This window comes from Henckelia pumila, chromosome 1 (genome assembly GCF_033568475.1).
Source record: "Henckelia pumila isolate YLH828 chromosome 1, ASM3356847v2, whole genome shotgun sequence".
NCBI lineage: Eukaryota > Viridiplantae > Streptophyta > Magnoliopsida > Lamiales > Gesneriaceae > Henckelia > Henckelia pumila.
This window is the reverse complement of record NC_133120.1, coordinates 112,707,556-112,771,860: the sequence shown is the minus strand read 5'-3', so window position 1 is coordinate 112,771,860 and position 64,305 is coordinate 112,707,556. Positions and strand designations below refer to the sequence as shown.

The following is a 64,305-nucleotide window of genomic DNA, read 5'->3' as shown; positions in this document are numbered from 1 at the left end:
AATCAGTATCACTTCTGAAAACTAAGATTCAAAAGTTTAGACTAGAATCCATTAATATTTTAAATGGAGGTTAGGAAACTAGGCTGCATATTAAAATTATCGTAAACATTTTGAGAATGTTTACTCAGACTTAAGTTGGACTCATTTTGGAAATATTATTTAAATACATGTTCGATATAAATATTTAAGTTATAATTTCAGATTTATAAAGAATTATTTTGGAGCTAGTATTCATTACATTATAGATAAAAATTTTAAGTCATGATTGTCGAAGTTTAAGTTAGTTTTATAATATTGGATTATAGATCGAAAAAAAAGTTGGCATCTACACCTGTATTGACACTACCGACTGAAGGCAATGATTTTACCATCTATAGCGATGCGTCAAAGGAAGGATTGGGATGCGTACTCATGCAATATGGAAGGGTAATTGCTTATGCTTCAAGACAACTAAAGACGTATGAGCAAAACTATCCCACGCATGATCTCGAACTAGCCGCAGTGGTCTTTTCACTAAAGATTTGGAGACATTATCTTTACGGTGCAAAGTGTGAAATATTTACTGATCACCAAAGTCTCAAGAACTTGTTTACTCAAAAAGAGTTGCATATGAGACAAAGAAGGTGAATTGAATTATTGAAAGATTATGACTTGACAATAAGCTACCACCCTGAAAAAGTAAACAAGGTAGTTGGTGCTCTAAGTTGGAAGAACATGGTTAAGGTGATCTTAGCCTCACTCTCAGCACAACCATGTCTTCGAGAAACAGTCAAGTTGAACCAAGATCCTTCTTTAGCAAAACTCAGGGAGCAAGCAGGAGAAGGAAAGACACTAAAGCTTGAAATAGATCAAAATGGAGTTATGTGGATGAAAGGACGATTGTGTGTACCTGATATTGACAATCTTCGTCAGGAGGCAATGTCTGAAGCACACAAATCAAAATTTTCAGTTCATCCCGGCAGTACCAAAATGTATAGGGATTTGAAAGGAAATTTTTGGTGGAATGGAATGAAAAAAATATGTTGCAGAGTTTGTTTCAAGATTCCAGGTATGTCAGCAAGTCAAAGTCAAACATCAACGACCTGGAGGATTACTGCAGCCCCTGGAGATTCCGGAATGGAAATGGGAGCACATTCTATGGATTTTGTTGTCGGTTTACCCAAGTCAAGACAGAGTCATGACGGGATATGGGTAATTGTGGATAGACTAACAAAGACAGCGCACTTCCTACCGGTTCGCATGAATTATAACCTGGATAAGCTAGCTACCCTATATATGGACAATATCGTGAGATTACATGGGGTACCTACTAGTATTTTGTCGGATAGGGATCCGAGATTTGTGTCCCGATTCTGGAAAAGTTTTCAAGAAGTAACGGGAACCAAGGTTACTCTCAGTACAGCCTACCATCCGCAGACTGATGGCCAAACAGAGAGAACAATTAAAACCTTGGAAGATATGCTGAGGGCTTATGCCCTAGACTTTAGTGGTAACTGGAGTGAACACTTGCCTTTAATCAAGTTCGCTTACAATAATAGTTACCACAGCAGTATTGGAATGGCACCATACGAAGCCTTGTATGGGATAAAGTGTCGTTCACCTTTGTATTGGGATGAAGTGGGAGAGAAAGCTATCACTGGACCTGAACTCGTCCAAACAACAGTAGAAAAAGTGTCTATCATCAAGGAAAGACTCAAAGCTGCTCAAGATCGACAAAAAGCTGGGCTGATATGAAGAGACGACGGTTGGAATTTGAAATAGGTGAAAAAGCTTATGTTAAAGTCTCACCTATGAAAGGGGTGATACGGTTCGGGAAAAATGGGAAGTTAAACCCGAGATATGTCGGACCATTTGAGATTTTGGACAAGGTGGGAACATTGGCATATAGACTGGCATTACCACCAGATATGTCAAGGAGTCACAATGTTTTCCATGTGTCTCAGCTCAGAAAGTATATTTCAGACCCAAGTCATGTCCTTGAAAGTGCACCCCTTATAATCGAAGGGAATCTAAATGAGGAACTTAAGTATGAAGAGGTTCCTATTCGCATTCTGGACCAAGTGCTAAGGAGACGAACCATACCATACGTTAAAGTACAGTGGTCTAATCATTTTGAAAGGGAAGCCACATGGGAACTCGAAGAAAAAATGCAGAAACAATATCCTTATCTTTTTGAAAATCAACTCGACTCAAGTTTCGAGGACGAAACTCTCAATAAGGAGGGTGGGATGTGAGAAATCAAATTTTCATCAGAAACAAATAGTCATAACCAATGGAATTAAGAGTAGATTTTTCAAATTCAAAGATGAAAGCCAAGAGTTGTAACCACCAAGAATTTGTAACAGCCAAAATGAAGAGGAGTGATGACTGATAATGGGAATTATTGCCATTGAATGGAGAGTCTTTCAGATGTTATTTTGCAGCTATAAGTAGTGGCTAAAGCTGAAGGGAAACCACACAATTCTGAGCACCAAAAAAATCGAGTGAAGCTACTGTGTTCAAAATTTTTGCTCCAGTTCGTTACCATATTTGGGCTGAGTATGAGCTGCTGAAAGTGAAAGAGTTCAGCATCATCTTGAGCATATCTCTTGTCCAAATATCAAAGAGCTTAACCAGCTTTGTTCCTGCCTAAATTCGAAGCACACAGCAACCATTCAAAGCTCAAAAATTCTGCTCGGTGTCGATCTTCAAAGCTGCCCAGAAAACTCGGGAAAAAGTCGGCATCGATTCGAAGGAACTTTCATTCCAAGATTTGGGCAGAATTGCTATGCATTTTGGAGACATTTGAACGGTATTTTGAGAAGCAAATTCTGTCCATTATTTAAGCCTTTGAATCTGTACAAGTTTGAGCAATCATCTACAACAAACAAAGCTATAAATTCTGAAATCGGTCAAGAAGCTTTGATATTTTCTGCCCAAAATTGGAACAAAGACGTTCGGACCTTCACTTGGGTTTTACATTTGCTCGAGTACGATGCCTTCCAACAATACCTATCCTACACGATTTTTTTGGAAAAATCGAATACTGTAAGTGGGCTTCTATCTTTCTTTTGTGTAATATAAGTTTCTACACTTATATTTATTTTTGTGTGTGAGTTCAGTTTTATAAAATAAATAATTATGCTTTTGAAAATTCGATCGGCATGATTCGTATATTCGTTCCACTTTGATAAATACTATTTGTTGGATATTCGTGATATTATTTGAAGTATGTTAGAATTAATTGGAAATATTTGAGATGCACTGTTAAGAGTCGATTTAGAAATGGTTAAGGAATTTCCGATGATTTGATTTGATTTGATATGGTCCTGATGCGGTGGGTTATAATAACCGTTCTTTTGGCCTCGCCCCTTAGAGGAGTAACATATAGGGGACTGATCAGTAGAATAACGGAAAATGAGATAATCAACTAGGCCCGGTTTCGGGGCGTGACAGTTTCCTACAGAAGGCGCCAAGCTGATGTAGCCAAAATTACTTGTATTTGAAGTATCAACAATTCCTTATATGTTCTCTGTCTAGATATTCAATGGGTTGTTTCTACGTCACAAAACAAAGTCAGACGAGCTGGGAGGATTCCTGGCAAAGGCACTCCGACGCTCAAGTCAGTGATTATTCAAGGAATAATAATCGAGAGTAGAGCGTTATAGTGCTAAAGAAAGTGTGTACATCAATAATGAGGTAGCTTGAGCTATTTATAGATATTCGGAGAGTTTCACGGACTTTAGTCTCTTATGAAATTTTGTAGAATTCCTGCTTAAATTAAATACATATACTACTTAAATAAGCTTGAGACTCAAAAATATTTGAAATGTACCTCTACGATTGGATTCTGACCTAGTGGAATTTTTAAAGTTAAACCATCAATAATATATATCATCGTGTGCTAAATTTACTCAGCTGAATAGACAGAATAATTAATTAACTTTAAATTTTATATTATTTTTTTAAAAAAAAAAGAAATTTTATATTGTTGAAATCAATATTAAAATTCAATTGAACTAAATGCCAAAACTACAGTCTACACGGATGGGGTCATATATGTATAAATGAAGTTATACAAATGTCTAGTTTCGTCTCGTGTATTTTTGGGCTTTCGTGGAAAAATAAAATAAATTTTTGAAAAGTAAATATTAAATCATATCATAAACAATGTGATGATATTTAATTTGAAAGAATAAAATAGTAAATAATGTATTTATTCGATCAGCCTCCTGATTAAATAAGGGATTATAAGCCTTGAAGAACGAAGCTTCATTTTATTTTCTTATTTGCTTTTGATTCTTTTACAACAAGAAGAAAGGACAGTTCAGGATCTTTCCTTATTCTCCCGATATTTTTGGAAAAATTCATCTTAATATCAAAAGAAAATTTGTCAGCGGCATTTGATGAGTGGAAATGTGGTGAATTCGTTACCATCAGATGATGTTTGAGTTTACCTCTGGAAATGTTGCCGTGATTTTGTGTTCATGTTTCAAGCCGATTCTCGAATGGCAGTTACGCTTTCAAGTTGGTTTTGAGAAGATACTGACAGTGTGTTTTGGACGTCAAAAATGGAATTTGGAATTGAATTTAGATTTGAAATCTGATATAGATTTGGAAATCCATGGAATTAAAATTCCATTTTGTGCTTGGCAAAAAGTTAAAATATATTTTGGAATTTGATAGTATAAATTTTGGATAAATGATATTTTATAAAAAATTATAAAAAAAAACTTAAAACTTATAAGTAAAGTATATGAATTTATTATTAAAAATAATTTTATTGCTTTATAAACTCAGATCCCGTGAAATCCGACAAATTTTGTCAAGATTTCACTTAACTAATTGAAATCCTATGAAATCCCACCAAATACCAATCCCGTTTTGAAATATCAAGTTGTCAAACGCTAAAATGGTATTTCCAAATCTAAATCCCACCAAATCCCATTTAATTCCCATGATTCAAACACAGTGTCTAAGCTTTTTTGACAGAATTGTGAGGAAGGAAATTTAAGCAAGAGGTGTGTCACTGTATTTAGGGGAAATTGCATATATCACCCTTGTGAAATTTCGGGTTTGCTGATAACCCCCTATGAAAATTTTTTAAGCTAATAACCCCTGTGATTCTAGATTTGTAGCATACACATCTTTTTCAGCTAAAAAATGACGAAAATACCCCTACATAAAATAAATGATAAATTAAAGAGTACATAAAAGTCAAGGGTATTTTCGTCTTTTTTTAATCAAAAGGGGTGTTCATGCTATAAATCTAGAATCATAGAAGGTTATTAGCTTAAAAATATTTCATAAGAGGTTATCAGCAAACCCGACATTTCACAATGGTGATATATGCAATTTCCACTTGTATTTATACTTTCATTTTGTTCCCTTCCATTCGTTTACTTTTAATTTCATCGATATGTAATTATTGTTTGGAAGGTGTATTCTGGGAGATTTTAGATCAGTTTCCAAGTTTAAAAAGATTGGATTGAAGCTTTAATTCCACGTTAGTTTCACTGTGAAAATTGTGGAATTATTGTGAGTTCTATCATTTTTCTTAGTAGTCGATTCACCACTCTTGATGTTCATAGAAAATTAAGATGATTTATTAATCTGAGATTGTGGATTATTGGTGCTCTGTTCTCGGGTCATTGACAAATTCGGAAAAGAGGATATATATATTCCAACTTATTTCAATTTCATATTTCCCCAACTCACCAGATCCTTTTCATACGTTTTTTATCTGAATCTTTTTATCAGCTTTTGTAAAACATTTGTGCAGATCCTACTGGGTTTCCTCTCTCCTCTCTGCTCAATAGGTTCCTTTTTTCCCCAAATTTTTTGGTGGGTGTTTTAATTTTTATCATTAATTTGCCTTAAAACCAGTTTGTCTATCATATTTAAACTTGCCCAGAGAACCAGAAAGCCGCATAATATAGAAAGTAAACCATTTTTGCTTTCAGACATCAAAATCTAATCACAAGATAGTGATCAAGATATGCATACATACAAGGCAAATATATCGACTGCCCTTTCTTTCATGGATTTCCCCATTTTTCTCCTATTCTTTGTTTCTTTTGCACTGTAATTTAACCCAACTTTAGATAACAGAGCATCATCACTCACAGGAGATGAAGAACCATGTAGATAGCACCGACAGAGACGGGTTCTTACTCGGACCTGAGTCCCGGTCGGCGGCGTCCACGTCGACGGACTTCGTGTTGCAGTGGGGGAACCGGAAAAGGCAACGGTGCATGAAGGCCCAGGTGAAGGAGCATGGAATTGATGATGGACCGTCCGGTTCGGGACCGGTTCATTGCGCAACGACCCGGTTCAACGGAAGGGTAGTTAGATCGGATCCGAATAATAGTGAAAGGTCTCCGATTTCTCAGGTGAAAAACAGTGGTGCTGGAAAGAGTGACGGCGGTGGAAATGGACATCAAAATTTCCGCCAGCGGCCGGCTTCTCCATCTCTTCGAACACTCAGGTAACTTTTTTCATTCCGCTGTTAATGTTAATGTTTGCAATCTTTAAAAATAAATGATTATAAATTTTTTTTTCATATTTTTTAAAGTTGTAAATACTATGTTATTCGTTATATTGATTATTTTATATTATATTAGTTATTGAAACACACGGAATGCATATGTACATAATTCCGAAACAACCACAAATGTATGTATAGATTGAGGGGAATATTCACAAACTTGTTCTGTATCTAGCATTGCTGGGATTTTGGGAAGAAAGAGAGTGAACATGGACTTGAGACGCTGACTAGAAAAGTAGATAAAATATTAAAAAAATAAAAAATTAATTGTGAAGAAAAAGAGTAAACTCCGTTTTTATAAGTATTTCAACTCTTATAAAATAAATAGTAAAAATAATAAATATATATATATATTTATTTATATTATAATGTAATATATATAATATAATATATATATATATAGTATATATATTCTGAAATATAAAAGTATTTTTTTTCCTCAGCAATTTTATATTTTTAGTTTGCCCGAACCATTCTTTTTCCCCGATTAAAACTTTCTTTGTTAATAGATTTGTTTCTATTTAATTTAAATTGAAACTATTGCAGACATTTTTTTTTCCTCTGATTTTCTCATGTGAGAAAAAATTCTTGAAATTTGAAATTGAATTCGCAGTAAATAGAACAACATTGGATTATGGATTTTTTATTAACAAACTTTTTTTTGAAAAAATTCACAATAACTATTGCAATAGAATATTAGTAGGCTTGGAAGAGTCCAAACTCATTAGGACTTTCAACTAGTTCTAAATAAGATAGGAAACCATTCAAACTACTAGTCTACTATTACTAGGCTAGTACCCCAAAACAAACCAAGAGTCCTATATAGGATGTGAATTTCGACGTACTCCAATGAACAATCATACATATATGCATAAAATCCGAAATAGTTGGAGCTAAGAGTTTATCACCAAAGTAAATAAGCTCACAAACATACATCCTTTACATAACTCATAACTTTAAATTTCATTCGCCAAAACAATGAGTCTTAACATTTGGCCTAGCGTCAATACGTCGTCGGATTTGATAACCTCAAGGTAAACCAACTGCTGGGTGAGGCGTGGGTTTTGAAGGAGTGGTAAAATTGTCGATAAGGTGTTCGAGCGTGGGCTGGGTCCTCGTTTTGTCCCACTGTTATTGTTCGGTATTTATTTTGGGGAAATTAGGACACGTTAACTATATTACAAAATACGTGAATGAAATGTAATTCAATGGCTCGAATCATGTCAGAACCCACCGTTTGTCTTGCCCTTTTTTCCCCACATTATTTTTTCTTATAATAGTATAATAATTATCGAAAGCCTTGATTTGCTTGATTTTAGGTTCTCTTTTCTTATACTTTGGAATAAATATATCCCAAATCAGAACCACATCTCCCCCTCTTAGCGATTCTCAGTTTTTCTTTTTTCAATCCTAGATAGTATGTAGATACGTATCCGCCTCCCGATTGTCTAATCCGATTCCGACCACATAAGGCTATTCTTGTAATTTCTTATTCTACAAAGTTACATCTTTTACTTTTTACCACCTCCTTTTTTGTGTCATCGATAAAAAATAATTGTTGTTTGTTGCCACTTTGTATGGTAACGTTAGTGGGTTGTCAATTTTCTTGATAGATTATGATTTATGACTCATGGTATTTGCCTGTTTTGCTTACTCTGTACATGTGATGTGTTGTGGATATCGTTCTCTGCTTACACTCTTGTTATTTATAGAATTTTTCGTTGTTTTAATTAGGAATTGCTCGAGTTCAACTGGTATGAGGGGACAAAGCAATGGAGTGAGGGGTTTGATCTCCCCAGATAGAGGTGACAAAAAAGGAGGAATTGGTGGCAATATTCACAGAAACAAGAATAACGACTGTACTGATAACAATGACAATCACCACCAGCAAGGCGGCGGTGGCGGTGGTTCTGGGTCACCGGAGACTTCCTGTGTGGCAGGGATCACTGCCTCGTGGCTGCCTAAGTTTGTGATACCCTTGACAAATAAGGAGAAAGAAGAGGATTTTATGGCAATCAAAGGGTCCAAGCTCCCTCAAAGACCCAAGAAGCGAGCAAAGTATATTCAACGCTCTCTCAATGTAAGTTCTTTAGTTATACTTGAATTCTTTTGATAATCTCTTTTTGAGAGTATTCTTTATGCCTACATTTGGTTCTACGTATATTTTTAATCATATTGACTAAATTCTAACATTTACAATTTAAGAAGCTGCTAATTTATTATGGAACAGAGCTCTGGGGCTGGCACCTAGTTTCTTAGATAAAAGATTGAGCCTGAATATTTTGTAATAAAGGGCTTAAAGGGACAACTTCAACTTAATGAGCTCCATTAAACATATCAACCAGCTACCTGTGGAAAATAAGAAGAGAGTACTTTTATGTATAATGTTTGGCAAGAAATGGAATGACGTTTGAGTTGTGATCGAGTTTACTACCCAAAACCATTAGATTATAATAATGTACCGCTTTGATTTAAGATTAATATCTTGATAGGCTGTGACTGCAATGTGGGGGTCGTGGCATTGATAGACGTGACAAAAGGGACCGCTAGAAAAAAACATGTAAGACGTACATAGCATAGGGGGATTTATGCCTTCACGTGTCCATTTTCCCATCCATTAGTTCATTCATTTATTTATTATTACTTTAACTGTTGAGAGAGATCATGCATTTAATATTGGTATGTTTTTGTTTTTACGAGTGTGCCGTCTCTTTTCAAATGGGCCGGTCCATAAATTGGTGCTGGTGGGGTCCGAACTACCATTTCTTTCATATTCTATATTGTTCAGTGGGAGGAACCCATCCTGTATGACCCCACATTGGCAACTAACAAAGCGAAACAAGACAGAGGGATAGCCCGTTAATTTGGGTTGTCTTCGCGTCAAACATAGGGTTCTTAAGCTTAAAGCTATCACATATAATTATTATCTTTTTCCACGAAACTTAATGATTCAATATGATATCAGTGCTAAGCTGGAAAACTCTTATTAATGTTTTGCAATATCATTAAATGAATAATTAAAATTATTTGCAGCTTGTAAGTCCAGGTGCATGGTTATGCGATTTAACGCTAGAAAGATATGAAGTCCGAGAGAACAAAGTTTCCAAGAAGGTACTCCATTCTTGGGTACCCGGCCCGTTGCTTTCTTCCCTTTGATCATTTCTCTTCACGCGTTACTTTTGTGTAAATCATTGAATACTATGTTCTTATATCAGAGGCCGAGGGGATTGAAGGCTATGTGCAACATGGAGCCGGAGCCGGAGCCGGAGTCGGATTAGAACAATTCGGGTTAGGATATTGCAAATGGTTGTAGCTGACGGAGATGGGCATACCACAGACAGTTTCCAAGTCTGTGCCATAAGACTCTTGCCATCTCCTCGGAAGAAAGTCGTGTAAACTATACACATCATAAGTTTCCTGATGTTTGTACCCATTTTTTTCTAAATGGGTTCCATTCCTTTTTAAAATTATATAGTTAAAAACATGTTTATTTTGAGCAAGTATCTTTTTATCCAAAGAAGAATTATCTCTTTATACAAGTTAAAAGGAATTATTATCACAAAAAGTCTTGTGAGTTGATTTCACATAACAATTTTATGAATCGTATCTTTTATTTGAATCATCTATGAAAAAATATTATTTTTTATGTCAAAAAATATATTATTTTTTATTATAAATATGGAACAAGTTAACTCATTGGATGAAATCCACTAGTCTCACGAGATACGAATTCAAGTATCATTCAATCACCATCTCGATATACTACTTCCCCGACTGATACAAATTGAAATGGTAGCTAGGAGGTTGACAAATAAATTAAAAATATGAAATAAGAAGGTACGCCTGGAATTCCAATGTTTTAATAATATTATATGGGAAGTGTAATTTATTTATACTTCAAAAAGTGTTGATCACATCACACTCTACCTTTTATATGTAATTTATAATTAGACAAATTTGCCTTTAAACTAACTTTCCTTATATTTTAAATTTTTGATTTACTTTCAAACACACTCAAATATTTTTGTATATCAACAACTAAAATAAAATATTTTAAAAAACTATCAAAATTTTTTTATCATACCTAAATAGAATATAGATTATAAAAAAATATTTTAATCTAAAAATGTGATATTATACATAATTTATATCAAATTTTAATATGGCATAAAATATTGTTAAACCATAAAATCATAAAAAAATATAAAATATGAGATATGAAACATTTTAATTTACCAAAATCTTATCAAAATTTAAAACTTAGAAAAATACAAATTATGTTACAATTTGTGATTAAAAATAATAATGTATGTATATTATTTTTTATAATATTTAATAAATCTGTCAAATGATTATCAACGTTATATTTATAACATAATTTATTATTTTAACTCTATCAATTTTATGTAAATAAATAATAAATATTAAATTATATATATCTATTTTTTTTTAATGAAGATTGTTTTTTGAAAATATTTCAACTATAAATTATATCAATGATATATTATTTTAAATTTTTATTAGCAATATATCATTTATAAGATATTAAGATTGCTTAACATATTAAAACATTGGAATCTAAGCAACATTACTTTTTTTTTTTAGAATAACATTACTTGTTTTAAATAATCATAAATAAAAAAAATAATACGTTAATTAAAATTTAAAAAAAAACAGTAATTAGTCAAGTAAATAATAGTTTAATTTTTGTCTTGAGTTTTTATTTATTAAAGGATATATACAAATTACACGAATATTTTGAATGGTTAATATTTTATGTAACAGTTTAAGAATTAAAACTATTGATTAATTTACTAAAAATAAGAGCAATTAAATAAAGGGTACAATTGTCAACTAATAATATACCAAAACAAAAAATGAAGTCTATTTAACAAAAAATAGAGTGTGAAATGTGAATAACACTCCCCTAATTATATTGTTATACTTGCATCACTTTTATAAGGGACTGCCGTAATAACTCTCACTGGCCTTCTTCATTGTACTTTACGCATCCTTCTATTAATTTTCAAATCTGCACGCTATTATTTATGGTGCTCGTAATTTACCGTTGGCCCCTTTTTCCTCTCCATAAAATGAACCCTACAAAATCCAGAAGGCACACTACTGTGATTGGCGTAAAATTGATTCAATCTGTCAAGGTTCCCATCGTTATATTCACACAAATTATGTAATTTTACAACAATTGGACTAATTTAGATATTTTGATGTGAATGGAATTATTTGACTTTGTTCTCCATGTGCTCGGCTTTCATTCATTATGGCAGGCTTGGCCCTCCACAATTATTCTTCAAGCTACCCAGCTGCTTGATGGGCCTTTTTTTGTCCGGCTGCTAGTGCTCTGATTGGCCATAATTGATGTAAATTTTATTTGCCAGCAACTTTCGATAGCAGCTGAAATAAACGGTGTACGTGGTTGTTATGTAAAATAGGGCAGTGTTGTACTTCGTGTCGTAATACCAAAGACAACACAGTGCAGCGGAAATTTAAAGCGTAAATAAAACTCAAGTAATAACTTTTGCACGAGTATAAAAACTCGTGCGGGTGCCTTAGGGTTAAATATCACTAGTAAACGTAAGAACAGTCTTACAAAATAATCCTAGTGATTTTACGAAAAGTCATTAAATTCTAAATTCCTCAACACGTTTAGAAATCAAACTTGCATCCTAAAATACGACAAGATATAAAAGAAACTGGATGCAACTCCCGTAGCCTAAATAGAAGAGACAGTAAAGATCTTCGAACAACACTATTCCCACAGTGTTGTCTATGATATCTTCAACACGAACGGCAACACGGGGACAAGCAACAACAATGGTTGCAAACCTTGCTTCAGAATTCTTCAGATTCTTCAATGGAATTCTTCAGTCTTTGCGCAGAGAATTATCGTCTGAAGCGTCACTTTTCTTGTGCGTGGAAATCTTCTTTTATAGATAATCATCCAAGCTTTGAATATTTCCTTAGATAGAGTCCTACTAGAATAGGTAACAAAGTTTTAGTAGGAAATAAACTCTATCAAATATTTTAAATCATATCTTGATAATATCGAATTATATTATGTCAAATAATCACCTTATCAAGATCTAATTTAAATTTTGGCAAATATATCATTAACATATTCGAAAATATACACACAATATTTACCAAATATCCTAACTTGTCTAGAAAGCAAAATCTTATAATTTCCAATTAATTAGGGCCGAAATATTCAAGGAATAAAATTCCTTTCAATCTCCCCCTTTTTGCTTTCTGGACAACACATTGCACAAGTGTGAGATAATCATAAACTCCCCCGGAGTTCAAAAATTCTTCTCCCCCTGAATTTTAAGTCTCCCCCTGAAGTGTTGTCCCTCGTGTCGTAACACGGTGGATAACATAGACAATAACACATGGGATTCTATAATTCATATATCAGAGCACAAGTGGGGTAAAAGATGTTAGTCTAGTTTAAGCATGTGAGAACAATTGAGGCACATAACTAGAACAACCAAAAACACTTATATTAAAATCAAAATTAACAACTAAGTAAAGATGATAGAGGAAGCAAATTCTAATTTTGATCACTATCGGATCCCTCTGGATCAGTAGCTTCCTCCTCATCATCTTTAGTCCCAGATGGACCAGCTTCGGCTTGTGCACTATCTCCCCCTGTTTGGCCAGAAATGTCAAGATGTCTCCGACAATCAGCCAAGACTGTACTATAGAAGGCAATATCTGCCTGAGCTTGAGCAATCTTTTCCTCAGCACGAGTCAACAGCAGCTGAATAGTGGCAGTGGTGAATTCCAGGGAGGTAGGAGTAGACACTGTTTCTTCAGTGTTGTCTCCCGTGTTGGTAACATCAGGGGCAACACCAGCAATGTCAGCAGCAGGAGTAGGAGTGGCAGTCCAGGGTAAATCCAGAACACGATTTCCCTTTAGAAGACCAGCTGCTAACTTTAAAACCTCAGGTTGATCAGTGAGATCTTCTGTAATATTGCGGATGAAAGCCTGAGATTCCAATATGCCATAGATCAAAGAGGGAAAAGGGAGCTTTGTAGATTTGAGTCCTCCATCAGCAAATTGGAGCACAGTCTTGAATACCATCTTCCCAAAATTAAAAGGACTCCCGGTCCCAATGGCATATAAAATGACCGCCTGCGGTCTGGTGATAACTGTTGAATTGGAAGAAGGAGTCCAATTCCTGACAACTATCTTATGCAGCACAGAATAAAAGGAGGTGAGCTTAGCTGCAGAAAAATGGTCAGAGAATTTTTTGACCATACCACCAGTGAGAACATAAATCACTTCGTTGATTTCTGGAGGATTGCCTTCATCAACGTCTGGGGTGGAATAAAAAAAGTTGATAACAGCTGGAGTGAACTCGAACAGCCTACCCCTAAGGTACACCAATCCATACTTTGCAGATTTTAGATCTTCAATGCTTGCACTCAAGTTGGCGTAGAATTCCAGGATCACCCTCTTACAGTAGGGTATTACAGCAACAACAGTAGAATATAGCTGTCGAAGCTTCAAAAAGTCAATGAGATTGTACCTATCGTAGGAGCGAACATCAATGTTCCTCTCATCCAGTAAACCTCTGTGAGCAAGGAGAGGCCAAGTTGCAGCAGCATCACCAGAGTAAAACATGAGGGAATGAGCAGCATCCATGTCATAGTCCTCATCAACAGTGTTGTTTGTGGTGTTGATGACACCAACAGCAACACTGACATCAGCAGCAGCAGAAACATCCTCTTGGTCTAGAGGGTCTTCATCAGCATCCATGCTGGAAACATCCTCAGAGTCTTCTTCTTCTTCTCCAATATCAGTACTCTTATCAGAAGAGTCAGCAACCGAATTGGCAGAGGAGGAAGAGGAGGAAGAGACAAAATCTTGTTGAGCTTTGCCTTGTGCAAACTCCTCCATCATCTCAGCATCAGGCTCATCATCGGAGAGATGAGCAGAGGGAGGAACAGAAGAGAACCCCTTTCCTTGCTTGAGGCTCTCCAGGATTTGAGCTAAGGTGGCATCTTCATCAGAATCAGCACTTTCTTGAGGAGCAGTAGCTGCTGGAATGTCCTTAGAAGGGACATGATCAAAAGAGTTTGAATCCTCGCTATCAGAAACGGATTCAACTATTGGAGCGGAGGCAGAGGCAGCAGCAGAACTAGAGAGTTTCTTCCTCGCCACAAATTCAAAATTGGCATCATCAGAATCGTCGCCCGAGCTGCGATCTTCTTCAGCCATGGATATGCGGGGACCCTTGTAAAAATGCTTGGACTGAGTAAAGTCAGGGTTGTAACCTGCCTGCCTTTTAGATCGGCGTGCCATCGGTGGAGGAGGATTAACCTTATTCAAAACAGAGAAATCAGGAAGATTCTCTACATCAATTGCGTTCTCTGGTTCTCCAGGCATGAGAACAGCGAGAGGGACAGGTTCCATGGGAACTGGAACGATCGGCAGAGAGGACACCGTGGATGGGATTTCCGGTGTTGTAACAACAGCAGCAACATCGGGTTCTTTATGACCCATCTCACTTCGGATGTCTTGTGGATCAAAGCCTGCCATTGAAAAGCAATTTGAGGGTGAGAGAAGGTTAGGGTTTGCAAAAAAAACTCAATCGGGAACAAAGGATTTCGAGAAGATGATAATGCCCGATTATTATTAAAAAAAACATATTTATAGAATCCTTATCTCAAACGGTAACAAAATCCTAACAAACCCATAATTACCCTGATCCCTGATCTCTCTCCAGTTACAACGGTAACTTTCCTAACGGACGAAAATTAAAAACCGAGATTAAAGAGATAAAATCCCATAATTAAGGCAATAATCTGAGATAAATATTTCAATCCAAATATTCCAGAATTACCTCCACATCAGCCTAACTCCACTGAACCAAAAATCAATCACGAAAATTCAATTTTTAGTAAATAGGGTAAATCATCAAAAATTCGTCTATGTAGAACCTTACCCAAAAACAGAACCTTATGAGAAAAAATGCATATGCATGACCTATTTTATGCCTAAACAGTGTGTAACATAAAATTAAAATTCAATCACAAGCAAAACAATATGTTGACGAGTGTAGTGTTGCCTCTCGTGTTGCCAACATCAACTCCAACACCATAGTTTTTCAAAAAATATTTGAGACATACACACTTGATTACCCTTGATAAAGAAAATTTCAGAAGTGGTAGCTTTCACACTAATCGAACAGTGTTCATTGGACTCAATTAGGTAGCTTTTTCCATTTTCTTCCAATTTTGATAAAGTTCGTATTTATGACATTGGTCAACAAACTTCATAAAAGATTATGACACTGAATATGCGAAACCACCTTTCACATGGAACAAGAACATGAAATACACGTACATCCATCAACTACTTAGTGGTTTAGTCAGAGTCTATTTTGCAAGGGCCAGTGTGTTTGAATAACAGTTTGCAGAAAAACTTGGCATCTATTGAATCAACGAAACAGAGATTTAAGCACCACACAAAACAGAATGAGTGCAGAATGTCTAAAAACCTTAAAAATGCATGACAAGAAAAACAACAGTGTTGTCGGTAGTGTTGTAATACCGAAGACAACACATGCAAGGGATTATAATGCACATATGCTGAGAGACCTTCGAAGAGTTGAAAATCTCTCATGATCTAATGCTTTAGTAAAGATGTCTGTCAATTGGTTATTGGTTCCAACAAACTCCATTTGAATCATATCTTTTTCTACCAAATCTCGAATAAAGTGATGACGAATGTCAATGTGTTTTGTGCGTGAGTGTTGAACTGGATTTTTTGATATATCAATAGCACTCGAATTATCACAATAAACAATGGGGGGTTCACTCTTAAAACCATAGTATTCAATCATTTGGTTCATCCAAAGAAGTTGTGAACAACAACTTTCGGCTGTCACATATTCAGATTCAGCAGTCGAAAGTGACACACAATTTTGCTTACGACTATACCATGAGACCAAATTATTGCCAAGGTAAAAACACCCACCCGTAGTGCTCTTTCTATCATTCATATCACCAGCCCAATCGGCATCACTAAAACCTACAAGGTTAGTGTTGGTTTTCCTTGTATACCACAATCCCAAGTCCAATGTACCCGAAACATATTTCAAAATTCTCATGAAATCTTTTAAATGGGTTACCTTTGGATCAGATTGGTATCTAGCACATAAACACACACTGAACATGATATCAGGATGACTAGCAGTCAAATACAAAAGACTCCCTATCATGCTGCGATACATGATGTTGTCAGCACCAGCCGCAATACTGTCTTTTCCTAATTTTTCACTCGAGCCCATAGGAGTTTTCATGTTCTTAACATTCTCTTTGCAAAACTTTTTCACCAAGTTCTTTGCATACTTACTTTGACAAAGAAAAATTCTTTCATTTGTTTGCTTAACTTGCAATCCAAGGAAAAAAGTTAACTCTCCTACCATGCTCATTTCGAAAGTAGAAGACATGCATTCAACAAAATTATCAACATGCTTTTGAGAAGACGCACCAAAGATAATATCATCCACATATACTTGACAAATAAAAATTTCACCTTTGGCCTTTTGAATAAAAAGGGTTTTGTCAACTTCACCTCGTTTGAAGCCAATTTCGAGTAAATACTCGGTTAACCTACCATACCATGCTCGTGGAGCTTGCTTCAAATCATAGAGTGCTTTCTTCAACTTGTAAACATGATCCAAGTGATGTGGATCCTCAAAGTCTTTGGGTTGCTTCACATACACTTCCTCATTCAAAATACCATTCAAAAATGCACTCTTCACATCCATTTGATAAAGTTTTATACCCATATGACATGAAATAGCTAGCAATAGTCGGACTGACTCAATGCGGGCAACAGGAGCGAAGGTCTCATAAAAATCAACCCCCTCAACCTGCGTATACTCTTGAGCAACCAACCTTGTGAAAGAGTGGGTGCCCGGTGAGCCAACTTGTGGCTAAGGGCTTTTATGACTCTATGTATAAACAATCTTTTGTTTAATATAATTTACACTTTTATAATGGCGTTTACTTTATCTTTTATCATATTATTATGTTGTGACATACTATAAGATGTTTAGATGAAGACCTTGAATATACTATAGTGTATGTAAGATGTGGTGGCACATGGGGATGGCTATCATGAAACACATCTTATAGTCACTGTATATTCTAAACAGTTCCTAGTCGATTGAGCCGTCCGTTAATAAGGATAAGGATCGCTCGAGATTGAGACTAGTATTTGCGATGCTGAGTACCACGTTTCATTGGTATGGAACATAGAGATGTTCAAAGCATACAAATGAATATTCATACGATGAATGATCGAACTACCCTATCCGGACTTTCCAAGTGGTTATCATTTATCGAGTGGATAAAGTCCGCGGTTTTGGTTGTACACCATTAGTCCTTACTACTTGAAACATCATTGAGACTCTATATGCTAGTACTGTACTTTGACTCGTTTACCGACTCTATTGGGGTCATCAGGTGTCGGGATTGGGTACAGTTACGACACATATAGGAGTCGATGCTTTGTTGTCAAGGATTCACCACATACTTGCTAGTGTGGATATCCTATGCAATCTGAGGAGATATTAGTGTGACGAATCTCTGGCCAGAGTACATGATGTGTTTTAAGAAATGGTTTCTTAGTAGCACATGCGATGTCACTATTTGATCTTCAAGATGCATTGCATAGTTATCGAATCTCGAACGACTCTCGATTTACCAATAGTTGTTGATTCGATCGGGATATATGGATGAAGGGACCGTACTGTACGCTAATCAAAATCTATTGGTTCTTGCAGGCACTATCAGTGATACCTAGGGAATCAAGGGGCGATGTTGCTAGGCGCTCTTACCATGATTCGATGGGCAAGTCGGAAATTATTGTTCCGAGTCACAAGGAGTAGTGAGCCCACGGCTAGCTGTATCCCTGAACCATTGAGGGTCACACAAGTAATGGATTTTTAATCCCCGTTGAGATAATTAAATTTAAAGAGTTAAATTTAATGAATAAAGAAGTGGGACTTCTTATATCAGAGTAGAAGAGTAAGATTTCCTAAAATGACATAGGGATGGACATTTTTGGAAATCACTGAATTCGGATTCAGAAAATTTATCTTGACTTTAAAAGATGCAGAAATGGTTTCTGTGCACATTGGTGAAATTGGTTTATCAATCTGAGTCACGATGAATTTTATATTAATTTCTGAACATGCGGGCTTTGCTTGTCAGGCTTGAACTTATGACTAATGGGCCCTAAGCTGTTAGCAGCCCACATTATAAATAAGTTATTGCAGTACAGAAATTAGACAACAGAGGTCACAAAATTTTCGAAAACCCTAGCTGTTCTCTCTAGGTGTGGCCGCCCCCTCTCCTCTCTCTGTTCGAAAATTCCAGCCTGTGAATTTTGAATTTGCAGTCTGGTTTAACGGATCAAATGCGTTAATTCTCTTCGTAGAAACTTCTGATAGATTTTCTAGTGCAATCTATCAGAGGGATTAAACTTCTGTTCGTGGACCTGATTGAAGAATTGTTCGTCCATCAGTTCCTGGGATATACAACAAGAGCAGAGTTATCTGTTGGTGTCCATAATCTCGTTTCGAGATTCAAGGTAAAAATTTAATTGTTATTTAATTTTTACACGCACAATTTAATCGTAAAGTTTTGATACCCATGATATGGAATCGTTTCATATAAAATTTTAAAACTTCCGCTGCACCGGGTATCAATTCTGATTGATCTGAACACCGTTTTCCAACACCTTGCTTTGTTCCTAATGATGTTTTCTGATTCATCGGTTTTATTTTTGAAAATCCATTTTGTACCAATAACATTACCATGATCAGGTGGTGGAACCAAAAACCAAACATCATTTCGAACAAATTGCTCAAGTTCTTCATGCATGGAATTTACTCAAAATTCATCATTCAAAGCATCATTGACATTCTTGGGTTCAATATTGGAGACAAAACAGGAATGCATTACCTGAGAGTACACGGAACTCATGTATAATAAACCAACCATCTTGCGGTAGTCAACTTTGTCCTTACCTCGAGTTTGACTTGTTCCATGCACATCTCCAATAATCTGTGATGAAGGATGATTCTTCTGTATCTTGCTTGTAAGATTTTTTTCAGTAATCATTTCAGCTTCCTCATTATTTTGGGAATTTTCCTCATGAATTTCTGAAGGAACCAGTGTTGTGTTTGGTGTTGTAACATCTGGGACAACACTGTGTTCTTCGGGATGAATTTCCAGCAATCCTTCAACATCATCTTCAGCAGTTTTTCCTTTGAGATCTGCACCATCATCAAAAACAACATTAATGGATTCCATCATTGTTCTGGTCCTAAGGTTATACATCCTATATGCACGACTATTAGTAGAATAACCAAGGAACAAACACTTATCACTCTTGAAATCAAATTTTGCTAGGTGATTTCTATCATTCAAAACATAACACACACAGCCAAATATATGAAAATAGTTAAGATTTGGTCTCTTTCCATGAGAATCTCATAGGAAGTCATTGAAGAACCACTTCTCAAATAAACCCGATTGGAAATATGGCACGCTGTGTTCAATGCTTCTGCCCAAAATCCTTTGGAGATATTTTTTGAGCTCATCATCACTCTAGCCATTTCCTGCAACGTCCTATTCTTTTTTTCAGCAATTCCATTCTGTTGAGGAGTTTTTGGGGCTGAGAACTCCTGTGAGATGCCCTTCTTATCACACAAAGAAGAAAAAGATGAGTTCTCAAATTCCTTTCCATGATCAGTTCTGATTCTTGCTACAGTCAAAGTAAGTAGGTTAGTAATCTTGGTAAACAACTTCTTAAACACATCAAAAGTATCTGATTTTTCTCTAAGAAACCTTACCCATGTAAAACGTGAAAAATTATCAACACATACCAAAGAATACTTTTTACCTCCATAACTTTCGACTTTCATAGGACCCATCAAATCCATGTGCAAAAGTTCAAGACACCGTGTTGTCCCACAGTGTTGTAACACGGGATGCGCAACACGGGTTTGCTTACCTTTTTGGCATGCACCACAAACATATGAAACACCAGTCTTTAGATTTGGAAGACCTTTAACAGCTTCAAACTTACTCAGATTCTTTAGGGTCTTGAAATTCACATGTCCAAGTTTTTGGTGCCATAGACTAAACTCATCAATCTTTGAGTGTATACATGCCAATTCTTCACCTAGTTGGTAGCAGTTATCCACTGATCGTGTACCTGTGATAACACAATGATTAGCATTATCAAAAACTTCACAAGTATTTTTATCAAACTTCACATGCAAATCATCATCACACAGTTGACTAATTGAAATTAAATTTGCATTAAGTCCTTCAACATGTAAGACGTTGTGAAGCTTTGGAAACCCTTCCACATTGAGTGTTCCTTTGCCAACAATCCTTCCTTTTGCACCTCCTCCATAGGTCACTCTACCACCATTCTGTTCAATGTAGTCAGTGAGGTGATCTTTCAAACCTGTCATGTGTCGTGAACTTCCACTATCAAAATACCAATTACCTGCAGTATTATCTTTCAAAGAAGTATAAATAACAAAATATCTGACATCAGGCTTTTGAACCCAAACTTTCTTCACAGTGGGCCTCTTTTTGCCAGTGTTGCTCTTAGTGTTATGCAACACGGGGGACAACACTTGCTTAGATTCCCACAAAACATAGTCATTCTTCAACTTTCGACAAAAAGGCCTGATATGGCCAGGTTTGAGACAATAATGACACACAAAAGGACGTTTCCATTGTTTCGGCTTTGGGGCAGAAATATTTTTCTCAACAATGGGTTTCTTACCTTTCAAGGCAGTTAAAGGATGGTTCAAGAAATCATTACCTTCCTTCACAAACACTGGTATTTTGGAAGATTCACCAGTTTCAAAAACACTTTCTTTAAAACCAAGTCCAAACTTATCATTCTTACACATAGTCAAAATGGAATCAAGTTTGCTCGAACTGGAATTAAATTTATCAAGTGTTGTTTTTGCTCTTTCAAGTTCAGAATTCAGCAACCCTAATTCGAGATCTTTCTTACTCAAGAGAATTTCCAATCTAGCCATAGCAGCTTTCAATTCAGTATTCTCTTTTGTAAGAGTTGTGTTCAACTGATTCCTCTTGTTCCAATCACAGTACAACTCTTCATAGAGTTTTCGAATACCTTCCAGAGTATAAGGATCATCTACCTGTTCTTCATGATTACTGAAATTATCAAGGTTAGAAGCAACAAAACAAACAGATTTTTGAACAGTGTTGCGTCTAGGTGTGGCAACACCGGAGCCAACACCGAGAGGATTGATCTGAAAATTTTTTACTCTCCAGTAAAGCAGTAAAAGATATTAGATCAGCCTGTTCAAACTTTTCTTGTTCTTCTTCAGAATCATCATCACTCAGAAAAACATTCATACCTTTCCGAAGGCGATTTGCGCATTCATAAGCATAGTGGCCATATCCCTTACATTCCCTGCATTGAACATTATCAAAAAATTTTCTTGAGGACTGAACCTTACTATCATACCTTTGATGAGGTCCTCGAGTAGCAGCAGGTTTTTGAGGCTTCTCTGAAGTAGGCAGTCTAGGAAAATTTGAGGATTGTGCACTTTTCACATCCTTCTTTTCTTTCATTACCTTGAGATAATCAGTAAATTTCTTCGAGATCAAGGCAATAGAATTTTCCTCAAGATCAGAATCCTTTACTTCCTGTTGAACTTCAGCAAAATCATTGTAAACATTATTAGATACTTGAAAAGCAATAAACTTACCTTTCGAGTCATCTTCGGCTTCCAACTCCATCTCATAGGTGCGAAGATAACTAATTAACTCATCCAAACCCATTATAGATGTATCTTTGGATTCATCTATAGCACAAACCTTGGTGTGAAATCTTTTGGGAAGCGAACGAAGCACTTTGGATATAAGTCTCTCGTTCGAAATAGGATCGCCAAGAATAGATGTTTCATTTGCAAGACTCTTCAATCTTCCATTATATTCCATGATGGTCTCTGATTCCTTCATTCTCAATTTTTCAAATTTTGAAGTTATGAGACGCATCCTTGTCTTCTTGACACTTGTCGAGCCTTCACAGTGAGTTTGTAGTTTCTCCCAAGCATCCCTAGCACGAATACAAGTACCAATTAAATTAAACATGTTCATATCAACTGAAGTGAACATAGCATTAAGAGCTTTAGCATTATAAATAGCCGCAGTATTATCTTTGACTGTCCATTGTGATCTTGGCTTTGGTCCTGGAACATCATCATCTCTCATAGGTGGTGTCCAGCCATCAAGAACACGTTGCCAAGCCCTGAACTCAATGGATTGAATATACATGTTCATCTTCAATTTCCAAGGGCCGTAATTTGTTCCATCCAAAATAGGTGGACGAATTGCACTTGTGTACGGAGTGTCCATAACTAACCTGTAACACAAACCAGGAACACACTTAATAACTTTTGCACGAGTATAAAAACTCGTACGGGTGCCTTAGGGCTAAATATCACTAGTAAACGTAAGGACAGTCTTACAAAATAATCCTAGTGATTTTACGAAAAGTCATTAAATTCTAAATTCCTCAACACGTTGAGAAATCAAACTTGCATCTTAAAATACGACAAGGTATAAAAGAAACTGGATGCAACTCCCGTAGCCTAAATAGAAGAGACAGTAAAGATCCTCGAACAACACTATTCCCACAGTGTTGTCTATGATGTCTTCAACACGAACGGCAACACAGGGACAAGCAACAACAATGGTTGCAAACCTTGCTTCAGAATTCTTCAGATTCTTCAATGGAATTCTTCAGTCTTTGCGCAGAGAATTATCGTCTGAAGCGTCACTTTTCTTGTGCGTGGAAATCTTCTTTTATAGATAATCATCCAAGCTTTGAAGATTTCCTTAGATAGAGTCCTACAAGAATAGGTAACACAGTTTTAGTAGGAAATAAACTCTATCAAATATTGTAAATCATATCTTGATAATATCGAATTATATTATGTCAAATAATCACCTTATCAAGATCTAATTTAAATTTTGGCAAATATATCATTAACATATTCGAAAATATACACACAATATTTACCAAATATCCTAACTTGTCTAGAAAGCAAAATCTTATAATTTCCAATGAATTAGGGCCGAAATATTCAAGGAATAAAATTCCTTTCAGCAGCCTTAATGTCTATATTAGGTGGAAGTATGCATTCCTTCTGAAGAAGAACATCTTCTGCATGAAATCATTTTAATACTCTTTCCTGCTTGTTGCTCGTGCATGCTACTGGTTATTTCCTTCTCTTCATTTTTGGGCGACCGCACTTTTCTTATTCACTTTTTCTGCTAGTGCATGCTCTACCTCACTTCAGCTCCTGAATTTGTTTTACGTTCATTCTTGAGCTAATAAGTTTCCCGCCAGAGCTCACTTTTGAGATTCCACGTGATATCGTTACGGTATATATTCAGTTCCCCAGAGTAGTACCTTGGTGCCAGGTGACTACTAGGTTCCGTCATTGTATCCTGAGAAACAGTCGTTCGTCATCATCCTTGAAGCACACATCTGAGGGGACGAATCTGTTTTAAGGAAACTGTAATTTTACAGGCCTCGGTTATGTTATTCTTGATTTTAATAAAAGTTCACGTAATAGTTTTTGACTAAAAAGTTGTTGGACTAATTTAGATATTTAGATGTGAATGGAATTATTTGACTTTGTTCTCCATGTGCTCGGCTTTCATTCATTATGGCAGGCTTGGCCCTCCACATTTATTCTTCAAGCTACCTAGCTGCTTGATGGGCATTTCCTTGTCCGGCTGCTAGTGCTTTGATTGGCCATAATTGATGTAAAATTCTATCTGACAGCAACTTTCGTTAGCAGCCTTAATGCCTATATTAGGTGGAAGTATACATTCCTTCTGAAGAAGAACACCTTGTGCAGACTACTAGTGTTGTTGATGCATGACACCATTCAGATTTCTTGTGTAGAAATTATATAATGAATGATTTGGCTGATTCACTGTACAATGTGTATAGTGAGAAAAAGACGGCCCGAGAGTTATGGGAGTCTTTGGATCGGAAATATAAAACTGAAGATGTCGGGGCTAAAAAGTTTATTGTTGGTAGATTCTTCGACTATAAGATGATTGACTCTAAATCAGTGATCAGTCAAGTTCAAGAACTACAAGTGCTCTTGCATGAGATACATGCGGAGGGAATGGTGCTTAGTGAAACTTTTCAAGTGGCAGCTATTATTGAGAAGTTGCCTCCAGCTTGGAATGATTTCAAGAATTCTCTGAAGCACAAACGAAAGGTGATGAATGTTGAAGAACTTATTGTTCGACTTCGTATTGAGGAAGAAAACAAGAGTTCTGAAAAACGATTGTATTCTCCAAGTGCCGCTAAGGCTAATATTGTTGAGCAGAAGAAAAGCTCAAAGGCAAAGAAATTTGCTGCTGGAGGCTCCAAGTTGGGTCCAAAGAAAGACACGTTCAAAAAGAATTTTCTTGGTAAGTGCTATAATTATGGCGGTCCGGGCCACAAATCTTCTGAATGTAAGAAACCGAAAATAAACCATGAGATAAATCTCATGGAGGACATATCTAAAGAGGTTTCAAACATGGACCTCTGTGCTGTCATTTCTGAAGTGAATATGGTTGGATCAAATCCAAGAGAATGGTGGATTGACATTGGTGGCACCCGTCATGTCTGTTATGACAAGGACATATTTGCTACTCTTGATGAATCAGAGAATGGTGAAAAATTGTTTATGGTCTTCTGCTACCTCTGATATCAAAGTACAAGGAAAAATGATATTAAAGATGACGTCTGGAAAAGAGCTGACTCTCAACAATATGTTGTATGTGCCGTAGATTCGAAAAAATCTAGTATCCGGTTTGCTTTTAAGCAAGCATGGTTTTCGCATTGTCTTTGAGTCAGACAAAGTTGTTTTGTCTAAAAATGAAATGTTTGTCGGAAAGGGTTATGTTTGTAATGGCTTGTTTAAGCTCAATGTAATGGCTATTAAGCCGAAAATAAATAAAGTGAATGCTTCTATTTATTTGCTCGAGTCTTCCAATTTGTGGCATGGTAGACTAGGACATGTTAATTATGATACAATTCGTAGATTAATTAACTTGAAAAACATACTTATATTTCATATTGATAAAAACCACAAATGTGAAATTTGTGTTGAGGCAAAACTAACAAGATCATCTTTCAAATCCATTGAAAGAAATAATGAACCCCTTAATTTAATTCACACTGATATATGTGATTTAAAAGAAGTGCAAACACGTGGTGAAAAAAAATACTTCATTACTTTTATTGATGATAGCACAAAATATTGTTATGTGTATCTTCTTAAAAGTAAAGATGAAGCTATTGAAAAATTTGTCCACTATAAAAGTGAAGTTGAAAACCAACTTGATAAGAAAATTAAGGTGCTAAGAAGTGATCGTGGAGGTGAGTATGAATCACCTTTGCTGAGTTTTGTTCTCAACATGGTATTAGACGCGAAAGAACTGCACCTTATTCTACTCAGCAAAATGGTGTTGCAGAGAGGAAAAATCGCACTAATAAAAAAATGATGAATGCACTGTTATTGAGTTCTGATTTATCACAGAACATGTGGGGGAAGCTGTACTAACATCTAATTATCTTTTAAATAATGTACCCCGAAAGAAGCAAGATAAAAGTCCATATGAGTTATGAAAAGGAAGAACACCTTGGTACAACTCCGAAAAAGATCAAGATTGGACCTAAAACTGTTGATTGCATTTTCATTGGATATGCACACAATAGTAGCGTTTAACGATTTATTGTATATGAATCTCAAATACCTGACATTCATAAGAATACAATAATGGAATCAAGAAATGATTCATTTTTTGAAAGTGTGTTCCCTTGCAAATCTAAGGAAGAACCAGGTTCATCCAAAAGATCTCACGAGACAATGGAACAAGAGGTTAACCATGAGGTTGAACCTAGACGTAGCAAGAGAGCTAGAATTGAGAAATCCTTTGGTCCGGATTTCATCACTTTCATGATGGAAAGTGAACCTCAAAGCTTCAATGAAGCTGTGAATTCATCTGAAGGACCTTAATGGAAAGAGGCTATAAATTCTGAAATAGAATCTATTTTGCAAAATCATACATGGGAACTAGTGGACCTTCCTCCAGGAAGTAAACCTCTAGGTTCTAAATGGATTTTCAAAAGGAAGATGAAATCAGATGGAACAATAGACAAGTATAAAGCCAGATTGTTAATCAAGGGTTACCGTCAACGTGAAGGGCTTGATTACTTTGACACTTATTTTTCAGTAACGAGAATAACTTCAATCTGGGTGATACTTGCAATTGCCGCTTTGCGGAATCTTGAAGTACACCAAATGGATGTAAAGACTGCTTTTCTAAATGGAGATTTAGAAGAAGAAATTTACACGGAACAACCTGAGGGGTTTTCTGCACATGGGCAAGAAAATAAGATTTGTAAATTGGTGAAGTCTTTGTATGGCTTAAAGCAAGCACCAAAACAATGACATGAAAAATTTGATAGAGTCGTGCTAGGAAGTGGATTTAAAATCAATGAATGTGATAAATGTGTATACGTTAAGGACACTGAAAATGGATATGTCATTTTATGTCTTTACGTAGATGACATGCTTATTATCGGTAGTAATGATAAGATGATTCAATCAACAAAAAAATTGTTAAACTCAAAATTCGACATGAAAGATTTGGGATTAGCCGAAGTCATTCTTGGAATTAAAATCCATAGAACATCCGAAGGGATGGTTCTAAGTCAATCACATTATGTGGATAAAATTCTTGAGAAATTCAATAAGGATGACTCTGCATTGGCTAGAACCCCAATAGATACAAGCCAACATCTATCGAACGAATCGGGGTGAGAGTATCTCCCAATTAGAATACTCTCGAGTAATTGGAAGTCTGATGTACTTAATGAGTTGTACAAGACCAGACATAGCCTATGCAGTAAGCAAATTGAGCAGATTCACGAGTAATCCAGGAGCTGACCACTGGAAAGCAATTATCAGATTGCTAAGATATTTAAGATACACTCGTGACCATGGGCTGCACTATACAAGATATCCAGCTGTAATTGAAGGATACAGTGATGCAAACTGGATATCTGATATGAAAGACTCAAAATCTACAAGTGAATTTGTATTCACTTTAGGAGTTGCAGCAATTGCGTGGAAATCTTCTAAACAAACTGTTATAGCCAGATCCACGATGGAATCTGTGTTCATAGCACTTGATAAGTGTGCTGAAGAGGCTGAATGGTTACGTTTATTCTTAGAAGATGTTTCAGGATGGGTAAAATCTGTACCGACTATTTGTATTCATTGTGATAGCCAATCTGCAATCGGAAGAGCACAGAGCAATATGTATAATGGTAAGTCTAGACATATACGTCGTAGACACAATACCATTCGACAACTACTCTCAACTGGAGTTTTCTCTATTGACTATGTAAAGTCAAAGGATAATGTAGCGGATCCGTTAACCAAAGGGTTAAACAAAGATTTAGTTCAAAAATCGTCAAAAGGAATGGGACTGAAGCCTAAAGAATAAATTGGTGCGAAGGAAAACCCAACCTACGATGACTGGAGATCCCAAGAACTAGGTTCAATGGGACAACTTAACCGCACTAGTTTGGTTGATCACTGTGAGGGTTAATCCTCAGTCTATTCCTATTTCAAAACAGTGAGTGTAGAGGATAAGAATATAGCTTTTAATGATTCTGATGGAATTAAACATAGAATCACCTATGTGAGAGAGAAGTGGGGCCGCTTCGAAGGAATTGTAAGGCACAATTCTAGACCCTCTCAAAGAACCAGGCAAGTGTTCATGGCCAAAACGAACACGATCATGAGAATTGAATTGTATCAAGAGATTCATGTGTGAAGTATATTCTAACTTACACAAACGGATGTCCAGTTCAAAGACATCGCGTTTACTGTCAACCAGTAAATTACTATGCTTCTACAAGGGAAGGTTCAAAGGGAAACACTTACCTATCCTATGCAGGATTCAACTGTTGAACTTTATCACGTATATCTTCGTTTATCTTTCAATTTCCATTCATGTGGAGAATTGTTGAACTAATTTAGATATTTAGATGTGAATGGAATTATTTGACTTTGTTCTCCATGTGCTCGGCTTTCATTCATTATGGCAGGCTTGGCCCTCCACATTTATTCTTCAAGCTACCCAGCTGCTTGATGGGTCTTTCCTTGTCCGGCTGCTAGTGCTCTGATTGGTCATGATTGATGTAAAATTCTATCTGCCAGCAACTTTCGGTAGCAGCCTTAATGCCTATATTAGGTGGAAGTATGCATTCCTTCTGAAGAAGAACACCTTATGCATGAAATCATTTTAATACTCTTTGCTGCTTCTTGCTCGTGCATGCTACTAGTTATTTCCTTCTCTTCATTTTTGGGCGACCGCACTTTTCTTATTCACTTTTTCTGCTAGTGCAGGCTCTACCTCACTTTAGCTCCTGAATTTGTTTTACGTTCATTCTTGAGCTAATAAGTTTTCCGCTAGAGCTCACTTTTGAGATTCTACATGATAACGTTACGGTATTATATTCAGTTCGCCAAAGTAGTACCTTGGTGCCAGGTGACTACTAGGTTCCGCCGTCTCTTTTATTATTATCTCTTTTAATTTTTATAACACATCTTTTTAATATCGTCCAACGAGTTAATCGATAACTAAGGTGATTGTTTTTTTTTGTTTGTGAAACTTAGGTGAAAGTTTGAATCCAATGCACTTGCAACTTCCGTATCAACAGCAAAACGACACCCCACTATCCGGTGTTTACATCAGGGGCCCATAGTCCTATACAGTGTAGATTAAGTTAAGCCTGTCTATTACTTAGAGATGAACATTTAAGATTTAGATTTCAAAACTCCTTCAAATGATTTAAAAGAAGAAATGTGATATAATGTTCGGACGGAAATTTAAAAGAACGTGATTAAAAATATGTGGAGTAAAATTACAATTACCAGTTTTACTTTTATCCATGGACATGAGAAGCATTGAAAGATTTCAAGAGAAATTAAATTTTAAATACATATAACAATAAATCATAACGAATCCATAAAATGCGCATAACGAAGGAAACAAATAAATCAATAATTCTTGTACAATCTCCTGAAATGAAACATAATCACAGGCAATTAGCACACACCAAATCAACAAATCTGCAGCAGAAAAGCAAATCGACTTAAAGGCCTATGCAAGCACTCCCTCAGCAGAATTATTTCGTTCACATCCTGAGCGCGGAGCCAAAGACAAACGAAGCTACAGCAACGGCGCAACCGGCGGCGATGGATGGCAACGGGACACCGGCGGAGGAATCCGGAGCCGGTGCCGGTTCCGGAGATACTTGAGCTGCAGAGCTCGCGATCAGAGCGAAGATCGCCACAGCCACCATCGCAACCACGCAAATTCTGGACTGTTTTGCCGCCATTGTTCTTCCTGCTGCTGCTTGTGTATTATACTAGCTTGGATTAATGGAGTTTGTAAGGAAGAACGAAGTACAGAATATCTGTGGGAGTGAACGGCGGAGCTGATAGAGAGGTAGGGCCTGTATATATAGTGCGGAGAGTGAAGAGAGACTAGAGGTGCCCGGTTCCGGGCAGAGGGAATGTTTTGCGGGCAGCTGCCCGGATTTACGGACCAGCCACTGGGGGAACGACAGCTGGAGATTTAATTTTTGAAAAATGTTGTGGAATGACGCTTTTGTCCCTATGAGCTGTTACTAGCTATGCTGTTGTTCACATGGGCGCACGTTAAGATTCAATCATTTTTTGTTGGCATTAATGGGGAAAAGAACAACCGTCAAATCTTTGTGCCAACGGTTCAAATTTTCAATTTGGGTGTCCATTATTATTTAATTGTTCAATATTTGAATTTTGATTCACACGTCAAACATTGTCTTCAGTCTTGCTATTTTGATTATATATTTTATTAAGGAAATTATAATTTTTTCTGAATTAGTATTTGTTTTTAAATTTTCAATCCTAGTCTATAATTAATAAATATTGAAAATAATTAATTTGAAAATAACAAAAATTATCGTGGTTACATAAATATTTCAATTTTCAAAATTTATTATTTAAATTTATAATTATACTATTATCATTTGATAGTTATTATTTAAAATTATAATTATATCTCAAATCATTTGACTATATTAATAAAACTTTTTAAATTTCTTAAAATATTTTTTTCCTTTTTAAATGTTCCAGTCATCTTTATCTATGTTTTTAATTTTTAGATCACTGTATCACTGATGATAATATTTATATACATGAAAAATCATTATTTTTTAAACATGAATATATTTAGATAATTATTTTAATTATATAAACACACCACGTGTGCAAATTATATTAATAGTTAATTACGTTCGAAAAAATTATATGTTATCATTTTTTAATGATAAAATAATATGTTTATCATCAATTTTGTATAACTCATATTACATATTTTAATCATTACATAATCACGATTCACATAAGGTTAACGTACCAAATAATACACGCTATAGCTTCAATTGATTTCAAAATTAAAAAATAAAAATAGATAGAGATAGTTTTATGTTTCCGTTATCCTAGGTGCTGTGTGACGAAGATTGTAATAAAAAGTTGGGTTCATGTTAATATAAATATAGTATTATAATTAGGGGTGAGAAAAAATATCGAAATATCAAAATATCAAAAAATTATATCGAAAAAATTATCGAAATTACCGAAAAAATTGGTTTACCGAAAATTTCGGTATCGATACGATATACCGTACCGACCCACCCCTAACTATAATATCGAATCTAATAATATAAATTAACTTAGACATAAAAGTCTCATAAAAATATATGGGCATCACATAATCAAATTAAAATTGAATGGTGAAATGCAATAAAATAAAGTTTATCATCATGGTACTATCTTCATATATATATATATATATATATATATATATTATCATCTCATAAAGTTAAATAAGGTTAAACGTGATCTATTTTTTTCTTATTTCTATGTACACCATGCATTCTTACATTGATTTTTATTTTATTTTATTTTTTATAAATATATTGATTTTTATATATATTGTTTCTTACATCTTTTTTGAATTAATTGTTATCTTACATTTTTTTTTAAATATAATTGTTATCTTACATTTTGATTCAATTGAAATTTCTCAAGATTTCGTACGTATTAAAATTACATATGATTGATATAATTATATAAATGCCATTAGCACGTACGAGATAATAAGGGTGGCAAATTTTAAAAAAATCCTGACCCGTCCCGATTTCCAATCCGTTTTCGTCCCGAATTTTTTCCGTTCCGAACTTTTTCCGACTCGAGTGTTCGGGATTTTTCCCGACCCGATCAATGTCGGGATTGGGATAGGCAACTCTTTCTGACCCGACCCGAATATAAAATAATATTTTTTAATAATATTTTTTAATTTAAAAAATAATTTTTTTTATATTTATCTTTTTAAATATTAACATTGAGTTATAATTTTTTATTTTGTTTTTTTTATTATTATGAATAATTATATGTTTTTTTATTAATCAAGTAGTTGTTTTAGTTTATTTGCAATGTACTAAAAAATGTTTTAGTTTTTTAATGGTTATATATAAAGAAATTTTAATTTATTTGTAATGTATTAAGAAATTGTTTGATTTTTTTCAAAAAAATATTTTCATAGAATTTTTTTTTAAAAAAAAATATTATTCGGGATTACCCTCTCCCGATCCGACGCGATCCCGAACATTCGGGTCCCGACACATCTCGGGTGCGGGATCGGAAGAAAAAAAATATCTCAATTTCTATAGGGACGGGAATCGGGTAAGGGGGTTATGGAACGGTCCCGACCCGATTCCACCCCTAGGAGATAGCATATGCAATAAAAGGTGTGCGTTTCAAAAAATAGAATCAACCAGATTTTATATCATTAAATACATTCTAGAAAAATATATTTTTCAGAATATTTTCCAAAACGCATAAAATGCCACATAATAACACCATATGATTTGAAAAAAAATTAAAATTATAAATTTATTCCTTAACATAAATATTCTAGATAAATTAATATGTAAATGAAAGTAATTCACTTTTCTTTTGCCTCCAGGCTCCAAAGATAAATTTTATGTGATGATCATGGGGTGATTCTATGTTACATCGGGTGAGATACACTCTTTTTGTGTTTTTTATTAAGATGTTCGCGTGAACATCTTGCTGTAAAAAAATCATGTGGACCCCGCCTGTACTTTTTTTGTAATTTAGCATTATATTTTTTGTCATTTGGGAGATGTTCACGCGAACATCTCAAAAAAAATTAGGGAGTGTTTCACCCGATGTAGCATAGAATCACCTTCATGATCATGTATCTATATCGATGATTAAAGATTTTTATCAATTCTTAAAAAATTTATTGTTCATATTTTGTCTATGATATTTGAAATTAACCTACAAAAATTATTGGCTAATAAACAAAATTTGATTTGGACGTTGCGCTTTTTTATTTTTATTTTTATTTTTATTTTTATTTTTATTTTTTTTGAATGAAATTAATGTATCGGGTTTTTTTAAAGTTATTTGTTTTTGAATGTGATAGGCGGAAAATTTTCTAAAGTGGGGGTTTTCGTATTTATTTGGATTGAGCTCTATTTATGAAATAACCAAATGAATACCCCGCTCACAAGCTCATTTTAATTTTATAACGAGAAATATATTTAACTTTGTCAATAATTGGGAACAATTTCTGACTCGAAACCTATTCAAGTGCGTTCGAATTTTAAATCAATCAAACGTTACTTCATTTGGTCGGAATTATAACTCGTTGTCCATTGGGAACGATTCCTGCTTGAGAATGTGACATTACCTCTTATCGTATCTCCTGACGCCAATTTTGAGCATATAGTTTTCATAATTGTAAACTTTGTCCACATACAAGTGGACCTCATATTCAAGAACAAATACCAAAACTACTAAAATTTTCATTCCAATCATGTAGCCAAACTGGACAATTAGCCGGAGCAGAAAAAGTATAAAATAGATTGATCCGAAACCAAAATAGTATCTTGCTTCGATTAAACGACATGCGTTTATGTAATTTAAACTTGTCAAAAGGGCATATGTGCAATTAAAGAAATATCTATATTTGCAAGATCTTCAGGGCATACACTACTAGCGAGGCTCTGTTCCTAAACAAAAAGAAGTTCAAAATGAAGACGGTATATAATTCTAACTGCACCGTACCGTTTTCCATGTCAAAATCCCAAGAACTTTGGCGCCAAGAGGAACAATGGTTCCAATGCACTTGGTGAGAACTTTCTTGCAAAAAGATGACACACTGAAGAGGAATTATCATTGTATGAGCACTCCTTCCCTTCAAGCAACTTCCTCATGAATTCCTCCGTGATATCTGTGCTGCCGAACGTCGCTGGATGGGCCCCACCCCTCGACCAGTCTACCCAAGTGATGCTTCGGTTTGCCAAGAGATTTGGCGCACGAATTGTCAACATCGTCTGAAAGTAATGTTCGTCAACATAGCAATGTGGTTTGCAGAACTCCGAAAATTTTGGGTAGAATTTTGTGTCCTCGACGATGAAGAGAGCCAGTTTTCGGTTGATTTCGAACCATTGAGATCCTTTGCGCCATTCGGCGATGTTAACCTCCGGTAACATGTTGTAGTTGTATCGTCCTCTCCCAAACGGCCCGGGGTCATCAAATGCACCGATGAAGCTATATTTGGACTTCGTTAAGTAGTTGTAGATTGTTGTGAAATTGTAAAGGGGGATGCAAGATTCAGAAAGCAGGACGAAACGTTCATTGGAAATGTCAAGTAAGGCATTAGCAAGAAGTCTTCTTTCGGCATCACAAATGCTCATCTTTCCCCATTCCGAGACCTGAAACACAGAGAATTCATGCATCACAAGGAGCTGGATAAGATTATACCAGAACCAAGTACACATCTTGGGTTATTGCCATAATTAAGGGCTTTCATTCTTCTCCATGAAGTTTGGGAGACGTGCTCAAATAGAAAGCCTATGTTGGTAACATCAACGCTCAAGTTATTTAGTGCAATCGAGAAATGGAGCTTAAACTGGTATAGATTAAAGACCAGATTATTCATGATAATTAGATACAACTTCTAGTTTACCGGCAAGCAAGCGTGTAGTACTACCATCTCTAAAGGCATGCCCATGTGGCTCCTACAGTCGCTAAAGACATGCTCATGTGAAAAGTAACAAAAAACATAGTCTTGCCAAAGCTCTAACCCAAGATTTAAAAGTGCAAAAACAGTTTTTATCGAATGACATGTGTCTTAATGCAGGACAATATGGTTGACCTTGGATGGAAGTATTTAAAATTCATGGATTTCGATTACAATTTTAGTGTGAACAATGAAACATAGAGATATCTTAAATTCATAACTTAATTATTTACACGTTAGTTAGATGGATTAAAATGAATTCCAAATCATCACTTTATTGAATGAACTTAAATCCATCCTAATTATCATGAATTACCATATAAACATATGTCTAAACAACAAAATTGCATTTGAAATCAATGGATTATAAATATTTCTATCCAAGCGCAACCTATATGTTATTTGGTAGAATTTATGTTGAGAATATTCCATCAACATACTGCATACATCACCACAGAAAGATACAGATAATCATAAGTAACTGGCTGTTCGCACAGCTTGATTCACCCCAACTAATTACCTAAGTAAAAATGTTTACCATAAATTGGTGAGAATCGGGAGGTAATACAAATGAGTTAAAAAAAGATAACCGAAGTCCAAGAACATATTATACATTTGCAACTAACAATAGGACACTGGATAAACTACTTCACAAGATTATCACAAAAGCATTGTCCAGCTGAGGTTACTCAGGAAAAAACAGGTACCCCTATCCTGGACAGAGAAACATCAGAGACCAACAGCCAAAAAGCTTAAAATCAGCGAGAACTTGAGTTAATGGTGTCATCTAACTACAACAAAATCATTTATGATGCTAACTAATGAAATAACATTCAGTTCAACATAAAAAGAAAATGGCACTAGACGTACCTGACTCGGTATTTGCCTCTTATAGAACACAGATGATGAAGGGAAATCTGCTTTGAAAGTTGGCAGGGAATGAATGTAGATGGAATACCGCCCCTCATGCCCCTTGAAAAACCTCTCCCAAAGAGGAAATAATGGCAATGGCCCTTTGGTCAAGAACAAGAAGGCAATCTTCGGAACCCTTTCAAATGGATATTTCTTGACTCGGGGCACCAATGATGCTCTCCAAAACAACTCCTTGTCACTCATTTCGTGCATCGCATCAGACGGCGGTTTGATCCAAATGTCTAAATTTGTGGTTTCATCAGGGCAGGGCACCAATCTAGGCCTCAAAACAACCTCTGTATTATAAGCTCCAAAATACCTAATCATGTAGATACTAACTACAGAGAATGTAAAACACACAACAAGAAAAGGTACGAGCAATCTAAGCAGCCTTTGTGGCAAAACCCTAGAATGGCCCACCCGGTTCACCGCATTAGGATCCTTGCCTTCTTCCATGTATATACTCTCTCTAATCCAACTTAAAGAACAGTCTAAACCGAATAAGTTCCCCTGAGAATTCCAATCCCAGCTTATAAAAGCCCTCCAAAGGAAGAAACTTAACACAATAAAATCCAAGCGCAGTTCTTGAATAAGAGGCACAATTCACATATACCTAGAATGATTCAAATCTCAATCCATCTATCTCTGCTTTCCGATGTAAAATCAACAATGATCTATTCAATGGATAGCACCCAGAAAAATCCTCAATTGACAAACTTTCACATATAAAAACCAAAACCCAGAATTTTTTCTTAACTCCCAGATTAGCAGACTCAAACTAACTAGAATTTACCCAATAAATATAAAACCCAAACGTGATCTTTCCTTGGCAGCAAGGCAAGGGAAGTTATTGGTACTCAAAAGGGGTTACCTAGCAGCGGGAAGCCAAAAAAAATTGCCAACTAATAGAGACCTTTAAACTCATAAAAAGCCATAAAGACGTACCATACATTAACTAAAGAAACGAGTGACCCGTCAAGACCATAACTCTAGAAAAAGATAAACATGGTAAGACAAAATGTTCTCGGATACATCACCGCGCCACCAGATTCGAGGCAATCAAATCACGCTAATCTGCAGTGTTGATTGTAATGGAACAGCCCAATACACAGATTTCCTAGATTCAGTCTCCGCCGCTGAAAACACGCCAAACTAATCGCTCCGATGCGATTGCTGGAGCGAAGAAATCAAAGAAACCGATAATTACTACACGAAATTCTTGTGTGAAAAGTGAGAATAATAAAAGTCGTGACGTGAAAAAATATATGGGGGTGGAGAATCCAGAGAAACTTTGGTACGAGGGCTTAAAAGATTCTGAGTTTCTTCATCGTAATATACTCGCGTGCTTAAAAAGGGGTCCCCATTCTGGAATTGGAACATATATTTTATTTTATATTTTATTTCGTACGCTGCAAACGATTTATTCTTAATTAGGGGGCGAAATGTTTTTAATTACTATTTCATTGTACCTATATACAAATCGCCAGAATGTATTGTTAAAAAAAAAAAAAAGGAATGTCAGAATGTATTTATATATAATGTAAATAAGATTTCTCAATGGCAAGTCTCTTCATAATGCTTGTTAGGTATTGTTTGTTCGCTTTGTAGGATATTATGTTGGTCATAGTTATTTGATGCAAATAAAGAAGGATTACGGATTCTATTGTCATCAATAAATAATAGTAATAATTTTTAAAAATATTATAATTTAATTTAATTAAAATGATATATTGACTCAGTGAATCTCATATAATATTTGCATCAAAATAATATGAATAGAAAATACAAAATGGTGGCTTGCATGGAAAGTATGTGGGGTTAATAATTAACATGAAACTTCTAATTGATGAACTATGAATACTTTTTAAAAATATTAATTTTATTGTCAAAATTAGTTGAATCGAAGTGCCTCACAGAAAACTTACTCAATAAATAATAATAATAATAATAATATTTGTTTGTAGCGATGCGTGCATACATATTAAAAAAAAAATTGTGTTAAATAATGTTTTTAAAAAAATTTGAGAGTCCTATTATTATCATTTATAACATTAATAACGTTTTTAATAGTTTCTTATGGTAGGTTTTATATGAGACGGTCTCACGGATAATTTATATGTGAGAATAGTCAATCTGATACATATATAAATTGAAAATAATGATTTTGCATAAAGTAATGTTTTTTATGAGTCGGATCAAGTAGGAAATCCGCATTACCAATTTATCACATTAACTCGTGATATGGTCTCACAAGAGTTTTTGTAATTTTTTATATTATAATGATATAATTATTTAATTTAAAAATTCAAATATAGATAAAGATAAAGATAAAGAAATATTTAATTGGAATATGATACATATATATATAATGTGCAAATTAGAATATTTTTTAATTTTAGAAAATTATATTTTTAGCTCATCAAAATCATATTATGACACCAAAGTTAGTTATTATTAGGCCTTCAACTTTAATCGTAGTCAATTTCCTGTAAGACACTCTTACGATTATTATATGTAAAACGGGTCGACCTGATCCATATATAGAATGAAAAGTAACAATTGTGACATAAAATTAATATTTTTAATTATTCAAGTCGAATAAGATATTAATCTTACAAAATTTATCCGTGAAACGATCCCACAAAAACTTTTGTGTAATATATGTAGATACAAAAAAATTCTAGAAATCAGTAAGCAAAAAAAATAGATGAAATTATGCATCATTTAACCAATTATCAATTTCTTCACGAGCTTAGACCTGGCCACGGGCCGGGTCCGGGTTGGCATTTAGCCAACCCTTAACCGGCCCGCCCATGTCCGGTTCCGGTTCGGGTTGGTGAACCGGAGGTTCCGGTCCGGGTCCGGGTTCGGTTAACCGCCAGTTCAGGGTCCGAGCTAACCCGTGCAATTTTTTTTAAAAAAAAATTGCTGCACCCCAGCATTGATTTTGCAGCGCTGGGGCGCTGCCCCTTCAAATTCAGTGCTGGGGCGCTTAACCTTCGAATTAAATTCGAAGGGGCAACCGGGCAAGTGAGCAACTTCAATTTTTTTTTAATTTTTAAACAAATTTTTAATAAGACATATTTTTTAAATAATCTCAATCAAATATTTCATATCTCCATAATAAAAATCTATTACATTTATTAAATAAACAATATATTAGAATTTCAACATCTTATGTCTTATATTACAAGTCTATTACATTTTATTCTACTTCACTCGCATTTCCTCCCGTCGTAGTTCCGGATGTTCCTTCGGTATCATCTTGGTCTTCTTCATCACTTTGAATATGTTGTGTTCGAGTAGCGGCTTTTGACCAACATTGAGCAAACATTGGGCTTCCAAATTTTCCGGCCTTAAGCTAGAACGTCTCTCGTCCAATGTATTTCCTCCAATACTAAATGATTGCTCCACTGCAACTGTTGAAACCGGAAAAGCTAGAATTTCTTTTGCTATTATAGTCAAAATTGGATATATTTGTGTTTTTTGCGACCACCATCTCAAAATGTCGAAATTTTCCTCATCTGTATCACTAAAATCAAAAGTAGTGGTAAAATAATTCTCAAGTTCCTGACTGGAACTTGAAGATCCTCGTGGACGTTTCGTCCATTCCATTAATAAAAGTTGTGTTTTAGTAAGTTTAGAAGTAACATTACTAGTTGCAGTGGATTGTGTTTCGCGTGAAACAATTTGTCCACCATATTTGATGTTATATTCATTATAAATATCAAGTAAATGAGTTTTAATATTAAACAAAATCAATGAGATAGAATGAATCGTTTCCGCAATAGGCTTCAAAGATTCATAATATAATGTTAACATGTCGCTTAAGCCATCTAATTTAAGTCTAGGATCTAAAACAAAAGCACATAAAAAAATTTCAGAAATGAGCAAAAAATATTTTTTCCATTTTGCTTTCATGACGAGAATACATTGAGATAAAGCACTATCATTAGATTTAACATTTCATGAAAAATACAAGCAATTTTGCAATAATGTGTTAAAACTAAATGTGATGTAGGGTAATAAACACTGGATAATTGGTCACTAGCATCATTAAAAACTTTTAAAATTTCACAAATACTAGTGCATATGTTCCATTGATTTGAAAACAAATAAATATCACGAGCTTGAACAAATTGATGAAAAAATGTACATAATAAATATTTATATTCAAAAGAGGATAATAACAATTTATATGCTGAATTCCAACGAATTGGAACATCTCATGCAAACCGCTTAGGATTCATACCATTTACTCTACAAAATTTTTCTCATTGCTTCATAACTTGAGGATGCGTCAATAAATAATGAATAGCGTTCCTAATTGGTTGAATATGTATGCCTAAACTCTTTAGCCCATCTTGAACACACAAATTTAAAATATGACATGTGCATCTAATATGAAAAAATTTGTCATCTAGTCATGGTTTACATATTTCAATAAGCTCACTAATACTAGAAGTATTTGCACTAGCATTATCAAAAGACATTGAAAAAACTTTGGTAGTTATACCGTATTCTTCTAAAATAACAAATATAAGTTGCGAAATATTTTGTGTCGTGTGTGATTCGTTGAAACATCTATATGCAAGCAACCTTTTTTGAATGTTCCAATTATTATCAATCCAATGACATGTAATACCCATATATGAACAATTTTGCCAATGATCACTCCAAATATCGGAACACAAAGAAATTTTATTATTCAAACTATAAAATTCCTTAATTAATTCTTTCTTTTTATCAACGACTAACTTTTTCATTGTGCGTTTGAGACTATTTCTTGGAATACGTCTAATAGAAGGATTTGCACTTGTAGAAAACCAATTTTCAAAAGATAATTTATCGCTAAAACTAAAAGAAAGTTGTTCAACTGCACAAAATTTAGCCGTTTCTTCTCTAAATCTAGCTTCGTTATATTTAAATAGTTGAGATTCATTATCCGATTGAGAAGAGAATGCCGGAATTTGAGTTTGAGCACGATCAATCCCAATTTCCACCGGATGATTTTTCTAGATATGCCGCGTCAAAATTCCATAACCATCTCCTTGTTTAAATTTGTAACATTTTGAACAATATATGCATTTAGCTTGCAAATCACCGGAGGAAAGCGTCACCTTGTCGAAATGTTTGGTGAAGATATCGGATGTCGGGCGAGGCACCGCTCGAGTTTTTCTTTGAGAGGCCGCCGGATCGTTCATACTTTCTTGACTTGCACGATGACGTGGTGGTGGTGGTTGTTCAACTTGTTGTCTTTGTTGCGCCTCTTGTCGAATTTCTTGAATTTCATCATCGGAATATTCAAGATCAAAGCCATCGACATTGAATTGAGGATACTCGACCTCGGGTGTTATGATGCTCTTTTCCTTTCCTTTTCCTTTGTCACCCCTACGATTTGATCCCGCTCCGGACATTTGTAATTGTATAAATATGGAAATAAATCAACAATTGACAATAAACCAATAATCGAATTATCGAAACATGATATTTTTGATAATTCAAGAAATTAAAAGGAATTGAGAATAGAGAGAATGAAGAGAGAATTGTGTAAACAAAATGAAAGGAGGTTGGGGGTATTCATAAAAAAAAGTAGGTTTTTTTATTAAAAAAAATCCGGTAGACCCGGCGGGCCGACCCGCCGGGTTGCCCGGGTTTTCAACAGCCACGAAATCGTGGCCGTTGGATCTGGGCACCCCAATGGGTGCCACGTGTCTAACCCGCCGGGTTGGAGGGTCCAACCCGCCGAGTTGACGGTTTTCCAAAGGGAAAACCGAGACCGGTCCCGGTTCTGGGTTGGACCTGTTGACCCGATTAATCGGCCCGTTGACCATGGGCCGGGTCCGGGCCCAACTCGGCCCTTGGCCAGGTCTACTGACGAGCTTGATGTTCATTTAAATACAATACAAATATTTATAGCATGTCCTCGAGAAAACAATCAAGTTGTTGAAGTAAGTAAGCGTTGAACCAAATCAATAGTTCGATTCCTCTTATCAATACTTTCGGGGAGTGCTACCGATGTATTTTTACATCCCACAACTTCGGCGGATCGCTTAACCCCGTTCATCTTCACACAGAGTTTGATTAATTGGTTTACCTGTTTAACCTTATCTGCAGATTATTACATTAACCTAAAGTTTTACCCATTACACAACAAATAAAAATGACTATGTGTTCAGGTGTTCCATATATAGTCTAAAAAATTATATTATGTTATTAAAAAAATTGTTTTTTTTAGTCTTGTATGTTTGTCACTTTGCGATTTTAGTCATCTATATTTTTAGATTTCAGTTTTAGTACGCTATCTTTATTTTTTTTTGGTAATTTTAGTCTTTTTCTGATGTGGCACTAATTCAGTACTGATGTGGAGCTGACGTGTATGGTGCCACGTAAGCATTTTCGAATAAAAATGACTGAAATTGTCAAAAATCGAAACATGCAGGACTAAAACTGAAATATGAAAACATAGAGGATCGAAATCGCAAAGTGACAAATATAAAGGACCAAAATTGCAGTTTTTCCTATGTTATTACTTTATAATACTCAAGCATATATAAATTTTAGATGTTATTAAAAAAATTTCAATCCTATTCATTATTTTATATAAGATTAGGTCTCTTATAAAAAGGTCTCACAGATTTTTATCTATCAGACGGGTCAATCATATCTATATTTACAACAAAAAAATTTTGACATAAGAGTAATATTTTTTTCATAGATGGCATAGATGTTGGACTTTGAACTCAGGCAATGGGTTTTTCATTTTATGTGAATGAAAATTGGATAAGTTATTGGGCTTGTTAAGTTGATGATTAAGAGTGCGGAATAATAATGTCTCACATAGAAAAATAAACTTTTATGGGCGATCTTATATCGTGTTATATTTTATGATTATGTAAGGATGATTGGTCAAGAGACTCTCTCGTGCCCCTACACTTTTTGCAAATCAAGGTCCCGGGTTTAGCCAAAAATGGTCTGATGACAGTTGTGTTTGCACTTAATGCACTTAATCTATTGTTATCATATTTCGGATTTTAGCATTTTGGCTAATAAATTGATCCGTGAGACCGTCTTTTACGAGTTTTTGTGTTAATAAAATGTCATGTAATTGGTCGAAAATTTCATCTCTCTCTTTTTTAAGACAAAATCATTAGATTTTTGGTTTGTTGGGGAATCGTAGTTTTTATTTGGTGGCATTAGAATCAATGGCTATCGGCATGATTTTGTGGTAGATGAATGATTAGGAAAAGAATTATAAAATTATATTGACCGATTCATTTTTTTTTTAGAGAGTACTTATGCTTCATGTTTTATGAACCTCGTAGAAATGGAGTTTTTTTAGCGACATTAATGTAGTAGTAGCTTCTGCGGTCTCCACAATGACATGCCAACAACCCCTTTGGACAAGGGTGTCCTACTTTCTTTGACTTTTTTTTTTTTTTTTGAAGTTTTTTTTTTTATGTTTTAAAAACTAGCTTTCATGAACATAAAAAATTAAGGTACATGCATTCACAACATATTCGAGAAAGAAAGCATCGAATTGGCTCCATTGAATATATTTCTTAGGCACCCCGAGAATCTACAAGCTTGTTTGTTTTGTCTCACATATTAAAGAGAAAACAAAGTTTTAAAATAAACTTCATATTTCATATCTATTTGATTATTTGAGTTTTTAAATTAATAAATAATTTTAATATTAATATATGTAGTGACCCTTACCCGGATCACCTACTAAATAGAACTTAGGCATGCAATTAACTTAATAAAACAGATATCAGAAATAATCTAGCGGAAACCATAAATAAATACAATCCCAATGAAAGGAATCTGCATTTTATCCAAATATTATACAACCAAATCGAATAGCTGTATCAACCCAAAACAACAAAAATAAAACCTAGACGAAGCTCCAGCTGGCCAACCACTGCCTAGCCTCTCTTGGATCCCCAGCCTCGTCCAATCGCAAACCTGCCCCATGGAATAGGGTGTCCAGAAACACAGAGTACGAGACGTGAGCATAAAACGCTCAGTACGAGAGTATGAGTATACATGCATGCAAAGTGAACTCCCTATAAACTCGAGGTCAAGGATCATATAACAGAGACAGACCGGGCCCTGGTATGTAGCACGCTGTGCCGTCGCTTCAGGAGGTGGCTCCCATACCATAATACAAGTGGATATGCCGGACCCAAATCGATGGAAGTCCAACCACTAACAGGATAGGGAAAAACCCTACTAACAGACATCTCGAAGGAGATAGCTCAGTATGCAAATGAATGCAGCATAAATCAATGACATATAAACCATGCAGTCACATAATACATGCATACTCAGTCAGGATATCTCGAACAGTACTTCCGTACCTCAAAACAGTGCAAGCTATACCAACTCTAGGTCCACGCCTATAGTCTGCCCTACACTGCCAAATGATACTACTATCATTAAAGCGCTCTAAAAGCCTTAACTAAGCTATTGCATACTCCTAAATATTTATAGGAAGCAAAAGCTATACCTTCGTCCGTCGTTAGCCCTTTGATGTCGATGCCTCCAGAACTTGGGTACAACTCCGCTACGACTATCGAACGCCTTGACGACTCCCGGGTCAAGCCTAGGAAGGCTAGAACAACTCGAATACGACTAGAGTAGAGAGAAAATCCGGAATTGGCAATTGAAAATGAATTCTTGGCCTTCTATTTATAGACAACGATCGGAACGTCCGATCCTGCCATCGGAGCTTTCGAAGATCCTGATCTGCCACGTGTCAAAATATCACTTGTTGACTTCGGATAGGGGTGATCGGAGCTTCCGATCCTGATCGGAGCTTCCGATCTTGCAACACGTCATGCCTGACGAAATACCATCGGAGCTTCCGATCCTGCATCGGAGCTTCCGATCCTGTTCTGAACTTCCGAACTCACCTTCGGAGCTTCCGAACTCTATCCAAGTAATTATGATTAATTCCTTAATTACTGATTTTGGTTACGGGCTACTACATTCTCCCCCACTTAAGATATTTCGTCCTCGAAATTAGATCTTAAGTACTGAATGTAATACAGAAATCAGAAACATTCTTTATTCAAATCAAACATTTACAGAGTTTGCAACTGAATACAACTTAAGGATGAAATCAAAACAACTCAGGATGGTCTTCACGCATCCTGTCCTCAAGCTCCCATGTAGCTTCCTCAGTGCCTCGGCGCTGCCACTGAACTAAAACCAAAGGAATGACTTTGTTCCGTAAAACCTTATCCTTATAATTCAGGATACGAATAGGTTTCTCAACATAGGTCAAATCCTTGTTCACCTGAACCTCAGACCGCTGCAGAATATGAGATTCATTCGCCATATACCGTCGCAACAGAGATACGTGGAACACGTCGTGAATACTGGATAGATGCGGTGGCAAAGCTAGTCGATAAGCCAAATCGTCAATGCTCTCAAAGATCTCAAACGGACCGATAAACCTGGGAGATAACTTGCCCTTAAGGCCAAATCTAAGAATCTTGCGGAAAGGTGACACTCTCAGAAACACTTTCTCCCCGACATCGAACTGCAAAGGCCTACGCTTGATATTAGCATAGCTGGTCTGACGATCCTGTGCAGTCTTAATCCGTTTCTTGACCTGATCAACAATGTTTATCGCCTGCTGAATAAACTCCGGTCCCTCAGCCTGTCTCTCCCCCACTTCTTTCCAGAAGAGTGAAGTATGACAACGTCGCCCGTACAACGCCTCAAAAGGTGCCATCTCAATACTAGTGTGATAGTTGTTGTTGTACGCGAACTCGATCAACGGCAAATGATCCTGCCAGGCTGAACCAAAATCCATGACGCACACTCTAAGCATATCCTCCAAAGTACGGATAGTGCGCTCTGACTGACCATCAGTCTCCAGATGATAGGCAGTACTCAAACTGAGAGTAGTACCCATCGCACGTTGAACACTCCCCCAGAATCTAGAAGTGAACCTGGGGTCCCGATCGCTGACAATGCTCACAGGCACTCCATGAAGTCGAACGATCTCCTGAATGTACAACCGAGCCATGCGATCCACAGAGTACTCTTGGCTATAGGCAATGAAATGAGCTAACTTGGTGAGTCGGTCCACCACAACCCAGATAGCATCATAGTTTCTCGGGGATACCGGCAAATGGGTCACAAAGTCCATTGTGATAAACTCCCATTTCCATTCAGGAATAGGCAGACTGTGAAGCAATCCACCAGGTCGTCGGTGCTCTGCTTTGACCTGTTGACACACCAAACATCTCGAAACAAACTGATAAACACTGCGTTTCATACCCTTCCACCAGAAACGAGTACGTAGATCCTTGTACATCTTGTTGCTCCCAGGATGAATACTCAACTTAGTGCGATGCGCCTGAGACAAAATCTCCTCTCGCAACTCTTCATCCTGCGGAATCACAAGCCTACCAAACAAACACAAAAAGCCATCTGATTGATAATGAAATCCAGATGAGCTACCCTCGTTAGCTAGACGAGCTAAACGCTGGGTCTTCGAATCAGACATCTGAGCATCTCGAATCCGCAAATACAAAGCTGGCTCAGATAATATCGCAAACATCTGGATACTCTGCATACCTTTCTTATGCTTGAAGGTATAATCCGAAGTACAACAGTCACCAATCGCACTAGACATCGAACAAGTCTGAAGTGCGGATAGTCGCACCTTGCGACTCAAAGCATCAGCGGTGAGATTAGCAGCTCCCGGATGGTACTTAATCTCGCAATCATAGTCCTTAAGCAAGTCCATCCAACGTCTCTGCCTCATGTTCAACTCCGCCTGAGTGAACAAATACTTGAGACTCTTATGGTCGGTGAAGATCTCAAATTTCTCGCCATACAGATAATGAAGCCAGATCTTCAAAGCGAATACAATGGCTGCCAATTCCAAATCATGGACTGGATAGTTGTCCTCGTGAAGCTTCAGCTGTATAGAAGCGTATGCGATCACATGCCCATTCTGAGTCAGAACACAACCTAACCCCTGAAGAGAAGCATCAGTGTATACCACATACCCTCCAGATCCTGACGGTAATGCCAACACCGGCGCAGAAGTCAACCGCCGTCGAAGCTCACAGAAATTCTCCTCACACTCGGAGGACCACTCGAAATCCACACCCTTGCGGGTAAGCTGCGTCAAAGGTCGAGCTAGTTGAGAGAAGTTCAGAATGAAGCGACGATAATACCCTGCTAGACCCAGAAAACTACGGATCTCAGCAACTGTCGTCGGACGCGACCAATTAAGTACCGCTTGAATCTTGCTTGGATCAACAGAAATCCCCTATCTGGATATGATATGGCCAAGAAAGGCCACTCTATCCGTCCAGAACTCACACTTGCTCAGCTTGGCATACAACTGCTCATCTCGAAGAGTCTGCAGTACCAACCGCAAGTGAGAAACATGCTCTTCTGTATTACGCGAATACACCAAGATGTCGTCAATGAAGACCACGAAAAACTTGTCCAAATACTCCCTGAAGACACGGTTCATCAAATCCATGAATATAGCCGGTGCATTAGTCAAACCAAATGGCATTACTAGAAACTCGTAATGCCCATAGCGAGTACGGAATGCAGTCTTGGCTACGTCCTGATCACGGACTCTCAACTGATGATACCCAGATCTCAAGTCAATCTGAGTAAACTGATGTGCCCTGCAACTGATCAAACAAGTCATCAATACGAGGCAACGGATACTTGTTCTTCACAGTGACTCGATTCAGCTGCCGATAGTCAATGCACAACAGCATCGACCCATCCTTCTTCTTTACAAAGAGAACAGGAGCTCCCCAAGGAGATACACTAGGACGAATGTACCCCTTGTCCAAAAAATCCTGTAGTTGATTCTTCAAATCGCGCATTTCTGACGGAGCCAGATGATACGGTGCTCGAGAAATAGGTGAAGTACCTGGCAGCAACTCTATGCCAAACTCGACTTCCCTAGCAGGAGGAAAACCCGGAATCTCATCAGGAAATACATCTGGGAATTCATCCACAACATGAATGCTCTCTATCCCAATGCTCTCAGCGGACAAATCAACTGCATAGATAAGGTAGCCTTCCCCGCCAGACTCTAGAGCTCGACAGGCTCTCAAAGCTGATACCAAAGGCATCGGGGGTCGCGCTCCCTCACCATAGAAAAACCAGCTCTCACTCCCCTCCGGATGAAAGCGTACTAATCTCTGATAGCATTCCACTGAAGCTCGATAGGTATTCAACATATCTATTCCCAGAATGCAATCAAAGTCTTCCATCGCCAGGACCATGAGATTTGCTAACAGAATGTTTCCTTCGAACTCTAAAGGGCAACCCATCACTAGAAGCTTAGCCAAAGTAGATTGGCCCGTCGGAGTAGAAACAGACATCACTACGTCTAGTGCAATGCATGGTAACTTATGCCTCTTAACAAAACGTGCAGAAATGAAGGAATAAGATGCACCAGTGTCAATAAGTACAAGAGCAGGTATACCATAAAGCAGAAATGTACCTGCGATGACTTTCTCATTCTCCTCCACTGCCTGATCATGTCTCAGGGCAAACACCTGGCCAGAAGCTCGTGGCCTCAAATGAGAACTCCCAGCAGGTTGTCCCTGCGACCTCTGCTGAACAGTGGCCTGAGAACCAGATCCTGAACCTGAACCAGAACCGCCTCCCCCAGATAGTGGACAATCTCTCCGGATATGATCAGTCTCTCCACAACGGAAACAAGCTCCAGAAGCTCTACGGCACTTGTCGGATGGATGGTTCTTCCCATAGTGATCACACTTGTCCTTCTTACCAAAATGGACAACACCTCCAGAACCAGAGGAAGAAGTAAATCCAGACTTCTTGAAAGATTGGGCACGGGGACCCAAAGAACTAGCAGACCTCGACTGAGAGAAAGACCTGTTCCGTCGAATGCTGTCCTACGCCTAGTGACAACGACTCACCAAACCCTCATAGGACATGTCGTCGCCAACCGCCACACGGTCATGGATCTCAGGGTTAAGGCCCTGAAGGAACAGATTATACTTCATCCCAGAGCTGTCAGCAATCTCGGGGCAATAGGATGTAGATCAAAGAACTTCTGCTGATACTCATCAATAGACATGGCTCCCTGTCGCAGACTCAGAAGATCGCCTGCCTTCGACTGACGGAGTGCAGGAGAAAAATACAGCTTCTGAAAAGCTGTGCGGAACTCGGCCCAGGTGGCCACTCCTCTCGCCGCAACAAAAGATGTAGAAGTAAACCTCCACCACCTGTGCGCACGTCCATCCAAAAGATAACCCAGAGTCTCCATCTTCTGCTCCTCGGTGCATTGAAAAGTCTGAAAAGTCATTTCCATGCGGTCTAACCAGTTCTCCGCATCCTCCGGAGACTCACCTCAAACTAAGGGCTTAGGACCCATAGCTAAGAATCGAAGCACAGTGAAACGCTCGTCGTCATGATGACGATGACGCCGTTCTCGACGAGGCTCCCGGTCGGCATCACCCCAACGCCCACCAATACTGCCATGAGAACTCTGGTCGTCACGATCTGCCATCTACAAAAGTACCTCACGGTTACCTTATGCAGAGTCTAAATCCCAAGAATACTATGCATGCTCTGATACCATAAATGTAGTGACCCTTACCCGGATCACCTACTAAACAGAACTTAGGCATGCAATTAACTTAATAAAACAGATATCAGAAATAATCTAGCGGAAACCATAAATAAATACAATCCCAATGAAAGGAATCTGCATTTTATCCAAATATTATACAACCAAATCGAATAGATGTATCAACCCAAAACAACAGAAATAAAACCTAGACGAAGCTCCAGCTGGCCAACCACTGCCTAGCCTCTCTTGGATCCCCCAGCCTCGTCCAATCGCAAACCTGCCCCATGGAATAGGGTGTCCAGAAATACAGAGTACGAGACGTGAGCATAAAATGCTCAGTACGAGAGTATGAGTATACATGCATGCAAAGTGAACTCCCTATAAACTCGAGGTCAAGGATCAGATAACAGAGACAGACCGGGCCCTGGTATGTAGCACGTTGTGCCGTCGCTTCAGGAGGTGGCTCCCATACCATAATACAAGTGGATATGCCGGACTCAAATCGATGGAAGTCCAACCACTAACAAGATAGGGAAAAACCCTACTAACAGACATCTCGAAGGAGATAGCTCAGTATGCAAATGAATGCAGCATAAATCAATGACATATAAACCATGCAGTCACATAATACATGCATACTCAATCAGGATATCTCGAACAGTACTTCCGTACCTCAAAACAGTGCAAGCTCTACCAACTCTAGGTCCACGCCTATAGTCTGCCCTACACTGCCAAATGATACTACTATCATTAAAGCGCTCTAAAAGCCTTAACTAAGTTATTGCATACTCCTAAATATTTATAGGAAGCAAAAGCTATACCTTCGTCCGTCGTTAGCCATTTGATGTCGATGCCTCCAGAACTTGGGCACAACTTCGCTACGACTATCGAACGCCTTGAAGACTCCCGGGTCAAGCCTAGGAAGGCTAGAACAACTCGAATACGACTAGAGTAGAGAGGAAATCCGGAATTGGCAATTGAAAATGAATTCTCGGCCTTCTATTTATAGACAACGGTCGGAACCTCCGATCCTCGATCGGAACGTCCGAACCTCGATCGGAACATCCGATCCTGCCATCGGAGCTTTCGAAGATCCTGATCTGCCACGTGTCAAAATATCACTTGTTGACTTCGGATAGGGGTGATCGGAGCTTCCGATCCTGATCAGAGCTTCCGATCTTGCCACACGTCATGCCTGACGAAATACCATCGGAGCTTCCGATCCTGTTCGAAACTTCCGAACTCACCTTTGGAGCTTCCGAACTCTATCCAAGTAATTATGATTAATTCCTTAATTACTGATTTTGGTTACGGGCTACTACAATATAACTTTTGAATATTTAATTTATCATTTCAACCTAAAAATAAATTTTAATTGACAAAATATTTTATGTATTAAAAAAGTTTTATGTATATGTACGCATCGCATGCAAGAAGCATTAGTGTGTGTGTGTGTGTGTGTATATTATTTAACCGAGTATTCAGGTTGGATATGAGTAGGATGTATCAAACCCGCCTCCATCCCAAAACCCAATTACCCAACTATATAATACAAACATAATCGCATACGCGTGACGTGTATATAAAATCATATAATATATTTAATATTGTATGTTACTTATAAATGTTATTTTTTCAATTATATTTAAATCTATTATTTTAGTATTCATTTATAAAATAATATAAAAATTTATTAATCAGTTTATCATATCTATAATGGTTAGGTGAGAAAAATATAAAGAAAAACATGGAAATATATATACAAATAAACTCAAATTTACATATATGAATTATAAGGGTAATTTCGAGAAAAAAAAGTTGATGTCTTCACTCTAAGAGATTCAACTTTTATACAAGTACAAATATATAGTAAGTCGTTCCGAATCATCTACTAACATAATTTACTAGCACGACTTAAAAATAATTATTATGCAATCCTATTGAATAACACGTGCAAATACCACATGTTCATACAACTATATCAAAGATAGTGTATTAGAACTCAAATGATACATACACCAAGAAAGGCACTCTAGATACAACCACTCCTTCCAGCTCACCATCTGCTCTCTCCAGGTCTATCCAACTCAAGGTATGTCCCATGGAATAGGTGTCTATTAATAAAAACTAAGGACATGAGCGATAAAATTTCATGTATGAGATTATAAGTATACATGTTCTATACGTGCATGTATGAAAGTGCACGAGATACCAAGGATCAAAATATGGTCAATATGCTCAGTCAAAAGACACCATGGTTTTTATAGTATTATGTATCGTTGCATCAGGAGGTGGCTCTCACACCATGTCTAGATCTTGGGCAAGAAACCCCTGACTACCGTGGTCAACGATAACGGCTCCCAGAGTCCAATCATAAGAAGAGGGCTTACCGACCCTTACTAAATGGGTAGCTCAAGGATATATTTTCAATATGAAATATATGCATCATAACAGTCGTGACATAAGATATGCACATAAAAACATGTCATATTAATGCAACACGTCAAGAATAAATACTCAATAAAGATATCTTGAATAGTACTTTCGTAACTCTATGTAGCAATCTTATAACCACAGAGTCTACGGTCCAACCCTATAAGGCAAGTGAACACACATCGTTATTATTTACCTAAAATCTTTAACTATTAGTTATACCCAAATAACTACCAAGGGTCCAAGGTTGTACCTGCATTTGTCAATAACCCCTTGGTGTCGAATAAGGATGTAAATGAGCCGAGTTGAGCCGAACAGTATCAGGCTCGGGCTCAGGCTCGTTTGATATATATAAGGGTTTGGGCTCGACTCATTAATAGCTCGTTTATCATATGAAATGAGTCTGACTCGAGTTTGGCTCGTTAAGAAGCTCGTTTCCAGGCTCATTTAGCGAACTCGTTTAGCAAGCTCGTTAGCAAGCTCATTTCGGACTCGTTAAGTAAGCTCGTTTTTTGGCTCATTGAGTAAGCTCATTTTCGGGCTCGTTGGGCGTACACTGGAGCTCGAGTTTGAGTTTTTTCGATTATATTTTCTCGATACAATTAACTATAACTTGATTTACAACCTTAACATGATGTAAAGCTTCAACCTCCAATACAGCCCAATTTGGGGAAAAAAATCCATCAATTGCATTCATCAAAGTTTTCGATCTTTATTAATTGACAACATCATTTCTAACTCTTCAAATAATAATATATCTCAAAATCTTTGAATTTATGACAGATCAAAGCTTCCAATTATGTACAAGTTCAAGGTGCATTCTTATCTGTTTTATAGTACACAATTACATTCATCATTCTAAAAATTTAATCACACGATCAAATAATTAATAAACTCAAAATGCAAGTTTCAAAGACAGGCTTGTAGCCCAATTGGTCTCACCTTTCTGCCAATTGACATAGACTCGATGATAGGATCGGTTTTTAATGTGTAGAGGGGGGTGAATACACTTTAAAACAGTTTAGTGATATGAGATTGAATTCGATCGGTTTAGTGATGGAATTTCAAGCTTATCTTGGTGTTAAATGTAATTTGACAAACAATGAATGTGCGAAAATATGTCAAATTATAGATTTGAACACTTACTATCGAACAGTTTATGCAAGGTAAAGAGAATAGGTAAACTGAAAAAGACACAAGCAGATGTTTATGAATGTTCGGAGATTTCAAATACTCCTACGTCACCTCTTCTTCCACCTCGAAAGGATATCACTAGAAGACTTTGAATTTTACAAGCAATTTGCAAAACTCCGATCCGGTTTAGGACTTAGACACTGCCTAAACAAGAACTCCTAGTATAACAACTCAGTTTCAGTCCTAGACTGATGATAGAACAAGGATGAATACAACTCGACTTCTTTTGCACAATATTGATCCTTCATGATCAGATTAATACTTAGGCGTTTGTGCTTCGAATTCCTTGATCGGCTTTTAAGCTTTTGAAATTCTGAGATGTTCTCTTGTAAACAAAGTGAGCAGAAATTACAGCACGAGAGCAGGCCTCTTTGATCGATCAGAATCTCTATTTATACCCTTGGATGTTAACGGTCATAAATTCAAATTGAATCTTCATATAGAGTTTTGAATTATTCCCGTTGTATCTGCCACTTTCAAGAACAAATTCTAGAGCCGACATTCCCCTTTGCATCTCGGCACTACCTTCTGCAGAGTGTGTCAGAGTACGGACAATCTTATTCAAAAGTGGTATGGTAGTAAACTGATGAGGGTAAACTGATGGAGTCAGTTTGCGTAGCATTTCCGGCTAGTTGAGCAAGGCAGTTTAGCTTCTGTAAATCAGTTTATTGCCTTTCCGTTTGGTCTTCTTTTAGATCAATTGAGCTTCATAATTGTAAACACCAAAACTTAATTTTCCAATACTCGAGTTCGAGTCTCCCCTCCCCTTTCTATAAAAAAATGCAAGCTTCAGTTTTCTTTATAACTTTCAAATAAAATTTGAAACTCTCAGCCAAAAATGTTAAGCTCGAGTTTCGAGCACTTACCCTCGAAAAAAATCAACAGTGCCTATGCTTAGTTCATGAGTATATAAAAAATTATTGTGTGACTTAATTATTAATATATATATATATATTACTTTTAAATTTCAAAAAAAAAATTTACATTAATTTTAATTTTTTTTAAAAAAACCCACTATACTTTTATTTTTTTTAAAACAATATATATGCATTATCTGTGATACGACCCGTCAATATATGAAATATTTTATTTAATGCTATTCTACAATTTAATTAAAATGTGATATATATATATATATATATATATATATATATATATATATATATTTATTGAGTTAAAAAGTTTTAACTCAACAAATTTAATTTATATAATTAGATAACTTTTTTAACTAAAAGTTTTGAATATCATTCATCTATCATATATAGTTCAAATTCTTGTAAGATATTTTAAATAAAAATTTTATTTTAGTTCGTCAGAAATTTATTGATTGAATTATCATTAATTAGTTGTATTTCACATAGAAATATTTTATTTATTGTGGTCTTAAAAATATTTTAGTATAATGATTTTCAAGTTAAAATAAAAAATACAAATTGTGGTTACATCCTTTGTGTTTTAAATTCATATTTTTTTCAACAAAATATCGTGTTTCATTCATGTCGTTTGCATTAGTATTAATATTTTTATTTGTATACTCAATATATGAGCCGAGCTTGTGCTTGCACATAAGACATATAGCATATTCATGAATATATATAAGAATCAAACTCAATTTAGCTAAACGAACCAAACTCGGGCTTACAAGTCATATAAATTAAATGAACATATTCGTCAGCCACGTAAACGAGCCGAGCTCTAGCTGGAGAGCCTCTTAAACGAGTCGATCTCGAGCTCAAATTCTCGAGCCTATTAACAAAAATATTCGCGACCTTACGAGACGAACACCCTTAAGCTTAAACTCGGCTCGTATTGATAAGCTTAAAAACAAGCTCGAACGAGCTTTTTATCGAGCCGAACTTTGAATAGCTTGCGAACAGTTCGGTTCATTTACATCACTACCGTTGAAGGTTCAAAAATCAAACATAACTCCACTATAGTCTACAGATCCCGTAACACCTAGATATTGCCCGGAACTCGAGAAAAATATGGCTAGAAACACTCAAAATATAGATTTAACTCAAGTGGAACACCCAAAACACACACTAGAATGAGAAATCTCGAGACCTATTTATGGAAGGAGATCGGAAGATCCGATCCCATGTTCGGTAGATCCAAACTTTGCATGCAAGGACATGTCAACAACGTCATGACACTTCAGTTTACATCTAATTTTGGAAGGTCCTATCCCTTGTTCGAAATATCGGAACTTGCTACGAGTTAATGAATTTTTGACACCTCATTAATCTAACTGATTATGCAACTCAACTTTGATGGTTTCGAACTCTTCAATCAGTCCAAAATATCTCCATTTGGTTATGAACGGATCAATAACTTGATTTTCTTAAGTAATGACCTCTAAATCTTGTTTTAACATTTTATTTGCATAAAACAATACTTGGGTTATTACGTAATCGATTCCAAAAAATCCTTTCATAAAATAGTACTTAGGTCACTACGTAATCGGTTTCAAAAAATCCCTTCGTACCCTTATTCATTTGGGTTTGATATTGGATCTTCCAACGGATTCGGAGAAAAAATCATCCCTAACTTAGTTGATGAGGTATATTATCATTAGTAAAAAAAATAAAAAAAAATGTCGTTAAATATCGATAGAATCGACACATTTCAATGGATATGATTGAGATGAAAGAAGTATGATTTCATGAGTACGTGATTTTATGTAAGTTCTAAACATTAGGTAAAAGTTAAAATCAGTAGAATTGTCATTATTGCTTTGAGTTGGCGGGTGGTGCCAACAAAAGTCTACCAAACTCGGAGCAATTTTTGAATATTTTTTAAAATTCGAAACATATTACATCATACATAGTTTTCACTTAAAATGGGAATATATATATATATAAGTTTTGTTATGCTGCCCACCAACCATACCCATCTCCGTGCCCATCATGTACAAGTCATGAGTTGACCCGTACAATAGGTGAGTTGACTTGTACATGGTGGGCACAAAGTTGAACATATGTTGGTGGGCAGCATAGCAAAAACTATATATATATATATATATATATACACCTTTCACAATACGCTTATGACTTATGTGCTCTCTCATCGTATTGCCCAATAGTTCGACCTCCACATTTTGCCACGATTAGATTTTCTAAATCACGATCATTAATACGTGCGTCCAATTAATGTATTCATCCCACTATGTTCATAATGTTACATAAAAATAATAGTGAAGCTCCTAATTATATTCAAAAATTAAAGGTTCCGATCAATAAGTGGATTGTCTTTCAAAATATGAATATATTTTGATCGTTACATTAAATAATCATGCTAACAATAAATGAACGAGTTCAATGACAATCCATCCGAGAATATTACTCTCAAAATAGATCAAATAGTCTGATAATTGGATTTGTGACGAGAATAATTTACCTGGTTGTACTATCTCATTAACAGTAAATTACTTGCTATTCAAACCCAAAAAACAGTCAATATTTGAATCAAAAAAGCATTTAAAGTCAATTGAGTTGCATCGAGAAAGTGTCGAATATAGATCCCAATTTTGATGATATGGAAATATAAGATCTTAATTTATCACTGAAAATATTTTAATATGGGTGTTATGAAATTACGATTAAAATTCTATTTTTTAACCTAAAATTTTATTTTACTTAATTTATTAATTTGTTCTAAATATTAGAAATGGTTTTTAATTTGTTTCAAGACGTTCAGGTTAGTTATCTGTTCAAATAAAAATGACGATATAATTCGTATACAGAATCACTTTGGATCATTGTTATGGTGGCCCAAGAAGTTTTGTAGGGCCCAAAAAATTCAAAAAAGGTCCAGACCAATTTAGTATCAACAGTGCAATACGATTAGGAACCAAGGTCGGTTAGGTTTAAGATTGGAACCAAGGTCGTTTTAAATTTAGAAAATTATATTCTTCAATGTGAAGCAAATTAATAATTAATAATAGTTACTGAGCATATGAATTGCGTGTGTAAATCATAATATATAAATATAATGTATTGTATTGTATTGTATTGTATTGTATATTTATTTTTTTTTTAATTTTAAAATACTTGGTTTATCCTTATTTTTTGTGTTGTGGATTTTTTTCCGAAATTTATTAAAAATTTAGTTGTTGTAGAAATTTAGTTTCAAAATAAATTGATGAGAAACGAGATGATAAAATACGTGATAAGAGAAAAAGGTGGGAGAAGTGAGTAAGAGATTGAGTTAAAAAGAGAGTGTAGGGGTATAAAAGGAACAAATAGGTAAAAAATCACAATGACACCAAAAAACAGTTTGTATAGGCCTCTAACACTTAATAAAATAGTAAAAATAGTAAAGATAAGTAAATAATTAAGTTTTATTAATTGAAACTTTATGCATCAAAATTAATCGCTTGCAATTGAAGCCTGAAGGATACGTGGTTCGACATTATATTCATTAAAAAAATAAGCTCTATGAGACCTATAGCCCATTTAGATACAAAAGTTATTGGCTTAAAAAACATTTAAATACGTCTAGCTTTTTAAAGTGATTTTATTTAAAAAAATCAGAAGCAGTTTTAGTGTTTGGATAAATGTTAAAAAGATGATTTTTTAAATTAAAATATAAGAAGAAGCCAAAACGTCAAAATTTCTGGCTTTTAAAAAAGCACTTATTTGGGCTTAAATAAATATTTTTTAAAAAACGGCTATTGTAACCAAACACATAACTTTTTAAGAAAAATACTTTTTAAAACAAAAAATAAGTGTTTTTCCTAAACTATCTACTTTTTCCAAACGATCTAGACTTATTTGATTTCATTTGCAGGGACAGAATCAGGATTTCAGTTTTGGGGGCTAAATTTTATGTGAAAAACTTGGTTAATGAAATTTTGAATACAATTTTTTATATTGTTTATATCATTTTCATTACATAAATATAATTTTTAAAATAAAATTCATCTTAATATAAAATCATATTAATGAAAATAATAACAAATCCATTGTTGAAATAGTAAAACTGAGATAAAAATATCTATATTGAGTTTGATTGTAATGCTATATCAACCAATTTCATTGATTTAAATATCAACCAGTTTCATTCATAAGAAAATTAATTTAATTGATAATATGTATTTCTATTTCGAGTAATTAAATAATCCTATTTTTAAATAAATATCATTATTTATTTTATATCTATATATGAAATCTTAGTACAGGATTATAAAATGAGCGATGTTATCATCTACTCATAGATTTTAATATTATAAAATTGTAGAATTTTATCCATACTTTTAATAACCATAGACAAGCTCAAATTAAAATATAAACCCAACAAAAATATAACAAATGGATAATTTAACAACTAAAGCAGATTGGCTTGAAAAAAAAAACTAAAATCCATTCATATTAAATTGAGACTCAAAATATTTCTTTCAAAAAAAAAAAAAGAGACTCAAAATATAAAAATATATAGCCTAGTGGGTAGCGCATGGGAGAAAAAAATTAAAACACACTGATATTAAACTGAGATTCAAAATAGAAAATATATGACCAATATGGATAGGGCAAAGGCTCGGCTGGACTTCAAAATATATGACCTATATGGGTAGGGCCGAGGCTAGACTGGGCTGAAGCCCAATACAGCCCCTCATATAGGTCCGTCCTTGTTCATTTGCATCATTTTATCTCAAATCACCATAATTATGGATGCGAAAAATAATTAGTTATTGAGATTGAAATATATATATATATATATATATATATCTATATTTTATGACAGTAAAACCTACCTTCCTATCTTCGATGTGATTGAATAAACTCTTAAATTAGAAGATGTTTGACATAACTTATATGCTTTATAAAATAGCTTATAAGTTGATTTGAACCTTTTAAAAAATTTTGATAAATTTTTTTTCCAAATAACATATAAGATTTCAAGATAAGTTGTTTGATAATTTATAAGTTGTTTTTAAAAAAATTAAGAGCTTATTTTTTTATTAAAAAAATCTTAATTTTACATTTTATTTATCTAAAATATATTTTTATATTTTCATAAATCTCCATAACGTCCTCCATACATCAAATATTAAATATTATTTAAAATTTTTTTTCCAAATAATATCAATTTTAAATCCAAATATAAAATAATTTTTTTTTTTAATTCAAAATAGATTTATTCTAAAACTTTTTCGTATATATATAACTATTTACTTTACCTTCATAGTATTACACAATTTTTTATAATTGAAATAATTAAAAATCTTATAATGTTAAACATATCAAAAATTTTAAATTGTTTACATAAATTTATCCAAATAATTTAACAACTTACTTTTAAAAAGCTTCTAAAATAGCTTATAAGTTCATATTTTTAATAAGTTTAATCAAACACATATCTATTATAATGAACAATAACATTGTGCGAAGACAAGTAGATATATACCATGCTAGACTCTAGTAAACCAACCTTATACAAAACGCTCCGTTCGTGAAAATGTTATTAGAAGAAATTGATACTGTCCAATACAATACAAGTGATAAATTGCTACTCGTAATTAACCACTAATTTATTTAGCAACAAAATAATCAGTTTTTGTAACAAATAAGCTAGTATTAATCACGTGTCATTATCAAGCAAATATTAAACTTTGATCTTTTTATGGACATTGGATTTGGATATGGATATCTGACATAATAATAATAATAATAATAATAATAATAATAATAATAATAATAATAAAGAAATAAATATCCTAATAATTGTTGAAAATATATATAAATATATATTATTATTTATTGTTGAATGTTGAAGGTTGAAATTTGAAAATTGAGTTGTAAAATATTGAAAATTAGTGTGTGATGATGTAATTAATGATGTATTAATTTTTGACTAATCTCCAATTGAGATCTATAAATAGGTCTCTCCATTTGTGTAGAAAAACACAATTGTGAAGAGAGAAAAATTTTATAAAGTGTAGAATTTTGAGTTTTTGAGTTTTTACTTTTTACCGTAAATTTTTACTTTTTCACAACACGTTATCAGCACGATCGCTCGAAGGTTCTCTATATTTTCCGACGCTCCAAAATACAAGAAGAAGTCAAAAATATTCAACAAGTAAGAATTTTTATTTTACTGTTTATATATTTTTATTGTGTATATATTAATATATAATATCATGTTATGAAAAAAATAAGTTTTTTTTCAAAATTTGTTATAAATCCTGGGAGGATGTTAAGACGACATCCCACACTCCCGGTAAGGGATACGACAAGTATAAAAGCCTCTAAGGTTTTTAAACAATAACGTGATATATATTTATTATGTATATATATTAACTATATTAATATATAATTTCATGTTATTATATAAAAGGTTGTCTATGACACTGACCTTATAATAACGTGATATGATATATATTATTGTGTATTTATATACTAACCATATTTGTATAATCTCATGTTATTATATAAAAGGTTGTCTACGACACCGATCTTATAATAATGTGATATGATATACTATACCTGACTTTATACTAACTATATTGGTATAATTTCACAACATTATATAAAAAGTTGTCTACGACACTGACCTTATAATAATGTGATATGATATACATAATTATTTAATTATGATTATCATTATATGCATTACATGATTATCACGAATTTTTATTCAACACATACTCAATTTTTTCTTTACCCCCAACGGTCACAAACGGTAACAAAACGGCTAGTTTTTGCCCTATAAATATGTTCACTCAAACTCATTTTCAATCACACCAAATTCATTCTTTCTCTCAAAATATTTTATCCTCGGTTTTTTCGAAGATGGAGATGATGACATTTATAAGGATATTTTTCATAACGACTATGATCATCATGCTCACGAGTCTTTTACTCACCAGCGATTTTCCAACACATATTTTTTCTCTATTTGTATACGCACTTGTAATTTACGTTCTTCCATTATTTTGTATTGTCATATTTATAGAAATTAACTAATAAAATGCATTGTTATTTTCTAGTACCACCATGTCGAACTTGGCGAAACTCGAATTCATTGCACTTGATATAACCGGAAAGAATTATATGTCATGGACCCTCGATGTAGAAATGCATCTCGAGTCATTGGGTCTTAACGAAACTATCAAAGAAAATAACATATCATCCTCACAAGATAAAGCAAAAGCGATGATATTTTTATGCAGACATCTTGATGAGGGGTTGAAATGTGAATATTTGACCGAAAAAGACCCAATGATTTTGTGAAAAGGGTTAAAAGAACGTTTTGAGCATATACGGGAAGTTATACTTCCGACCGCACGAGATGAATGGAATACTTTAAGATTCCAAGATTTTAAAAAGGTGAGTGATTATAATTCTGCGATGTATCGAATTGTCTCACAGCTGAAATTTTGTGGGCATAATATTACTGAGATGGAAATGCTTGAAAAGACATTTTCCACATTCCACGCATCAAATATAACTCTACAACAGCAATATAGAGTGCGTGGATTTTCAAGATACTCAGAACTCATCGCATGTTTACTCGTGGCGGAAAAGAATAATGAATTGCTCATGAGAAATCATCAGTCCAGACCTACTGGTTCAACGGCATTTCCTGAAGCAAATGTCGTAAGTAAAAATGAAAACCAAAATCAAAGATATAGACAAGATTTTGGTCGAGGTCGTGGACGAGGACGTGGGCGTGGACGTGGGCGTAGAAATGATCGCGGTCGTGGTCGAGGCCGTGGATTTGAAAATAAAAGAGATAGTTATTTCAATAACTCATCTCAAAGGAACGTCACGAACCACCCACAAAAGAGGCAGCATGATAATACGGGTGAAAATGAAAATCATCCAAAAAGAACTGAGAGTGTTTGTTATAGATGTGGCACTCCAGGACATTGGTCAAGAACTTGTCGAGCCCCTGAGCATCTGTGTAAGCTCTATAAAGATTCAATAAAGGGGAAAGAAAAAGAGACCAATTTTACTGAAAACATTGACCATGCAAGTGGTTCAATGAATTTAGATGCTGCCTACTTTTTGAATGATTTCGAAGATATTGATTAAATGTACTGGTGGGAAAAGAATGTAACAATGTAATTTTTATATTGTAAAACATATTATATTTTGCATGTATTGTTTTATTCTGAAATTAAATTGTAACATATTATAATTTGCATGTATCTTTCTTAATTCATTTTATTGCATATTGTTTTTGAAGATCATTATGGAAAATGCTATGATCAAAGATGGAAATAATGCACTGAAAGTTTGCATACCAGATAGTGGTACAACGCACACTATCCTCAGAAATGAAAAATATTTCTTGGAATTAAAACCAACAAAAACAATGGTGAATACAATATCAGGTCCTGTAGACTTGATTGAAGGATGTGGCAAAGCACAATTTTTGTTACCTAATGGTACAAAATTTTTGATAAATAGTGCTTTATATTCACCACGATCACAAAGAAATTTGTTGAGTTTTAATGATATATATTCTCATGGTTATGATACGGAAACAATAACCGAAGGAAATGAGAAATATATGTGTCTTACTACATATAAATCAGGAAAGAAATATGTAGTTGAGAAATTATCAATGCTCCCTACTGGATTGCATTATACACATATAAGTCCAATCGAATCAAATATGGTTATTGAAAATTCTTCAATACTAACAAATTGGCATGATCGATTGGGACATCCTGGTTCAATAATGATGCGAAGGATTATAGAAAATACAAGTGGTCATCCACTGAAAGACCAGAAGATCTTTCAGAATAATAAGTTTCAGTGTAAAGCATGTTCTCTGGGGAAACTTATTATAAGACCATCACCAGCTAAAATCCAAAAGAAATCACCCATATTTCTTGAACGTATTCAAGGTGATATTTGTGGGCCAATTCATCCACCATGTGGACCATTTCGATACTTTATGGTATTGATCGATGCCTCTAGCAGATGGTCACATGTATGTTTATTGTCCACTCGGAATGTGGCATTTGCAAAATTGATGGCTCAAATAATAAAATTGCGGAATCAATTTCCCGAATATACGATCAAGAAAATAAGACTTGATAATGCTGGAGAATTTACATTCCAGACTTTTAACGACTATTGTATGTCGATGGGAATTACTGTTGAACATCCTGTAGCTCATGTTCATACACAAAATGGATTAGCTGAATCATTGATTAAACGTCTGCAGTTGATTGCTAGACCAATGATTATGAGAACGAAACTCCCTATTTCTATATGGGGACATGCAATTTTACATGCTGCTGCATTGATTCGCATCAGGCCAAGTGCATATCATAAACACTCCTCATTGCAGCTTGTATTTGGCAAAGAACCAGATATTTCTCATTTGAGAATTTTTGGATGTATGGTGTATGTGCCTATTGCACCACCTCAAAGAACAAAAATGGGACCTCAAAGAAAGAATGATATTTATATCGGCTATGATAGTCCATCAATCATTAGATATCTTGAGGCTCAGACAGGCGATGTGTTTACAGCACGGTTTGCTGATTGTCATTTTGATGAAAATAACTTCCCAATGTTAGGGGGAGAAAAGAAACACATCGAAAAAGAAATCACATGGTATGTACCATCATTATTACATTTGGATCCTAGAACTAAACAATGTGATAAAGATGTACAGCAAATTGTGCATTTGCAAAGAATAGCAAATCAAATGCCAGATGCATTCGCAGACACAAAAGGGGTAACAAAATCATATATACCTGCTGTAAATGCCCCTGCTCGAGTTGAAATTCCAAAGAAACAAAATGAAGACATTCATGATGTCATAAAACGCCTGAAGCGTGGAAGGCCAATCGGTTCAAAGGATAAAAATCCTCGGAAAAGAAAATACATAGAGAAAAATGATGATCAGAAAATAGAAAATGGTGTTCCAGAAGAAACACACGATGATGAAAATATTCTGTCAGAACCACAAACTGACGAGAATCATGAAATCTCTATCAATTATATTAATACTGGAAAAATATGGAACCGAAAGAATGTACAAGATATTGATGAGATATTTTCGTACAATGTGGCATGTGACATCGTAAATTAAGATAATGAACCAAAATCTTTTGGTGAATGCAAAACTCGAAAGGATTGGTCAAAATGGAAAGATGCCATCCAGGTTGAATTAAATTCGCTAAATAAACGTAGTGTTTTTGGACCTATAGTCCTTACACCTAAAGGTGTTAAACCTGTTGGGTACAAATGAGTTTTTATTCGAAAGAGAAATGAGAAAAATGAAATAGTGAGATATAAAGCTCGACTTGTTGCACAAGGTTTTTCTCAAAGACCTGGAATTGATTATGAAGAAACATATTCTCCTGTTATGGATGCAATTA

General features: G+C 35.3%; 5 protein-coding genes across 5 annotated transcripts; 3 read left to right on the top strand and 2 right to left on the bottom strand.

The window, feature by feature from the left end:
- The first annotated feature begins 1,730 nt into the window (after positions 1-1,730).
- On the top strand, positions 1,731-2,234 carry LOC140872836 (uncharacterized). The gene has a single exon (XM_073275739.1). The coding sequence runs from the start codon at positions 1,731-1,733 to the stop codon at positions 2,232-2,234; it is 504 nt and encodes a 167-aa protein (XP_073131840.1).
- A 3,233-nt stretch (positions 2,235-5,467) lies between these two features.
- Positions 5,468-10,029, top strand: LOC140875091 (uncharacterized). Its single transcript, XM_073278636.1, has 6 exons — positions 5,468-5,485; positions 5,762-5,823; positions 6,108-6,466; positions 8,261-8,606; positions 9,560-9,637; positions 9,742-10,029. Exons 3-6 carry the CDS (start codon positions 6,111-6,113, stop codon positions 9,802-9,804), a joined length of 843 nt encoding a protein of 280 aa, XP_073134737.1. The 5' UTR covers positions 5,468-5,485; positions 5,762-5,823; positions 6,108-6,110; the 3' UTR covers positions 9,805-10,029.
- A 9,427-nt stretch (positions 10,030-19,456) lies between these two features.
- Positions 19,457-24,073, bottom strand: LOC140872828 (uncharacterized). The gene is made up of 8 exons (XM_073275727.1): positions 24,042-24,073; positions 22,089-22,988; positions 21,858-22,034; positions 21,531-21,772; positions 21,087-21,425; positions 20,874-21,044; positions 20,616-20,786; positions 19,457-19,842 (listed from the first exon to the last, which is right to left on the bottom strand). The coding sequence occupies exons 1-8, from the start codon at positions 24,071-24,073 to the stop codon at positions 19,457-19,459; spliced, it is 2,418 nt and encodes an 805-aa protein (XP_073131828.1).
- Positions 24,074-27,517: 3,444 nt separating this feature from the next.
- On the top strand, positions 27,518-28,153 carry LOC140872810 (secreted RxLR effector protein 161-like). The gene has a single exon (XM_073275705.1). The coding sequence runs from the start codon at positions 27,518-27,520 to the stop codon at positions 28,151-28,153; it is 636 nt and encodes a 211-aa protein (XP_073131806.1).
- A 5,476-nt stretch (positions 28,154-33,629) lies between these two features.
- On the bottom strand, positions 33,630-37,068 carry LOC140882875 (glycosyltransferase BC10-like). The gene is made up of 2 exons (XM_073289109.1): positions 35,690-37,068; positions 33,630-34,511 (listed from the first exon to the last, which is right to left on the bottom strand). Exons 1-2 carry the CDS (start codon positions 36,185-36,187, stop codon positions 33,873-33,875), a joined length of 1,137 nt encoding a protein of 378 aa, XP_073145210.1. The 5' UTR covers positions 36,188-37,068; the 3' UTR covers positions 33,630-33,872.
- Positions 37,069-64,305: the final 27,237 nt, after the last annotated feature.

Coding starts and splice junctions, on each gene's coding strand:
- LOC140875091 (XM_073278636.1), top strand. CDS start 6,111: ATGAAGAACCATGTAGATAGCACCGACAGAGACGGGTTCTTACTCGGA. Junction 6,467..8,260: donor CCATCTCTTCGAACACTCAG/GTAACTTTTTTC, acceptor TGTTTTAATTAG/GAATTGCTCGAGTTCAACTG. Junction 8,607..9,559: donor ATATTCAACGCTCTCTCAAT/GTAAGTTCTTTA, acceptor AATTATTTGCAG/CTTGTAAGTCCAGGTGCATG.
- LOC140872836 (XM_073275739.1), top strand. CDS start 1,731: ATGAAGAGACGACGGTTGGAATTTGAAATAGGTGAAAAAGCTTATGTT.
- LOC140882875 (XM_073289109.1), bottom strand. CDS start 36,187: ATGGAAGAAGGCAAGGATCCTAATGCGGTGAACCGGGTGGGCCATTCT. Junction 34,512..35,689: donor AGAGGCAAATACCGAGTCAG/GTACGTCTAGTG, acceptor TCTGTGTTTCAG/GTCTCGGAATGGGGAAAGAT.
- LOC140872828 (XM_073275727.1), bottom strand. CDS start 24,073: ATGACGGAACCTAGTAGTCACCTGGCACCAAG. Junction 22,035..22,088: donor ACTCGAGGACCTCATCAAAG/GTATGATAGTAA, acceptor TGTTCAATGCAG/GGAATGTAAGGGATATGGCC. Junction 20,787..20,873: donor TGCAAATTTAATTTCAATTA/GTCAACTGTGTG, acceptor GTGTTATCACAG/GTACACGATCAGTGGATAAC.
- LOC140872810 (XM_073275705.1), top strand. CDS start 27,518: ATGAGTTGTACAAGACCAGACATAGCCTATGCAGTAAGCAAATTGAGC.